Consider the following 71,818-nt stretch of genomic DNA (forward strand, 5'->3'; position numbering starts at 1 on the left):
CATTACATAGCATCTGCAGCCAAAAAGCTTTACTCACCCTCTTAGTACCCTCAGAAATAGAATGTCCCCACATGCATCCAAAAATCTTACCTTATTTATTTCCTGAGCAAATAATGGGAGTTACAGTTTTAAAAGCAGGAATTGGTGTAAAACTAAAGCATTCTAAACCTAATGTGCAATTGTCAGTTATTGATGAACTTCTTTTCCATTAGTATCAGAAAGAAAGAGATGAGAGTAAATACCTGAAGAATTTGGGGAGAACTGTGTCATTCTTCCGTCTTTTTTTAAAACTTATTGAAGTATAACATACTTATAGAAAAATACACAAATTATAAATGTACAACTCAATGAATTTTCTCAAAATGGACGTGCCTCTGTAATCAGCACCCAAATTAAGGAATGACACATTTATCCATATTACTATTGATGGACATTTGGCTTTCACGTTTGGGAACTATTACATTTTAGTGCTGCCATGAACATTCCTGTACAAGTGTTTTGGTGAACTTAGCACGTATCTCTGTTGGGTATATACATAGGAGTGGAATAGCTGGGTCATAGGATATTTATATGTTTAGCTTTAATAGATCCTGCCAGTTTTCCAATGTATTTGAACCAATTCCGACTCCACTAGCACTGTGTGACAGTTCCAGCATCCTAACCAGTGCTGGATGTTGGCCTTTTCATTTTAGTCATTCTAATGGATATCTCCTTGTGGTTTGGATTTACATTTCCTGATGATTATCGAGTTGAGCACCTTTCACTTATTGGCCCTTTGGATATTCTCTTGTAAAGTACAGATTCAGGTCTTTTGCACCGGCTTTATAAACTTTTTTTTTGACTTTTTAAAAATAAATAGTCTGCCTATATAAATGTTCTCATTCAAAAAATGAGAATATTCCCCCCCCCAACTGACTCCACTGCAGTTGCTAACATCTTAGAGATCTGCTGATACATGTATAAAACTAAAATGGCTTTGGCCAAGATTGCCTTCTACATAACTTTATAAACAAGAAGAAACCTTGCGTGGCATGTTCTTTTCAGGCCATTTAAACTATCAGCATTTATTATTAGTAAGAAAGAACAAAATAAAAGTAGTAATAAACACAGACATAACTTTTTAAAACTTCAGCTATTAGAATATATTGCCTTTTTGGTTTCATGGATTTGTTTTATGAATTCTGATTGGAAACAATCAGCTGTTAATTAGTAATATATTACTAATTAGAGGAGTTAATTTAGAAAAAGAAGGTAGCTTAAATTTTTCCTTTTAAAAAATATTTATCTATATAATTGTTGGGGTTTTTTTCTGCTTACAAGTAATATCTGGTTGTGGTCAAAAATTTTAAAGTTATGGAAATACATGATAGAAATTAAAAGTCTCCCATAACCTAAGTTCCCAGAGATAATTGTTGCTGTGTTTTCATCCAGATTTTCCTGTATGAATTTGCTAACATATATCACAAATGATATACTCTACATACTGTTTTGCCACTTGCTTTTTTTTTAATTAGAGTATAGTTGATTTACACTGTTGTGTTAGTTTCTGCTATACAGCAAAGTGAATCAGTTATACATATACATATATCCACTCCTTTTTAGATTCTTTTCCCATATCGGTCATTACAGAGTACTGAGTAGAGTTCCCTGTGCTATACAGTAGGTCCTTATTAGTTATCTATTTTATATATAATAGTGTGTATATGTCAATCCCAATCTCTCACTTTTATCCCCTCTACTTTCCCCCCTGGTAACCCTAAGTTTGTTTTTTACATCTGTCACTGTATTTCTGTTTTGTAAATAAGTTCATTTGTACCATTTTTTTAGATTCCACATATAAGCGATATCATATGATATTTGTCTTTCCCTGCTACTTGCTTTTTTATACATATAAATTTATTTATTTTTAATTTATTTTTGGCTGTGTTGGGTCTTCGTTGCTGCACACTGGCTTTCTCAAGCTGCGGCGAGCAGAGGCTACTCTTCATTGCGGTGCGTGGGCTTCTCATTGCTGTGGCTTCTCTTGTTGCGGAGCATGGGCTCTAGGCGTGCAGGCTTCAGGAGTTGTGGCACGTGGGCTTAATAGTTGTGGCTCGCGGGCTCTCGAGCGGAGGCTCGGTAGTTGTGGCGCATGGGCTTTGTTGCTCCGCGGCATGTGGGATCTTCTGGGACCAGGGCTCGAACCCGTGTCCCCTGCATTGACAGGCGGATGCTTAACCACTACACCCACCACTTGCTTTTTTAACCTAACAATAGTTGTCACTGGATTTTTAGGAGTTTTAAAAAACATTATCTATGATAATTGGATATTCATCATTGACAATAGGAACGCCTTACTGAATAGATAAAAAATAATTTTTAATTAGTATATCAGTTTTATTAGCCTTATACACCTCTTAAATCGTTCATTTTCTGGCAGGTTCAGTATGCATCTTTTAATTTACCCAACACAGTTTTTTCCGAATACACAGAAAAATTCCAACTAAGGAAGATCTAAATAGAGTTTATGAACAGGTTGGAAGTGGCTTGATTTTTCAGCAATTCTTTTTATATTTCAGGCATCCTAATCATGAAAATTCAGCTACCAAATTGATAATTCTGACTATATATTCTTCATGAGAACTTCTCTGGATTGAACCTGTACTTTTCACTTTGTAATAGGGTGGTGCTTCTGATCATTTCAGGTGGTTTGGGTGACTGTCAAATCAAGGATGTACTTTGTAGAGAACCTAGTCATCCAAGGGTTATGCTTGTTTTCTAGTTCACTACTCAGCATTATTGGGAATGTCATCATATCCTTCCTAAAAGCGAGTATCCTGGTGTCTGATTGGAAATCTCCAAGTGGATTTTTTTTTCCCAAGCAGTGAGGCTAAAAGTATATACTCTCGGGCTTTTTAAAGCAATATGTGACAAATTAAAATAAATTCCAAGGTATTCTGCTTTTTGGTGTAGTATAACATCTAATGCAGAAACAAAGTCTTCATTTTCCTGTAATGTACAGGCAACTCTTCAGCTAAATCATTAAATTCTGAGGTCTGTAGTCTCAACTGGTTGCACCTTATATTGAAATGAGAATAATTGAGCTGCATTTTCTCTATCCAGACTTAAAAAACTGTATAAAATAACGTTGTTGCTAAATATTAAGGAAGATATATTTATTTAATACCTTCATGGTAACTACTGTTGGTGAAATCCAGGTGGTTTAGGTTTGGAGGTTTGACTGTCTTGAGTTTCTTGTACTAAAGTAGTGCTTTGCTCGTTGAAGATCACTTTCCAGTTTTGTTAAGTATTTCACCCAGACATGCTTTTATGTTCCAGTGGGACCAGATGGACGTTTCTCTGTGGATTATCAATTTGGCAGCCTCAGGAATAGAAAATAGACATTCTTCTCTGGAGGCTCTTCTGTGACTGAACCGGCATCGTGTAAAATGTCCTTATTAAGAACTGGTTGAATGGAAGAAGGGACTGCGTCAAAGGGGAAACACGGTGGTGTGTTTGCTGCTAAATGTGAAATAACTAGTTTCAACGGCTGATCGAACATTGTAGGATAAATTGTTTTATTCTGGGTCCCCAAAAAAGGTGATTCCAAGTAATCTAGTAGATTTGCTTCCGAAACATTAGGATCCAAGAGAACAGAAATGTAAATGTCTCATTCCCCCCTCCTTCGATGCGTAGTACCGGCAACCCAAATAAAATGACTTGGTTTTTAGATGTTTTCACTAATTGTTTGGGAAAACAAGATTGTTTCCCATTTGTTCTTCTGGAAACAAAGAAATAGAGCTTCGGTTCTCCAAACTGTTTGTGTAAATGGTCAAATTACTCTTTTGTTTTTTAAACGGTCTTGTTTCCTGAGCTGAGAACTCATTACCAGACTTACCCTGCAGTATGTTTTTGTCTGCTAAATTAAAGCAAATCAAAACAAGGCAACAACCAAAAAGCCCACCATAACCTGCATGTAGGTTTTTAGCAGTAAGGAACTACCGGTGACAGATGCTTAGCCATCATCTTGTGAACAACTTTGTTGTAATAAACACAAACAAGAGTTGCACCGGGGGAGCTATGGAACTGATTGATGAGACTTCAAGGAGAGTCATTATACCTTAAGCAGCCTGACTCTTTAGGGAGTGTCTGTTGAGGATATTGGGAAGCTCTCGTAGTGCGTGGTAGCTGTGGAGGTTAGGAGGCTGCTGCTGCTCCCTGACACCTAATACCAGCTTTTATAGCTATCTTTCAGTTTCAGTTAGGGTATCTTTCTGTTGATGTCCTCTGTGTTACCTATTTTGAAAATAATTTGTCCCCTTTTAAGTTAGTCATTTCATGGGGGGGGAGGGGGGAACCAGCCTGCTGGGTTGAAACAAAAACGTTGTGAAAGAGATTTAATCCCTTGCTTAGGAATGTGGGGATTTATAATTAAACTGATTCACTGGATGTTTGGCCAGTACTGGCAGGCGTAACACTGACTTTCACATGTGTTTTATGGAATAAATGTAGTTAATTAGCCTTATTCTCTATTCCTTGTATTTATATGCTGTATGAAAAAATCAGCTATTGCTTATAGAACTTTCATTACTTGAGATCTGGCTTTGCAAGTACAGTTTTCTCTGTGCTTTTGAATTGAGGAGGGTATTAAGGGGGACCTCTGGAAGTCAGAGAGGGACAGATTAAACAGGAGCCTAATCAGAGTCCCAAGATGTTTTGAAGGGTGGTTTGTTTATCTTGTTTTGGAGTGGAGGTGGGCGGTTTGTAGAGGGCTCCCTGAAGTGAGACTGATGATCTTAGTGGGTCAGTATTTGTCTTTCTTGTTTTCTTTAGGTTAATGTTTGAAAGCTATTAATCAGATTGAATAAAATAGGTATCCTGCCCTAAGGGCTTTACTGCTTAGTAGAAAAGCTGTGATTTATAAAGCCACAGCATAATGAAATAAAGTGATAATGAAAAGCCTTGGGCAGACTGTGTAATGTATTTTAGGGTATTTACACAGGTTGGTTTGTCTAATTATTATTATTATTATTTTTGTTCTTGTCAGAATTGTCTTTTCTAATAGTAGGATCCTTCAAACTACTTAAACCAGATCTTGCTCGCTGCTGTAGAAAATAGGCTCAGAATTTCTTCGTAAAGTCCAGACTGGTCCTTTGAAAACTAGCAGATGTTTGCCCTTCTCTCTAGTCAGTGAAAGGCGACAGTCACATGAACCCTTACACATTCCTTTCCTCTTTGCTTTTGAACACATTAAGTGGAAGTGGATTTGCATCCCTTTGGGGTTTGGACCAAAGCACATACCCATCTGCTTCCTGCCTCCCTGGAACTGGTTCAAGATTTGGAGAGAAGGGTTTGTTTGGGGGCGTTTCCCATGTCTTATCTCTGAGCACATGCTAGGGTTGAATTTATTTTGACCCTGCGTTTTAAATTTGGATCCAAAGCAAGAGTTTAAAGTGCAACAGAAGAGAATCGCTGAACTTTAGACATGAGGGATCCGGGGAGGAAGGTACGTACTTGCATTCGGAAGCTTTCTCATAGATGTTGGCCATTGTTGTGCATACACATAACTGTAAACTGATAACTACTAGGCAAAGGGAGAATGCTTAAACGTGTGTAAAGATCTGTGTGATGCTTACATTGTGTGTTTATGTGCTTAATTTTACAGCGATGACTCTAGTATTCATAATCTTGAAATGGATGGCGGAGCAAGTAAATTCTGAATTTTTATTTGAAAACCTTTTGGAAAAGCTTAGGATGGGTATCTGCAAGGAAAAAAATATGTCATTTGTGATTGATCTTTAAGGGAATGACTGAAAAAGTGTACAGATATTTTAGGCATTCTATCATTTTGTTTTCTAAAGCCTCAAATAAAGAAGGCTGTAAATGGTTTTTATTGAAGGTCACCCAGATTCTCCTCCATGTTGAGAAGCAAGTCTGTCTTCATTGATTATTATTTATCTTTATCCAGTCATTTCGAGCACAGTACCTTGTGTATATAGTAGGCTCGACTGATTTCTTTTCTGACTGATCTTTTCCAGAGCCTGGCCCAACTAGAGAATCTGTGCAAACAGCTGTATGAAACAACAGATACAACCACTCGACTCCAGGCAGAGAAAGCCTTGGTTGAATTCACCAACAGCCCTGATTGCCTGAGCAAGTGCCAGCTACTCCTCGAAAGAGGAAGTGTACGTAAGATTTGAAAAATCCTAAAGGGTAACAGGTTTAGGAAAATATATTCTGGTTCTGAGTTTAGGGGTGGATTGGGATAATTTCTGTTCCTTGATTTTTCTAGGTACCTCTGCCTTGTTCATTTCACTTTAAAAATGTACCACACCTGCCAGGTTGGCAAAAAAGACCTTACAGACTCATCAGGGAAAATCTCATTGAGCGTATATTTTTGTCCTGTAATTTTTCGTCTTGAATCAAATTTCTGGGACTCTTTTTCTGTTTTTTACACTTAAGTACCACTTCGTATCCTTTACAAAGAAGACAGGGTTGTATATAATTGACATTTCTTATCCACAAAGTTCATGTCACCTTGTAAGATCCTTAGTCTTCTCTGTTTTTCCTCCCCTGTACCACAGCTGCTTCTTGTCTTAGAAGTGTAGGGGAAGAAATTACCTCGACAATGAAAATTACAGGAAGTTACAGTTTTTAAAATGGAATTAGAACCTCTTCCAGCTTAAGAATGGCATGCAGAGCTTCCCTGGTGGCGCAGTGGTTGAGAGTCCGCCTGCCGATGCAGGGGACACGGGTTCGTGCCCCGGTCCGGGAAGATGCCACATGCCACGGAGAGACGGGGCCCGTGAGCCATGGCCGCTGAGCTTGCGCGTCCAGAGCCTGTGCTCCACAACGGGAGAGGCCACGACAGAGGCCCGCGTACCGCAAAAAAAAAAAAAAAGAAAAAAAAAATGGCATGCAATGATCAATAATGCTTTTAATGAGACATGACTTGATTAAGTTAATATTTTTGGCAAGATGGAGGTCTTAGGAAGGGTAAGCATCCAACCAGGGTATCATGAAAGGGCATCAAGACAGTTAGAATCCCAGCTAGACCAGGAGCCAGCACTCTGCTGAAGACTAAAAGGAAATGTGAAAAGGAGGAAAGCAGTTAATTTGTTGAGAGTATAGAATTCTAGATGACTTCATTTTTGAATTTGCATTAGTAGTATTACAGAATTTATGCAGTAAACTGAACAAATTATAGTTGGCTAAATAATATCCTTTAGTAGCTGAGGGAGCTAACTCTTTTCCCAAGCTTACAAGATTACAGTCATGGTCAGAGACTGTGTAGGGCTCTGTTCTATTTTCAGATTTTTTTGTATTTCTTTTCAATCCCTTGGTTCTAGGATTGATCCACTTGGATTTGTACTGTGGGAGATGCACAGCTAGCTCTCATTTGACTCCCACTGGAGCCCCACAGTGTCATTTGTGACACTGTTAACTCCAGTTCCTCATGTTGTCAGTCAACAGGCTGGAATAAAACAGGGTTGGTGCAATACTGAAAACACTTAATTATAGTGGGTTCTTCCTTTTTAATCTCTATTGACTTCTTAGTGACTTAGCAGATTTATTGGAATTATATGCAGAAACCATTTACATGTTATATAGTGTATAGATATACACTATGTTCTATAGTTATAATAGCCTCTCTTGCATTATTAGCGATTTGACACACCTGCTTTAGTCAGTTTAAACCATGTTCAAGGGTGTTGAATAAAAATCACATGTCATACACCATGATCAAGTGGGGTTTATTCCAGGAATGCAAGGATTCTTCAATATATGCAAATCAATCAACGTGATACACCATATTAACAAATTGAAGGAGAAAAACCATATGATCATCTCAATAGATGCAGAGAAAGCTTTCAACAAAATTCAACACCCGTTTATGATAAAAACCCTGCAGAAAGTAGGCATAGAGGGAGCTTTCCTCAACATAATAAAGGCCATATATGACAAACCCACAGCCAACATCGTCCTCAATGGTGAAAAACTGAAACCATTTCCACTAAAATCAGGAACAAGACAAGGTTGCCCACTCTCACCACTCTTATTCAACCTAGTTTTGGAAGTTTTAGCCACAGCAATCAGAGAAGAAAAGGAAATAAAAGGAATCCAAATTGGAAAAGAAGAAGTAAAGCTGTCACTGTTTGCAGATGACATGATACTCTACATAGAGAATCCTAAAGATGCTACCAGAAAACTACTAGAGCTAATCAATGAATTTGGTAAAGTTGCAGGATACAAAATTAATGCACAGAAATCTCTGGCATTCCTATACACTAATGATGAAAAATCTGAAAGAGAAATGAAGAAAACACTCCCATTTACCATTGCAACAAAAAGAATAAAATATCTAGGAATAAACCTACCTAAGGAGACAAGAGACCTGTATGCAGAAAATTATAAGACACTGATGAAAGAAATGAAAGATGATACAAATAGATGGAGAGATATACCATGTTCTTGGATTGGAAGAATCAACATTGTGAAAATGACTCTACTACCCAAAACAATCTATAGATTCAATGCAATCCCTATCAAACTACCACTGGCATTTTTCACAGAACTAGAACAAAAAATTTCACAATTTGTATGGAAACACAAAAGACCCCGAATAGCCAAAGCAATCTTGAGAACGAAAAACGCAGCTGGAGGAATCAGGCTCCCTGACTTCAGGCTATACTACGAAGCTACAGTAATCAAGACAGTATGGTACTGGCACAAAAACAGAAATATAGATCAATGGAACAGGATAGAAAGCCCAGAGATAAACACACGCACATATGGTCACCTTATCTTTGATAAAGGAGGCAGGAATGTACAGTGGAGAAAGGACAGCCTCTTCAATAAGTGGTGCTGGGAAAACTGGACAGCTACATGTAAAAGTATGAGATTAGATCACTCTCTAACACCATACACAAAAATAGGCTCAAAATGGATTAAAGACCTAAACGTAAGGCCAGACACTATCAAACTCTTAGAGGAAGACATAGGCAGAACACTCTATGACATAAATCACAGCAAGATCCTTTTGGACCCACCTCCTAGAGAAATGGAAATAAAAACAAAGATAAACAAATGGGACCTAATGAAACTTCAAAGCTTTTGCACAGCAAAGGAAACCATAAACAAGACCAAAAGACAGCCCTCAGAATGGGAGAAAATATTTGCAAATGAAGCAACTGACAAAGGCTTAATCTCCAAAATTTATAAGCAGCTCAATAACAAAAAAAACAACCCAATCCAAAAATGGGCAGAAGACCTAAATAGACATTTCTCCAAAGAAGATATACAGATTGCCAACAAACACATGAAAGAATGCTCAACATCATTAATCATTAGAGAAATGCAAATCAAAACTACAATGGGATATCATCTCACACCAGTCAGAATGACCATCATCAAAAAATCTAGAAACAATAAATGCTGGAGAGGGTGTGGAGAAAAGGGAACCCTCTTGCACTGTTGGTGGGAATGTGAATTGTTACAGCCACTATGGAGAACAGTATGGAGGTGCCTTAAAAAACTACAAACAGAACTACCATATGACCCAGCAATCCCACTACTGGGCATATACCCTGAGAAAACCATAATTCAAAAAGAGTCATGTACCAAAATGTTCATTGCAGCTCTATTTACAATAGCCCGGAGATGGAAACAACCTAAGTGTCCATCATCGGATGAATGGATAAAGAAGATGTGGCACATACATACAATGGAATATTACTCAGCCATAAAAAGAAACAAAATTGAGCTATGTGTAATGAGGTGGATAGACCTAGAGTCTGTCATACAGAGTGAAGTAAGTCAGAAAGAGAAAGACAAATATCGTATGCTAACACATATATATGGAATTTAAGAAAAAAAATATCATGAAGAACCTAGGCATAATACAGGAATAAAGACACAGACCTACTAGAGAATGGACTTGAGGATATGGGGAGCGGGAAGGGTAAGATGTGACAAAGCGAGAGAGAGGCATGGACATATATCCACTACCAAACGTAAGGTAGCTAGCTAGTGGGAAGCAGCTGCATAGCACAGGGAGATCAGCTTGGTGCTTTGTGACCGCCTGGGGTAGTGGGATAGGGAGGGTGGGAGGGAGGGAGACGCAAGAGGGAAGAGAGATGGGCACATATGTATATGTATAACTGATTCACTTTGTTATAAAGCAGAAACTAACACACCATTGCAAAGCAATTATACTCCAAAAAAGATGTAAAAAAAAAAAATCAGATGTCAAAGTCACTTTTATAGATTTTTCCATAAACTTAAGCTATTTTTATAACTGATGGGATGATGTAATGCCTATGGATAGCCTACTGTCTTAAGGACTTATAGTTTCATGGGAAATTATGTTGAACCCTTGATTAAATTGTTTTGATGATTCTGAGTCTGTCCCTGTTATGTGACATTGTATAATATAGCCACATGGGGGAATCTGAATTTGCACACGGCTCCTCCTTATACATTATGATCAGATAGAATACTCTGATTCTCCATAAGGTTAAAATTCATTAAAATCCACACTTGAGAATGATAATGCTATTCCATTGCCTAGGGCATAATTTTTCTTTCTCATAAATTATTGTTAGGAATTTACTACAAAAACTAGCATATACATTCCCCAAAGCTGTAGCTGATTGATAGTTGTGCTGATGGGAAGATACAATTGGGGGATTAACTACCCAGCATAATGTGGTGGTTCCTTCTAAAACTACTTCTTCTTGTCTTCTTTTTTTTTTTTTCCCCTCTTTCTAATGCCATACTGTAGGAGTATTATGAGGTGAAACTTTTTGAAACATCGTTATAACAAGGCCGTTGGAGGGAGAAGATTTCTTGATTTAAATGAAAGAAGAGATTTAGCTTCTTCTGAGAAGAGCCCCTCTAACTTCTGCCCTCTCAAAGTGATACAGATACCTGTATTAGGTTCAGTGTGATCAGCCATTCACTTTATCCTGCCCTTTGTTCATGACTGAAATCAGCTTAATGAGCACATATGCTTTGTGGGGCTCATTTTTCCTTAGTATGTGACCCTTTAAAATCCTGAGGATTAAGTATAGCAAAGCCGATTAATTTTCTTGAATTTGAGAACAGATCTCCAAGTTAAAAACTTTATGACTGACTAACTCAACAAAATTGAATTCTAAGTCCTTTCCCCCCTCTTTTCACAGTCATCTTACTCCCAGTTACTGGCAGCTACATGCCTTACAAAGCTTGTATCGCGCACAAATAACCCTCTACCATTGGAACAACGAATAGATATTCGTAAGTAGAGAGTTATCTTTTTTCTCTTAAAGAAATTAGTTGAGTGATGTTCTAGTAATAGTTACATTTATGTTGCTTGTCTGATAATGTTCTGAAATTGCTAAGCATACAGAATATCTAGAATCCAGTTTCTTTCCAGAATTTGGGCTTAAAAGTGAAGAGGACCCAATATAATTGTTTCTAGATAAAGCCTGCATTATCCCTTCGGTTTTCAGAAGGTTTCTTTCATTCAGTCTTTACTGTCACTAATAACTAAGAAAAACATTGTTAAGGATTTTGAATTCTGTGCAGACCGTGCTATTTAACCATCGAGGGATAGATTCAACGCTGCCTTACCTCAGATTCTTCATTGTGACACGTTGTATATTCTGTGTTGGAAAGCCTATGAATCTTAAATTCCAAGTCCCATTTCTCAATAGTGTGAATAATTAGGGAAGTTTAGGGTAAATAGTTTAAATTTACCGCCTCTTAGACATTTAAAGATGTACACCCTTCCCTGGCAGGGCCTTCTACGATGTAGATTACTTTTGTTTTATAGGGAACTATGTGCTCAACTACCTTGCCACTCGGCCAAAGTTGGCTACTTTCGTGACACAAGCACTCATTCAGTTATATGCCAGAATCACAAAACTGGGCTGGTTTGACTGTCAGAAGGATGACTATGTCTTCAGAAATGCAATCACAGATGTCACAAGGTTTTTACAGGTATGATTTATGTGTTTGATGGAATAAAAATGGGTGACGCAATATATGCTTACTTATATATTGATCTATAAGTGGAATTACTTGGTATATATTCTTGTGTGTCTTTTTAACTCTTCATGTGTCTGGGCTTTACATGTTTAGATGTCAGCACAAAACCTGCTTCATTCTTTCTAATGCTTACATACCATTCCAGTTTAAAATACCATAATTCATTTAACTCTTATAGGTGGGCATTTAGTTAGTATCTATATCTTGACTTAAATAAATACTTCAGTGAATACCCTAGTGTGCGTGTGTGTATATATATATATATCTTTTTATACTTTGAGTTAAGTGTGTTTATAGTGTGAATTCCCAGCCTTTGAATTATTCAATCAGAGGGATGTGTGTATTTTGGGTTTGCAAGGATATTTCCAAATTACCCTCAAAAAAAAGTTGTTCCCTGTAACAATTAAAAGAATGCCTATTTCCCTGTACCTCCACCCTGTGACCTCAGCTTTTTTATTTTTCCAGTTTGGTAGGTAGAAAGAATCGGTAGCTCAGCATTTGAGTTATAAATGAGACAGAACAAATTTTCATATGCTGATTTACTACTTATTTTTGTTTTTCTGTGAACTTCCTGTTTATATCTTACGTACATTTTTTTATCGGGTTCTTTGCCCTTTTTTGTATACAGTCTCTTTGTAAATTATCTTACACGTTCATCATTTATCTTAAATGTGATTTGCTAGTTTCTCTTTCTGTGATATGTATGGTATGATACTTAAGGGTATTTTTAAAATACAAAGGGTTTCAATTTTGATGAAGTCAGATTTAGCAGTCTTCTTTTATGGCAGGTTAGATTTTATGTCCTGCAAAGCAGCAGTTTTAAACTACAGTTTCTTGCTACATTGTCTAGGCAGTTTTAATAGCAGCACAGGACTCTGTTATTTCAAGAGTATGACTGCATTCCAAATGCTGAAATCAAGCTGCACAGGCCAACTCTTTCTGCCTTTTTTTTTTTTTAAACCAGGATAGTGTTGAATACTGCATCATTGGTGTCACAATTTTATCTCAGCTAACCAATGAAATTAATCAAGTAAGTGCTACAGCCTTCCTCATTGAAGTAAGTGCCATATTTTTTCTTAGTATTGGTGTTTTCTGCTGTGTGTGGGATGATCTTTTTTGGCAGTTGTGTGCTTTTGCGGTAAGTGATTAATGCCCTTTTGAAACAAACTAGTTCCATTGGGTTTCCCTCTGTAAGTGCAGTCTGCCTCCCTCTTAATATCCAGATCCCCTTCTGTCTCCGAAATATTTTTTCCTCTCATCTCAGCTTTCCTCAGTGGTATTAATGTTCATTGTTAGAGATGAGAGCAATGGTCCTAAGTCAGAACTTAGGAAACCAGCATCATTGGTGGTGCCTCTTCCGCTGTATAAATTAATGTGTTGGTAAAGATTCAAAAATCAGTTCTCATGTGCTGTTATTAAAGATTTTGCTGATAATCTTTTCAGAATGCACGAAACATTCTGCTAAATACCAGGTAGTTTTTTTAAATAGTCATTGATGTCACAGATTACTACAGAGGAAACACCAGTGGCTTTCTTTTGCTCTGGCTATTATTTTTTAGTCATTTACTTTTGTATCCAGCTAAAATGTTCTAATTATTGAACAGGCCAGAATTAATATTAATTGTAACATCTCACCCTTCAGTTGTCAGCTATTAATTACACTGGCATCATTGTTGCTACTGCTTGTATTTATGCAGACATTTCTATTAACCCTGAGAAATTTTAACTGTGAGTTGGTACTATTTTAAATGCACTAGCTTATAGCCTGTTAAAATCTGGAGTCCATACTGTGTTCTCTGTCACATGCAATCCCCATTGCGGTTGGTAATTATCAAAATAATAGCTCACACTTTTGAGTGATTTCTATGTGACAGGCACTGTTCTAAGCACTTTACTTATACTAATTTTATTCTCACAGTAGTCCTGTGAGATAGGGACTCTGGTTATCCCATTTCCTAGATAAGGAAACTGAGGCTCATAAAGGTTGAATAATTTGCCTACAGTGTCACAGTTACCTGGCAACAGTATATGAATTCAAACCCATATAGGCTTATTGCAGAGCCTGTGCTCTTAGCAACTAACTTATTATTTACCCACTATTACCCTTGTAGTAAGAGAGCATGCGTTAACTAAGTACAGAGATTGTGGGGTTAATGCTCTCCCCTTTGAAGCTTGGTTCCAGAAAATCCATCAGTGTTGGTATTTTTTAAATCTTTGAAATTTTGTCTTTTTTAAGAAAATAATAGAAATGTGTGTGACATACTTAAGATGTAATTATTCTCTGTATTATGATCAGTATAACAGATTATATATAGCATCTGGTATATAATCTAGCATCACCTTTTTATCCAAGACATTTACGATAACACAGTGACACGGAAGCTAAAATCGGAACACTTTGAACCTCTGTGTAACTTAGTTTTCTATTGGCTTTTTTCTTTTTTTTTGGTTGTCATTTAAATCAGAAAGCATATTTCTGTTACCATTCCTATTTGAACTTAGAAATAAAATTAAGGGGGCATTCCATAACTTGGTTGTCTATCAGAAATCTTGCTGCATTTTTTCTTTAATGGGCCAAAAGCAAAATGAGCTCCCTCCTGGTTGAACTGAACAGTATATAGAAGAGATTTAAGCTTACAGTAAATGGTTGGGCTGAAATTACTCTAGGCAACGTTGAAATTCCTTTATTGCACTCATTGAGTACCTACTATGTGTCAGAAATAGAGGGCATACTAAAGAAGTAAAAGACTTAATCCTTGACCACAAAAACCTTTAAAATATGACGAAAAGACAAGAACAGAGGAGTAAATGAGAGACGAATACAACCACTTAATTTAAGTACTCACTTCTGTGGTATAGACTGCACGTTGAAATACGTTAGAGAAGGAAGAGAGTATTACAGGCTATCGTCTATCCTAAGTTCATGGCTGTTAGTCAATGACTGTTTTAGAAATTTTGTAGTAAGTTCAGCCCTGACTGGATTGTTTACCAAAACCCAAGCCTTGCTACTGTCTGGTTTTGAGACTAAGCCATAATACAACATGATAGAAATTATTAGCAATGTCTTCCAACAGTTTGTTAAATTTTACCTCCCTTAGTGCAGAGGAAATTAAAACTTTGCAGTGGAGATACTCACCTCTCCTTCTGTCTTCCCTCTGTATGCAGTAGAGACATGATATCCTGGCTAGCTGTTATTAGCAGCTTATTGTCATCTGCACTCTCTCACTAAATATGGTCTAACAGTAACTTAAATGTTTAAAATGTATTTTGTTATTTATGTTGGTCTTATTGAAAATCCTTCTAGTTTACTTGAAGTCTACATGAAAATTTTTTTCTTTGCAACTAATTCTAAAACTTGCATTGCTTTGTTTTTCTGCACAGGCAGACACCACCCATCCTTTAACCAAGCACAGAAAAATAGCCTCTTCTTTCCGAGATTCATCGTTATTTGATATCTTCACTCTTTCCTGCAATCTGCTAAAACAGGTGAGATTGTATGTTGGGACCTGCTTCACAGGTCCTTTTGACAGGATGAGAATAAGTGGAGACTCGTTATGACCCCATGAGAGTTTATGCATCTCTTTAATCATCGTCATGTCTCACGTAATACATATGTCCAAGCTGTGGAAGAAACTTACCAAACTGAAAGAAAGAATTGTGATTTCCCTATTTCACATCTATTCCCCTAGGTAAAGAGCAGTATGTGAACACTTATCCCATGCTCCTATTTTAAAGGAACTAGTTTACCACAAAGTTTGAGGTTTTTCTTGTTTGCTTTTTTTATATCCGCATAAGATCTTCCTATGTGGAGTAAAAGGATCTTCACTTTATGGTGTTTGGATTCTCAGTGCTTTGAAAGCCGTCTCAGACTACATTGTTAGCATACTAAAACTAGGCTGGCTTCCCTGTCCCCTGCTGAGTTACAGGCAGCAAGTAAACAAGCAACATCTGTAAGGAAAAGCAGATTTTGAATTTTTAACATCCACTTAGATTTCATAACCTGAAGGAGTAGACAGTATCACAGAAGGAAATTACCAGTTTTAAAATAGAAAGTTGGTATTTCATTTATTGATAGACTTGAACTAAGGAAGAAATGTTAACTTGTGAGTTCTACACATGTATAACCATGTTTGGATGCTTTGTCGCTGTAGAAAGCCAAATGGAATTAGCCTCTGGCTTTGTGTTCATTTGGGGGTTTTTTGTTTGTTTGTTTTCTTGTTCTTGTTCTCATTTTCCAGTATGTCTCAATTGTACGATTAGAAGCAAGTTTGGATTTTTCTTTTGTCCCAGTTAATGATGTCCATCTTTTCCTTCAGTTACCTAGTTTTACTTCAGAATTCCCAAAAAATTCTCAGTTTGGGCAAGCTGCCTCGCAAAAGCTGTTGTAGCTCACAAGCTGCCTCGCAAAAGCTGTTTCTAGAGGGAAAAAGCTTTTGAGAAAACTGAGCCTTGAAACCTCCTCTAATACTGATTCTGTCAAAAACAATGAGCCAGCCAGTCACTGAGGTCACAGCTGGTAGATATTTGAATCTCATAGTCACCGTAGCTCTGGACCACTATCGAGCTATAGGCCGGTACACTGCTGATGAATAAATAAAATTCAGTGGTGATTTTGTTTTGATTGTGGTCTGAAAGATTTTTGTTGATGCTGGCGATGGTAATGTTAAAAAGAGGAAGGAAGATAGGGCAGGGTGTAAAATTTACTAGAACTCCCTCCAGAGTTTAATCCAGCCCTGTCTAGAAATGATAAGGATCTAAAATTCAAATAAAGTAACCAAACATCCCATACTGCTTCAGAATTCACTGTGGCCACGATGCCAACAGCATGTAAAGAGTAAGTGTCAAAGGGGGAATTTCTTTAAATACGAGCTTCATGGTTTTTTGTGATTTTTATTTTTTTATTTTTTTTTTTTTGCGGTACGCGGGCCTCTCACTGTTGTGGCCTCTCCCGTTGCGGAGCACAGGCTCCGGACGCGCAGGCTTAGCGGCCATGGCTCACGGGCCCAGCCGCTCCGCGGCATGTGGGATCTTCCCGGACCAGGGCACGAACCCGTGTCCCCTGCATCGGCAGGCAGACTCTCAACCACTGCGCCACCAGGGAAGCCCCCAGCTTCATGTTTTTATAGTAAATATGTTTTAATAGTAAATAAGGAGCTAGGAGTTTCATAGTGATGGAAGGACTTTGAAGGTGATGGAAGTGCAGCATCTTTTGGGAGAGAAACGTCACTTGACTGTGTTGGAATACCGCCCTCCTTTTCTGGCTTAGCGGCCTCCTCGTAAGTCTGGTAGCAAGCTTGGAAGAGAGGAGTGATTGTTTGGGGCTCATATGTGGTCATTTTTACAGGCTTCTGGAAAGAATCTGAACTTGAATGATGAAAGTCAGCATGGCTTGCTGATGCAACTGCTCAAACTCACTCATAACTGCCTAAACTTTGATTTCATCGGCACTTCTACTGATGAGTCCTCAGATGACCTGTGCACGGTACAGATTCCCACCAGCTGGCGATCAGGTAATACAGTCACACCCTCTGAAACAGGTTGCCTCTCCACTCTACCTGGAGTCTGCAGGGTGGTCTCAGGAACCCCTGGCAAATCCCCTGCTTGCTCTTAGAGAAAACTTAGGATGTCAGTATGGGTCTTTTTAAAGTCAGAGAGAGAGGCTGTTGGAGGATCCCCCAGCCAGGGAGAACTCTTTAATTACTGGGTTCCTGGCGGATGTGAGTTTGACCTTATGTTAATCACCTAGAGACTTCTGATATCTTACTCATTTGAGGGAATTTCTAACTTTAAAAACAAAATCAAATAAAAGAACTTGTGCTTATGCTTGGTATTGTATTCCTAAGGATAAAAATTCTTGCTATGAACAGAGTTCTGATTGTCTTAAGTTGTTTGAGAATCAGAAGAATGAATCCATTTCTTAGAGGAGCTAAAAACAAGTGCTTAAAAAAAAACAAAACAAAACAAAGAACGGAAAACAAAAAGCCTCTATTAGCTTATCACTTTCAAATGAAATAAACATTCTGTAAGATAAGAAATCAGGAAGATATGCTCCCCGATGACTATAGCACCGGAGTGTGCCAGCTGCATTGTGCAGACGTACTCAGTAAAGTGCTCTTTTGTCTTTCAGCGTTCTTAGATTCTTCAACTCTGCAACTGTTTTTTGACCTGTATCATTCCATCCCTCCTTCGTTTTCACCTCTGGTGAGTCAGGACCACAGTTTCTATTTCTAGAACGTAGCAATTGGTGAATAAGCCTTATGTTCATTCTGTTGTACAAAATCATAGAAGTAAAGCATAGAAATAGTAGGGTTAGTTGTCTAGCCTTTTGAGATAAAGCTTGTCACCTAAAGGTTCTCACAGTAAAGTCTTAATTCCTTCTAAATTGTTCCTGGGAATTCCTTGGCGGTCCAGTGGTTAGGAATTCACGCTTTCACTGCAGGGGCCCGGGTTCAGTCCCTGGTTGGGGAACTAAGATCCCGCAAGCCACGCAGTGTGGCCAAAAATAATTGTTCCTGTCATTAATGACAGATTGCTGCAGATGTCAAGCTCTTTTGGTCTCCCCTTTGTATCTGGCTTTATACTATCCCTCAAATTGCCACAGGCTAGAATGTGGGGAATTCACCTTATATTGCCTATTTGAAGATTGTCAAGACTAAGAAAATTTCTGAAAATCCCTCAAGCATATGTTACATAAGTGCTAAATGGAAGCTGTATTGGGAAGGCATATTTGCATACTTATCCTGAATAACATTTGAAACCTCTTGGGAATGCTGCATTTCTCCTTTAAAGCAATAATTAACCTCCTCAAATCTCAAAATTCATTCAGGTCCTAAAAGGCGTTGGTCTGATATTTCAGATTGTTGGTATAAAATACCATTGTACAAAACATGCAAAGAAAATACAGTAAAGTAAGTGGGTGTTTTGCGTAGTTTTTCTGCAGTAGACTACTTTCCTGGTAATAGCACTTTTCCAAATTAATGTGGACCTTCACTTTAGCAGAAACATGAGCTCGTGTTTTTTGTATCGTTAAGTTTACTTCAGGAAAAGGTAACGCACTTAAGAAGGGTAATTAATGAAAGGACTGTTCGTAAAGGGGTGGGCAAAATTAAGGGAATCCAACAAGGGGTGGTGATGTACACCCCCTGGGGCTAGCAATAGTGGGCAGCCTCAAGGGGCAGGGGGAAGAAACCCTGGAGAGAGCTGAAGCTGTGACTCAGGGGAGGGCTGTTCACCAGAGGTAGAGAAACTCTGCCAACCATGGCCCAGCCGGGGGTGGGGAGGGGGCTCCTCTTTCTTCCTGCCCTTGATCTCCTGCTGGTACTTTCCAGTGGTTGAAGCCAATGAGAAGCAAGAAGGCAAGGGAACTTGGCTGTTGTTAGTCAACAGAGGTCAGCCTCCCAGGGAGCGGAGCAGGGAGGAGAAGGGCAGAAAACAGACCTGGAGGGGCAAACAGAATGTAAATATCTAGCACAGCGGGGAAAGGGGAAATGGTTTCATTTTAAAACCTGTTTTCTTTAGGGCACAGATCTGACTTGGTTATTTCATTATAGCAGTACATAGCAAAGGCTGATTAGCCAAAAGGCCTTAATAAAACAAACAAAAAAAACTAAATCTAAAGCATTATTTAAACTATGAATTGCTTGGTATTTTCAAGCTTTAAATATATATCTTAAACACAAATCAAAGAAGCCATCAGGGTGGTCAAAGAATAAAATGTAGATGAATTTCCAAACTATGGATTTAACTAGTTGTTACAATCAACCTGGATCTGATGCTCTTTTTATGTTTCTTTTAATAAAGCTGTTTCAGATATCCTAAGCTACATCCCCCTTGATCTTTTTTTTTATATCATTATAATGGTAGCAGGGGTTGAAAGAACAGCATTAGTGCTATATGTAAAGAAGAATATTTACAGCAGGGGAAAGGGTAATGAAAATAGCTATACAGTCTTTTTGATCATTTGTGTTTGGGTTGTGCCCTGCTTTAGGTATTATCGTGCTTAGTACAGATTGCCTCAGTTAGAAGATCCCTGTTTAACAATGCAGAGAGGGCCAAGTTTCTCTCTCACCTTGTTGATGGTGTTAAACGAATACTGGAAAACCCACAGGTAAGGTTTTTGAGAAATTATTTTTACTTGTGTGTGTATATGTGTGTATGATTAGTATATGCCTGTTATGGCTCCAAAGAAAAATCAATCTAGAGGTCACACTTAGCAGAAATCATAGAAAACAGTTCAGTCTGTCATCCTTCAGAAGATTTAAGTGAGTGTATATTTGTAGATCTAAATAATACTTACCCAGAAGAGGAGCTTGTATCCTCTAGTTTCAGGAATGTAGGAATTGTGGGAAGGGATCCCCTTTTGTTGTTGTTCATTTTTATTGGAGTATAGTTGATTTACAATGTTGTGTTAGTTTCAGGTGTACAGCAAGGTGAATCAGTTATACATATACATATATCCACTCTTTTTTTTAGATTCTTTTCCCACATAGTCCATTACAAGGTATTGAGTAGAGTTCCCTGTGCTATACAGCAGGTTCTTATTACTTACCTATTTTATATACAGTAGTGTGTATATATCAACCCCAGTCTCCCAATTTATCCCTCCCCCTCTTATCCCCTGGTAACCATAAGTTTGTTTTCTACATCCGTGACTTTACTTCTGTTTTGTAAATAAGTTCATTTGTACCCTTTTTTTTAGATTCCACATGTAAGCGATATCATACGATATTTGTCTTTCCTTGTCTGACTTACCTCACTCAGTATGACAATCTCTAGGTCCACCCATGTTGCTGCAAATGGCATTCTTTTAGGGAAGGGATCACTTTGAAGGAAAATAAGGATAGAGCTAGTCATTTTTCCCAAAGAAATTAAGAATCTAAAATTTGTTTTTTGTTTTCATTTCCATTTTTTTGAATGTACATTATTTACCTAAGTGTATAGGGCTTCATTTAGGTGGGAGGGGAGCTATTTCTCGTTCAGATATTCATTCCATAACTCAGTTGCCCTTTTGTCTTTTTCAGTCCCAAAGACTCAGCTAACACCTCTTTTTTTTAAGTATTTCTTCTCCACACTAGAAAATATCACAAAAAACAGTTCACTTTTAAATATACTCTGTTGTCTCCCTCTTTTTAAAAATTCATTTATTCTATCAACAAATTGTATGGAGCCACCTACCATGTGCCAGGGATTCAGTGGTGAGCAAAACAAAACCTGCCCTCCTCTAATAGAGGAGGACATATGTAAGGAAACAAGTATGCTGGTGTAGTATGCAAACAGATGAAAAGTGTTTGATATAAGTATATAATAAAATACATAAACATACTAATATAGGAGTACGTTTATTGTAGCAAAGACGATATAATATATGAAATATTTGTGTAACTTTGCCACTGTAGTTTAGTTGCGCTTAATGGCAGATTTAACAGATGTGAAAATAAAAATCTCATTACTTTTCATTTGATTGGTGGGAAGCAAACAGACCAGTCACATCTTAGATCGTGCCCGTTTTCTGCCGTTAATCAACTTTACAGCCCTGGGCAAGTAGTGTTGTCCTTCTGGGCTTCTGTTTCGGACTCTTCCAGTTGAGGCTAATAACCCCATCTCACAGGATGATTATTATGGACAGATGAGATAATAGATGTAATAATCCCTTTTAAAAGTGACTTTTTAAAAAATTGCTTTTAAACATTATACAGATGTGTCATTCTGAATGATGACCTGCAGCAGGTTCCCCCTCTCCTCATGCCATCATCCCAGATGTCATTCGGGAAGAAGTATAATGAATCACATTTTACATTTTATTTTCCTCCCTGTGCTGTCACCAGAGTTTATCAGACCCAAACAATTACCATGAGTTTTGCAGACTACTGGCCCGATTGAAGAGTAACTATCAACTGGGAGAACTAGTAAAGGTGGAAAACTACCCTGAGGTCATCCGATTGATAGCTAACTTCACAGTGACCAGCCTACAGGTTTGTCTTTGATTGCTTGTCCCTTTCTTCCTAAACGTTGGAACCTCTTCTCTTACTCATTGGTTTTATTTAGCCTTGTAAGAATTTCTTTTTCCCTCGGCAGAAGCGAATGTAAGTATAGGGCAACCCTGCACAGAGTGGTTACTATTGCAGCTACTCGTTCACATTACGAAAGTGCAAGCAGTGTGGATAGAGGAGCATGAGGGAACTGCAAGAATAATATTTAGATTCAAGACTCGGAGACTTCCCTTGTAGTCCCCCAGAAAGGGCAAGACTGGAACAGGGAGCTGGGCAGAAGAGTGAAGAGAGACTCGGCGCCCTCTCTTTCTTAGTCATGTGTAGGCAGTGGTTCTCACAGGCGATGGCTTGCATCAGAATCATCTGGGCAGCTTGATGAGAAATGCAGGTGCTTGGGTCCTACCCCCATAATTTCTGGTTCACTAGGTCCAGGTTGGAGCCTTGGCGTCTCTGTTTCTAACAAGTTCTCCACGAGATGCTCGTGCTACTGATGAGAGCCAGTTACTCAGCCAGCTCAGAACAGCTCTTCTCACTGGATGTTTAATCTCTGAAATACCACTAAACATGAGACTAGTTGCCGTGCACAGAGCAAAGCAAAGTTTATCCTCATTCTCTCTCTCTCTCTTTTTTTTTTTTTTTAAGAAAAGTCTTTATCTTTTGTGTTAGATGGCAGGGGACTAATGTATTACGTACAAAAATGAGAACTATGCCTCCTACTCTCTTGGTTTTCCTCAGCACTGGGAATTTGCCCCAAATAGCGTGCACTATCTCCTGAGCCTGTGGCAGCGGCTGGCAGCCTCCGTGCCATACGTGAAAGCCACAGAGCCCCACATGCTGGAGACTTACACTCCTGAGGTCACCAAAGCCTACATCACATCCCGTTTGGAATCTGTGCACATCATACTGAGGTAAGGACACTGGGGCAGCCTCCCTCTTTCCCCACAGGTGGCCTGGCGTCCGACTTGCCAGAAGATCAGACACCCAGTTGGCAAAAGCGTACTTGATATGAGTCATAGTGGAGCTACCACCATAATGGGCATTTTTTTCACGTTTGCACAATAGCTGAGGAGAGCATGAAGTCCAGAAGAGTCCTTCTCTTTAATAGCCTATTCGTGTCCCTTCGTCAACCATAGCAGTAGCTTTGAGTACAGAGTATATCAGTATAATGTTTGTCCTTGCCACTGATTTCCTTTAAACATGAGAGAAGCATTGATAAGCTATAGATGACACCAATTATAATGTGTAAAATATAGGTGCTTAATGTGAACTTCTAAAGAAATAAGCAGATAAATAAGCTACACAATCCAGAGCTTACTAGAAGATGTAAGAACTCCAGGCAGCCGATCACTGACTGCATTATACTGACACATGGTTTCTGTCTTCCTTTACTACTAACTGGACCAGAAATCTATAGTAAAGAAATGTCAGACCCTTTAGAAATGACCTATATGAAATGGAGTTGTTCTAGGGACTTCCTGGCGGTCCAATGGTTTAAGACTCCAAGTTTCCTGCAGGGGGCATGGGTTCGATCCCTGGTCGGGGAACTGAGATCCCACCTGCTGCATGGCGTGGCCAAAAAAAAAAAAAAAAAAAGAATGAGGTTATTCTTTGTGTAGGGACCTATCTTGTATACTTTTTTCATTGGGTATTTCTCAGGGGAATTTACTTGGACTCTGAAGGTTTGGGGTGTTTTTTGTTTTTTTTTTTAACTCAGATTCTTAATTTGCTCAGAATCAAGTACATTTAATTGTCGTAAGAATTATAGTCTCAACTGTTTATGACTTGAATCATTTCAAAATCTGAGTATTTGTGAAGCCCGCCCGTTGGAAAGCACTGTTCTGTTAGCTGCATAGTTTCTATTCCTGAGGACTCAGCTAGTTTCAGCAAGGCCATGCTTGGGAGGGGTACATGTATGGGCTCTGGGCCCACGTAGCCGGTTAATAGCTGTGTACTCTTGGGCACAGTTGTAATGAGGATTAAATTACTGTGTCCCGGCCTCATGTGTGGGTCATGGTAAACGCACAGCTCTGAACTGCTTGCTGCCGTGGTGCTGCTGCTGCTGGGTTGTCATATGATGATGTAACAGTACATGGCGAACTTACGGTAAGACTTTCAAGTCTAGGAACCAGGAGATAAGGCAAGACCTGGTATAGAGCCACAGTGCCTCATCTGCATTTCTGAAATTTAAGATGTGAAAATTAATTTTTCTCATAAGTTTGGCACAAAACTCATTTGGTGGCAAAACTTGAGATGTGCTGATATGAGACCATTTATAGTCATTTTTTAAAAATTCTACTTCGGGGCTTCCCTGGTGGCGCAGTGGTTGAGAGTCCGCCTGCCGATGCAGGGGACGCGGGTTCGTGTCCCGGTCCGGGAAGATCCCACATGCCGCGGAGTGGCTGGGCCCGTGAGCCATGGCCGCTGAGCCTGCGCGTCCTGAGCCTGTGCTCCGCGACGGGAGAGGCCACAACAGTGAGAGGCCCACATACTGCAAAAAAAAAAAAAAAAAACAATTCTCCTTCGCGTGACTATTCATAATACTTATACATTTTGCTACAGGAATATTGTATTTGACATGCCACAGCCCAGGGAGGGTTCATATTACATGGTAGAAGCATCATAGTGCCTCCCTAAAATCTGAAGATTTCTGAATTCCAAAACACATCTGGTCACAATGACCTCACACAAGGGACAGGTTACTTGTAGTCACAAAGTTTACTATAGTCAGGAACAAACGAGGCTGAGAACCAAGAGCTTTTTTAGGGGTAAGAAGCATAGGACTGAGAGGATCGTGGCAGACAAATGTTAAGCGACTGGGAATTGGAAGACTGGACACCAGTGGGCAGAGCATACCTACGGGAGACTGATGCTAGGTTGAGACACCTGCCTTCCACCTGTTCTTAACCTTCCTTCCTTGGTAAAAAGTGGGGTTGGGATGTGGGCCTCTACAACTGCACAGGGTGGATACATGGAGAAGGAGAAGTGCTGCGACGGAGAAATCAGTAGGCATATTTTAAGAGAGCGCCTTCCTTCTTCCCTTGGGAGTAGAGATGGACTGGAAGATCCCCTGGAGGATACAGGTCTGGTCCAGCAGCAGTTGGACCAGCTGTCTACAATCGGGCGCTGTGAATATGAGAAGACGTGTGCGCTCCTCGTGCAGTTGTTTGACCAGTCTGCCCAGTCCTATCAGGAGCTGCTCCAGAGTGCCACCGCCAGCCCCATGGACATTGCAGTGCAGGAGGGTGAGTGGACAGTGGACTGGGCCTGGCAGAAGGTGCTGTCAGCACGCTTTCGCTTGTTGCTACCTCTCTTTCACCTTTCCCCCCAGAATTCTTCCATCATCAGTTAGCTCCATATACACAAAAGAATATTTGATAATAAATGCCACAGGGAACTAGGGAGGAGCACCTGAAATCATACCTGCAGCGGGTATGTTTAACTTTCAGAAAGCACTGCACTGTAAAAATAACGACCCTGTCTGATAGGGGAGCCTTGGTTATCTAATGAATTTCGCCCTTGGCATCACCCTTACCAGAGCAGAGTAGTAGCTATTCTCTGGAAGAAAAGTTAAACTTTATGACTTTTTCAGTTTCTTGAGATTAAGGAAGCTCATAGTAAGAAATGAACCTCACAGTGTGGAATTTCCTCATGAAATGATCACTGGTGGTGACACTAATGGGTCTTCTTCCTGTTGCAGGAAGGCTGACGTGGCTGGTTTATATCATTGGTGCAGTGATTGGTGGCCGGGTCTCTTTTGCCAGCACTGATGAGCAAGATGCTATGGACGGTGAGCTTGTCTGTCGGTAAGTGCTCCCACGGAGGCTTCCTATTTCACTGCTATGACCCTCCCACCCCCTTTTGGGTCGTGAGACCAGGGAACTTGACATGCTTCTGTTAGTGCATTTCTCCCCATTTATAGAATATAAATATAATCTTATGAAGCTGCTTGCCCATGAAGAACTGTTACAAGTTCAAATTCAAAGCTTTTATTAAGTACAGCAACAACTATGCCTACAGTCCTTACTAAAAAACCATCTGCAGTAATTCAGCAAAGGAAATGATGGATATAGACCTAAGCATATTGGATACAGAGCGGAGAGTAGCTTTTAGTTCTGTTTAAGTGCAGTATCTCAGAGTTAATGAAATGTGGACTGCTTCTGCCTTACCAGAGTAAGTCTAATAGGAAACTGTGGGTCTTCAACTATCCCCAAAGATGGAATTACAGAATTTCTACAGCCTTTCAAATCTCTTGACCATACACTTTCCCTCGTACAGGATCTCAAGTTACTTCGTGTCTGTGATTCTAATCTTACTAAAAACCTATAAATGAGCATCTAGTGATTTCTGAAACTTTACTTAACATAGAAATAAAAAGGCAGGACTGTTTAATAGCCTGCAGAGGTTCTCAAACCTTTTCTTCAGGACTCTACCTTCTTAAAAAGTATGGAGGCCCTCAAAGAGCTTCTGTTTATGTAAGCTATATCTATCGATACTTACCGTATTAGAAAGTAAAACTGAGAAGTTTTAAAAATATTTATGAATTTGTTTAAAAGTAACAAGCCCATTTCATGTCAACATGTTGTTTTTAATAACTTTTTTCAGAAGTGAATGAGAAAACCGGCTTTGTTTTAATGTCTGGCATAGTAGAAGTCAGCTGGATTCTCCTCTCTGCTTCTGCATTCAGTCTGTTGTGATATCACACGTCTTATAGCCTCTGGAAAACCCCACTGCACCCTCATGTGAGAGTGCGAGTGAAAGGGCAAATAATGTTTTAGTATTTTTATGAAAGTGGTTTTGTTACCTTGCAGAGAACTGCTACCCTGAAGGGTTCTAAACTTTCAGATGCTCTCCTTAGGGATAAACACATTTTAACATGATGCCTTAGAATGTATTGGTCCCCAGACATTTCAATCCATAATTTTTATTCTTATTCTGAAAATCCCCATTTGTCTCTTTCCACCCCCACTTTATCTATCAGATGCCCATCTGCCCTTAGGGGCCTTAATCCTGACTCAAGTCTCCACGGCATATCACACTGGCATTTTTTGAAGAGTTGATCAAAGATTTAATAAAGATGAAATCCAATACCTTTCTGATTCTGTAGCCTGCTGTGATACTGTGTGTCATAATATAGATTGAATTTAGACAGTGTCTCATATACTGGTTCTCAACTTGAGTGTTCCAACACGATGAATGAGTCCAGTTCACTCATGATGTCACAAATAGTTTACCTATTTTCACACTATCAAAATGCCAAATGACTCACTTGTAATCGCATCATTCTTATTCATCCCAGCATTCCAGTATGCTTTCTTTTGAGGGGATGGGTGCAGGGAAGAGGGATAAAGTCACAGGTAGCATATCTGTTCTTGGTCCCTGGAAGGGTTACCTGCCTGTGAACATCGTCCTTCATGTGTATCCTTTCCTTTTATGGCTCCATGAGAAAAAAGATTGAGAGCCACTGGTATTTAGTCCAATCGACCTCATTTTATAAATAAGGAAGTGGGGCTCAGAAAATAAATTGCTTTACTCAAGGTCTCACAGAAGTTTCAAGGATGACCATTACCCTGGTACTGGTGTTTTTCCCACTATTTTTAAGCAATTATGAGTTCTACCTCTCAGGCGACTGGAAGTTTTAAACACGTAACTGGTCATTCATACTCCTCAGCTGAGGTTCCTGTAGGGCAGAAATGGAGAATTTTGTTCCCTCAGTGGAGCTTAGAGCCTGCAGAGAATGCCTTTCCAATAGGATGGGTGAGGAGAGGGGACGTGTGCCTATTTCAGGGGAGGTTGGTTTTCTGCAGGGACCAGGATATCCTGCTGTTGAGAGAATCATTGCTCTTCCACCTCTAGGGTGCTCCAGCTGATGAACCTAACAGACTCTCGCTTGGCTCAGGCGGGTAACGAGAAACTAGAATTGGCCATGCTGAGCTTTTTTGAACAGTTTCGTAAGATCTACATTGGGGACCAGGTGCAGAAATCCTCTAAGGTAACAGACTCTCAGTTGGCTCCATTTAGTTCTCATTTCTGGTTGTGGCATTTCTGATTAAGAGAAATGACAGAGAGCAGCTTAGATACAATCTCCAGATTTTATGTATCAGGATAAACCAAATAGTTCCTCTTGGTCTGTAGAATTTGGGGAGACTCATCAAAGAATTGGGTCCATTTTTCTAGTACTTGATGTGTTTAATAAATGACCAGTCAAAACATCTGTTGGTCTCCCCCAAATTGGCAATTCTCAGTCTCTGTACATGAGGTGATGTTCAGAGCAACAAAAGGTTTTGACAGTCTTTTTGTAATTTCAGGGCTGAAGATAACTCACAGCATCTATCCAGTATTTAGTAATACTTAGAAACTAGCTCATTCCTTCAGTAAAGACTTCCCCAGCATTGTTGTCCGTTTTCTTCTTATATCTTAGCCTCCTGAATGAGGACGAAAACAATACTGGGATATGATTTTTCTAATCCGTATTTTCTGGTTACTTTCTCTTCCCTAAACACACCACCAGCTGTACCGCCGACTCTCAGAAGTTCTGGGCTTGAATGATGAGACCATGGTCCTAAGCGTCTTCATAGGAAAAATGTAAGTGTTTTGGCTTGCCATCAGCAAGTCCCTTGCAATCCTGTTGCAACTGTAAAATGTGATCTTGGCATTGTGCTGCCAGTGCCTTGGTATTCCAGCATTGATCGTTTGCGTCAGAAAACTGTGCATTTGAGTGTGTGACAAGCTGTGCTTAGAGATATGGCCCGGCCCCAGAGCATTCCAGGCTTGTACAGGCAAGGATTTCATTTTGTTCACACGGAATCTCATCTACAGCTTCTGGAATCACGGGTGAAGCCCTGCCATGGCATTAGCAAAACAGACCTTCCTCCCCAGCAATTGGGGCTCAGCTCCTCACCAGATCACCCTGCTGCCAGGATGCCCAGAGCGGGCTTTCACTTTCTGGCACTGATTTCCACTAGGTGTGCCCCCAGGAGCAGAGCCCCACTCTAAAACAGGCTTTACTCCTCTCAAGAAGCGTAACACCCTTTGAGAGTCTTGAATCTCCAACATCTAGTGCTATTGTTTGGATTGTCATCACAGTTGGAGCTCCTGATTGGCCCTTTTTGGGGTTTTTTTGTTTGTTTGTTTGTTAAGTTATGCCCCTTTGTTTACATTTCCCCCTTTTTAGGAGCTCAATTTATCAAAGCACACACTAGGAGCCACATAAATATATTACCCAGGGCTGTGTGCAATGTGACATTCTGCCTCCTTCCAACCATCCCAATCCTAAACACTCGTATCCATGAGCTGGTTAATCATTTAAGATGAAAACAGCAAAGGGGGTCTAAAGGACTCTGCCAGCCAAGAATCCAGAAGCAAGGGCTACTAGAATTCTGCAGCTGACAGTGGATGGTGCAGGTGCAGAATTGCATACGTCTGCATGTTATCACTGCCGCAGAAATCTCTTACCCTTGCTGCAGAAATCAGCCCTGGAGTGCCCCAGAATTCCAAGGGCCTGGGTATGGGCCAGTGTAGCTTTGGAACCAAGTAGTGAAGATTATCTGAAGGATAATTTTTCTAGTCAACCAAATGTAAGTACGGAGATTTTATACCCATTTTTTGTGGTTGTGATGTCTGTGAATTGGTGATGCAGATGTGTGGTGATTCTTGATGGATGATTTTCTTCTTCTCCCAACTCTCAAAGTTACCAGACGTATCAAAAGTATCTCCTGCTTTTTTTTCTTTTTGTCCTCCAGCATCACCAACCTGAAGTACTGGGGCCGTTGTGAACCAATCACCTCCAAGACACTACAGCTTCTCAATGACCTCTCCATTGGATATCCTTTTCTAGGCTGGCTTCTGGGCAAAACAGGAACTGTGGAGAGCCACAATCTTAGAAATCATGGCCTCCTCCATTTCTCTTTTAATTTAGCTGTATGTGTACTTGAGAATCTTCCATTCTCCTAGGAACCAAAGGCAATACCCAAACAGAATCCAGGAATAATTCCAGACCCTAAAAAATGAGCCAACCGACAAGCTAATAGTCTACCACAGATTTATTCCTGGCTATCTCTAAGATCCAGAAATACCCAACAGGTCTGTCTGATAGGTACACACTCTTTGTAGCCAAGGTTTTAGCATAGGTGGCAGCAGAGTCCATCTGAATTTTTCTATCAGCTTATAGGTAGAAGCTGCCTGATTATAAACTTTGCAATAAAGGTAGCCACTACACTTCCTCTTGACTTGGACTCAGTCTGCTGTAGAGGTTGAATTGCTCTAAGACAGCCTTTCACAACCAGGGATCTGCAAGAGAAGTAAACCCTATAAAAATGATCTGAGTGACTTTTTTCTGAGTTCTCCCAAAGATCGTACATAGCTCGTCTCATTCTAAATGCATAGGAGAGAGGTTAATTCACCACACAGTGGATGCCTGACGTGGGCTTTAGGGCTTAATTCTCTCTTAGAAGCCCCACTGAGAAAAGCTACTCTAGGATATCATGATTCTTGGGGGAAACTGCTGGGTTTTATCTCTTTTCTTACAGATAGGACTTTGGTATGGGTATTCTCTCACTGATCAGTTAAATGCTGCTTAGAAGAGAACACCTGTTTTTCCCATTTGGCAGTGTCATACTCAGATGGTTAAGAAAAATAAGATAGCTGGGTATGGAATTCATAGGACTCTAACCTAGAAAGTGCTCATCCTGCATTAAAGATTCTTAGTTTGCATCACACTTTCCTTGACCCTCTTCCTTTGTCTTTACATACAGTAGTGTAAGGAAACTAGTGAAGCTGAGTGCGGTACAGTTCATGCTGAACAATCACACGGTGAGTGGCTGAGCCCCTCTTCCTGGTTCTGCTCTCCAGCCACACACACTCTCTCAGCAAACAAGGGAGATGTTTAAGTTGAGCTCCTCGGCGCTGCTGCCGCCAAAGGCTGTGCCCTGACTCCTGTCACACTGGCCAGGTTACACTTACTGTCGTGAGAGCTGCTGTTTGGGATCCAGATAACCTGAGTTATGGTGAAGTCACCGACTGTTACTCATATGGAGATAAGTTAGTTGTAGGTAACAATAACGAGTTTTTTTTTTTTTTTATTTTAATACCCCTTATACCCTTAAGGAATGATAATAGAGCCATTAGCTTGAAAGGGCTCAGTAATTCTGAAATTACTGGCTTGCATTCTACCTCTGACCCATGTTTTTATCTTTTAACTTGTTTTCTTTTTTTCAATAGAGCGAGCACTTTTCATTTTTGGGTATTAACAATCAGTCCAACCTGACAGACATGCGGTGTCGAACTACCTTCTACACAGCACTTGGGCGTCTCCTCATGGTGGATTTAGGTACTGCAATAAATCCTAGAGGCTCGTGAAGTAATCTGGCATGGTTCTAAATTTTCACTTGAGGCTAGAAAACTAGATGTGGGGGAGGTTTTTTTGTTGTTTCAACGGTAACAAAACTATCTGAAATAACAGTCTGATTTCACCAAGAACAGATCATGCTATCATGGTCCCTGTAACTGGAAGAGAAAAACAATATAAGTCTGAAGTTTTCATTTGATGTGCAGCGGTTCTAAAATTCTATTCATAATTCTCATCTATAAAATAAGGGAACTGAGAATTCCTAAATGCATCTTGTTGGCCAGATAATCCCCGCCTCCCACACTGAGGTGCAACCCACCTGAGACGGCCAGCACTCCTCAGTACCCACTTCACTGGCACATGTGAACCAGGAGGGCTTAAGCACCTTTCTGGCTCTGGTTGTGATATTAGCAGTTTGGGCTCAACTTATAAACTGAAGCTTAACAGTATCATAATTTTTTAGCTATTTAAATTTAATCCTACTAAAATTATATTATAAAACCTTCTATATTTACGAAAGATTACTTAAAAAAAACAAAAAGAAAGGTATAAAAAGAAGGGCCTCCACAAGCGCCTGATTCAAGTTCAAGTCTCATCTAGTTCTCATACCCCAGCCTCAGTCCTTTCTCAACTGACTATAGGTCTCAATTAAGGAAGCATAAGCAACATAGTACGTTGTACGCATCAGAATCTCCGATATTGAATCTTAGTACTGAAAAAATTGGGGCATCCCTGGACTAGATGATTTCTGCCATGACGATTTTTCTGGTTTAAAAATTATTTCTATACATACATTTTATTCTGAAATTGCTACTAGTACCTATCGGGATTATCAAGGGACACCCTCTGAATTATCCTTGGGTCTGCGCATCTGTCATACCATCTTATTTTCCATGCATACACAGCCTTGCATTTTTTTGTACTGGGGTCACACCCCGGGTTGTTTTCCTTGCAGGAGAAGATGAAGATCAGTACGAGCAGTTCATGCTGCCGCTCACAGCAGCGTTTGAGGCTGTGGCCCAGATGTTTAGTACTAATAGTTTCAACGAGCAAGAGGCAAAGGTGAGTCCTTCCCCCACTGATTGAACAGCTTCGGGTTGAGGGCAGTCCCTGAGAGAGACCAGATTGGGTGGCACTGCAGAAAATAGTGCTTCTCCATAAACTTTCCACTAATTTAGCTTTTTACTCAGTCTCTTGGACTTCAAGGATTTTGAAATAGAAGAACCAGTGTAAGTTTATAAACTCTATTTTTATGTTAAAGTGTGTTCTTAAACAGCCCTTAGGATTTTTTATCTAAGTTTTTAAATGTATTAGCATCAAGTTATTTTATATGTTTTCTCATTGCCTTTTTAATCTCTGTTGTATATTTAGTTATGCCCCCTTTTCATTTTCAATACTGCTTATTAGTGCTTTCTCTCTTTTTTCTAGATGTCTTGCCAGAGATTTGTCACTTTTTGCTTTGTTTTTGCTCCGTTTTATCTGTGTTTTGTATTTCATTCATTTCTACTCTTCATCTCTATCTTCATGCTTCTTCCTTGGTGTTATTCTGTGGTTGTAACTTCTTAACTTTCCAGCCCTTCTTTCCTGATGTAATCATTTAAAGCTATAGGGCCTCCCTGGTGGCGCAGTGGTTGGGAGTCCGCCTGCCGATGCAGGGGATACGGGTTCGTGCCCCGGTCTGGGAGGATCCCATGTGCCGCGGAGCGGCTGGGCCCGTGAGCCATGGCTGCTGAGCCTGTGCATCCGGAGCCTGTGCTCCGCAACGGGAGAGGCCACAACAGTGAGAGGCCCGCGTACCATAAAAAAAAAAAAAAAAAAAAAAAAAAAATAAAGCTATAAATATCCCTCTAGGTATATTATTCCACAAGTGTGTTTTGGTTTTGGTTTTTTTAATTGGCATAAAAAACACATAAAACTTACTGTCTTAGCCATTTTTAAGTGAATGGTTTAGTAGCATTAAGTATATTCATATTGTTGTGGAACAGGTCTCCAGAATCCACAAGTCTTCTTTGACCCATGAGTCATTTAGAAGGGTTTGTGAATTCCCATACAAATGGAATTTTAAAGTTACCTTTAGTTATTAATTTCTGGCTGTCATAATGGTCATTTCTTGGTTTTTTGCTTTCCTCATCTTTTTACTTCATGCACACCTGCTCTCTTTACCTATAGATCTCTGTACCCAAACCAGAAAACACTAGACTATTAATATTTGTAGGACTTTTTTGCAGTGTTCATAATGACCCTGATACTGAATTTTAGACCCACCAAATAGCCCAGGGGTATTGCCCCGCAAAGTGCCAGACTTTACCTGACACTCTAAAATTCTCCTTTTTCATCTTTCGAAAGCCTCTTAGTTTTCTCTCTCCAGATTAGCAGGGAAGTCAGAGAGCAACACCATTTGCCCAACTCTCTCCTCTTTACTCCAGCGTTCTGGGGTCTGAGATGGGTACCATTCCAAGCTAAGGTTAATGTGGAACAGATCAATAACAGGATAGAGTATCAACCACTGTCAAGGATAAGTGGGGGATATCAGTGAACATCAGCCCTTTCCCCCATCAAAAAACAAGTAAAATTAATGAAAGAACCACCTTGGCCATGAACTACAACCATCGCCATATCTTTGTCATGCCTCATATAACAAGTCTTTTAGATTGCCCATGTCTTAGACTTAAAATTGAGCTTATGTTATCTGTTCAGGAATAGAACTGTTTGCTTAAAGCAGACTGTTAGCAGAAGTACAGACATTTTTGATAAATGAGTCAGGATACCCAACTGTGCCTACTGATGACTGTTAGCTTTTGAAAGCGGTTATATTGCTGTTCAGAGCCCACTAGTAAAAGTTCTACTGAGAAAGAGAGCACTGGATTTGGAGTCTTGGTGTTGTAAGTCCTAATCCTGGCCCTCTTGCTACCTGCCAGCACAACTATGGGCAAATTATTTAACCTCATTGGGTCTCACTCTTTTTCTCTAGAAGTATAGTATTAGTACTTTATAGGTCCAAGGTCCAGCACATCAGTCTAATTTCCAGACACCCCAACCAAAGGGCAGATACCTGTAGACTCGTCTTGCTTCTGGCGGAGTCTGCATTTGCATTCCTGTGGCACTGGCACCTTTGTAGTTAGATGTGGACCAGACCTTTAGGAATATGCTTCTTCTCCCTCTTCTTGTATGTACTTTTTTGCCTTTTTTTCCCCTACCTCTTCTTGAATAAGCTTTTTTGCTTTTCTACTTTTTACATATGATTTATCACATTAATGTCTTAAAATTTTATCAGCCTCTATTTTTGCCATGATGGGCCAGGAACCATCCCTTTCTCTTGGTATAAAAAGCTTCCAAAACTAATTTTCCAAGTGAAAAGATTCCATTCTAGTATGGAAGAGATCGATTGGGAATATTTGGGAAGGAGTATTTGTTGAATGATGGGAGGAAGAATTTGATTACAGATATGTGAAATCCCCACCAGGTGGTTATAGGTTTGGTTTTTCTTGTATCTTAACATATTTTTGCCTTCTACTACAGCGAACTCTAGTTGGCCTAGTAAGAGACCTGAGAGGGATAGCTTTCGCCTTCAATGCCAAGACCAGCTTCATGATGCTGTTTGAATGGATGTATCCTAACTCAAACTAGGAGCGTACCACAGCAAGCCTTGACTGGAGTGTGAATGGGTGATGAAGTCATCAGGGAAGGTGGGGGGAAGGAGTTGTGAGGCAAAAGAAGGTGAAGAGTTACCCAGAAGGCCTGCCATATGTCTTGTAAGCTGTCATCCCACAGTGGTCCAATAATATGATGCCGCCTGCTTTGGTCACTGAGATTGGGAAATGAGTGAGGTGGCTTCTCAGTTTCTCTTTTGGGTCCCAGTTATATAAATGCCTGTGGAATTGTTGTATGTGAATTTTGCTACACTTAGAAAAGAGAGACATTTCAATCTACTAAAAAAAGATCGCTGTACTAGGAATTAGAAAGTCTGACCTTACTAACTTCATAACCTTGAACAAATCACTTCAAATCTAAGTGCCTCTGTTTCTCAGATAGTTATGTAAAGGAACTAGCTGCTTCCCTGTCACATTACAGAAGTGGTAAGAGGATAGAACAATATGAAATATATTGTGCTCCTCAGAAGAAAGGCATTATGTAAATTACAATGTGTCGTTAGATGCCTATTACAAGTTAAAGGACACACAATCACTTTAGCATCTTCTGGTTAGAAAGACTCTTAAGATTAGCAAGCAAGAGACAGGAAATTAGAGAACTATAATTTGGCAGTTTGTGCTTGACCGGTGCTGAGAAATTATTTTAAATTCTGTACCTTTCTGGATTCAGAATTCTTCCTTAGCTTTTCATTTACAGCTACCCATCCTACATGCCAATTCTCCAGCGGGCAATTGAGCTATGGTACCATGATCCAGCCTGTACCACACCTGTGCTCAAGCTAATGGCTGAATTGGTTCATAATAGGTAAGCAGGGAGATTTTCAAAGGGTACAGCTGCCCTTTTATCTGAGAGATCCCTGAGATAATTTGCTTTATCTAGTGTTTACAGCAGATTGTGGAAGATATTAAGATTCACTGCTATCAAAATTTGAAAACCTCTAGAAGATTACAGTGTATGTTTTTATTTGTTTGAAAGAAGGGTGTCCCCAACCACACAAAGCCATAGCTGCATGCAGGAAATAAGTCACTTTAAAAAGAGTCTCAAGACAGCCACTCTTAAGAGAAGTGAATTTGGCAACCAAAATTCTGATTTCCCTGCCCACGTGTATAAAAGTTAACATTTAGTGATGGTGCCACGTCCATCACATTCCACAGTTCACATTTCCTAGAGACTACTGAGAGGGAGGCAGACGTGTCAGAACTCTTTCTGCAGAAAGGGATTTGTTAGGCAGATTACAGCTGGACTGGTAAAGATTTATCTTGAAAGTGAGAAAGATTTCCAAAATACCACATTTTAGATTTGCCCAGCAACTTAGGGATGGAAAGGAAAGAAAATTCTAGCACCTTGACTTCACTAGAATTTCAGGTCTGTATCTGCCTCTTAAGGCACCCTGAGAATTAATAATTTTTAAAACTGTCTTAGTGAAGAAGTGGGTAATATTCATAGAAGCTATAGCCTCCCATGAGGCTTATAGTTAAGACTTATTCATTTATAAAATAGACATTTAAGAACATCTACTCTTTGCCACTTAGGCACTTTCATATCGATTGTGCCAGACAAAACCTCTGCCCACTTAGATGTTGCATTCTGGGGGGGTGACAGACAGTAAAAAAAAAAAGTGTGGAAGATAATTTCAGACAGTGGTACGTGCTATGAAAAAAGTTAAATAAGGTAATAAAACAGAGGGGAATTGGAAGGAGAGAAGGCCTCTCAGAGAAGGTAATATGAATGAGCAGAAAGATTCTGGTATCCCTGCAAGGATAAGGGGGAAAAGCATTCTAAACAAAACAACTGCAGAGGTCCCAAGATGCGATGAACTTGTTGGGACTTGAGACAGCAGAATGCCACTGGCTGGAGCCTGGTGGAGGAGGGGAGGTCAAGGTAGGTGACGAGTCAGACAGATCGTGTGGTGACTCAGTACAGCAGTGGTGAAGAATGGCGTGTACTCTCGTTACACGGGAAGCTACTGGAGTATACTAAGCAGGAATTAAAATGATATCATGACATTATTAAAAGGTGTCATTCTAGCTACACGTGGAGAATGAGACTACAGGGGCAAGAGTGGAAGCAGAAGGACCACACAGGAGACGGGTGGGTTCAGGGCATATTGTAGAGCTGGATCTTGATGGATTCTGTGTAGGGAGGGGAGGAAGAAAGAATCAAGAGGACTTCTGGGTTTGAGACCTTACCAGCCACGAGGTCCGTGACGCTCATTAAGCAGTAGAACACACCAAGGAGGAGGAGCTCTGGTCTACGGTACAGTCAGGGACCCAAAACTCAGGTTGTTGACACTGTTTGCCCTCCTGACCTCACTCCCCTTGTAACATTCTCAGTCCCTTTACAGCTTTTCCTCTTCTAAAGTGGACACGATGCCCGCACCCCTCCTTCAGTTGCTACTGAAGCTGTAAAGGTGAATGTAGATTAAAGTCTGAAGGGCTGTGAGTTAGTACGACCAAGAAGTGACTGCGATAAAAGCTAAACTTTAAGCAAATTGAGAATTTTAAGAGGATAATTTTATCTACTGCCTCATTTTCTTTCTTTTAAATGTTTTCAGTTTGAGCAGCAGAACTTGAATCTAGTATGTTGGTCTTCAAGATACAAGCTACATCACTGGTTATCTTGGGTTAACTTGGTTATTTCACATTAGGATAAGTAATCTGCATGTCTTCCTGCAAAAAGTATCACCTAACGTACTCAGGGGAGAGCCTGAAGTAGCCTAGTCTTCCAGCAACATACCTCCGACTTTGTCTCCTCTGTGTTCTCTGCTCAGATCCCAGCGACTCCAGTTTGATGTCTCTTCCCCCAACGGCATCTTACTCTTCAGAGAAACCAGCAAGATGATAACAATGTATGGTAAGTGCTTACGAGGAGCAGAACCCTGGAAGTGAGTTCCAGCTCAGTCACCACACTCTGCAGCATGGGTCTCATACGCTCGTGTCACAGTGCCAGCTGGTGCCAAGAGGATTGAGGCGGTGTGTGAGCTGTCAGTTACCACATGATTGAGTAAATATGTATCTTGTCTACTCAGGCAATCGCATCCTGACACTAGGAGAGGTCCCGAAGGATCAGGTCTACGCACTGAAGCTCAAGGGCATCTCCATCTGCTTCTCCATGCTGAAGGCTGCTCTCAGTGGGAGTTACGTCAATTTTGGAGTCTTCCGTCTCTATGGGGATGACGCCCTGGACAATGCTCTACAGACCTTCATCAAGCTGCTTCTCTCTATTCCCCACAGCGACCTCCTGGTAAGCCCTAAGCTTCGTTGACAGGATCCGAGCCCTACATCATGTCAGTCTTTTTTTTTTTTTTCCTGCTGAGACCATGATTGAATGTTTCTCTGAAGCTGGCTCCACCTAGGTCTTCTGTCTTCCCGTCTGAAGGGAGCTAAGCTATTTTATTGAAGATCTTGCTCCACACGTGCTGAGGTACACAGCAGCTAAGCTGATTTTCATCCTCCTTCTCCCACAGGATTACCCCAAGCTCAGCCAGTCTTACTATTCACTACTGGAAGTCCTGACCCAGGACCACATGAACTTTATTGCAAGCCTGGAACCTCATGTCATCATGTATATTCTCTCTTCCATTTCTGAAGGACTTACTGCACTTGGTAAGCACCTGGGTGGGCGGGCGGGTGAGTTGGTTGGTTTTTAGCACTTAACTAAACAGAAGGGAGAGTCTTGCCCCAGCATCCAACAGGATTACTGCTTTGGGGAGCGCACCCTAACAACAGAGTGTATAATTCACGGGTACGTTCTCAGGCAGCAAATACTTAGTGACGCCCTCCTGTGGACCAGGCACTGTGCTTGGCACTAAGGGTACAGTCATCGGTCCTTGTCCTTTAGGAGCTTCTTAATCTGGTAGATGAAACAGACAACTGCCTGTTTACCACCCTGACCTTTGTACACACAGCAGTAGGCTAAGTACGGAGTGCTGTGGGAGGGCTCGGGAAGAATACCTAAACTCCCGCCTTTGAGGAGGTAGGGTCCTGCAAGGCTGGCTGAAAGAGCTGGCATTCAAAGCGTAAACCTAACAGCTGAACCGGCATTATCAGATTAGTGGAGGAAGAAGCCTCCTAGCAGCAGGAACAGCGAGCACTAGCACCTGTTGGCAAAAAAAACCCCAGGAAATCCAGATGGCTGGCACACTTGTGAAGAGAAGAGGAGGAATGAAGTGAAGCTGGAGGGAGAGAGAGAAACAGGGGCAAATCTGGAGATCACAAAGGCTGCCCTTAAGCCATATCAGTATGTTTGGGTTCTATCCTTAGGACAGTGGAAGGTTTTACACAGCTAGCTCCGTAAGTTTTTTCATCCAATTCTACCTGGTTCTTGTCAACCATTTTGTTACCAAGCTGCGTTCCAGCAGTCTTAGTGTGTATGTGTTCAGAGAATACAGTACATTTGTATCTTAGGCTGAGCAAAACATAAATAGGAAGATGAAGTCAACTGCAAAATAATCACGACATATTGCAAATGCACAGAGAATGACTTTGGATTGTCTACTGCGGTGAGTTAGCCACACCTCTGCTCTGGGCCACTTCTTTGATACGCACTTATCTCCAGCAGGGGGCGTAGCCATATCTAGAACAGTCCAGCCAGGGTATCAGACCCTGCTTTGGAAGGCTGTTTTTTAGCTTCTTGAAAATAGAGGGACCTCTGCATGAATGGAAGCAGCATGCTTTACTATTTTAGTCCTGTGGCCTGTGCCTCACCTAGTCAGCTCTGTCTGCAGGCTGTGCTGCAGTGTCCCCTTAATAAAATGAATAGACAAGTCTGCAGCTTCCCACCACACACTCCCCCGGAGATGCTATAGATAAATATTACAGCGCCCCACTCTAACAAACTGTAGGTGTTGATAGGCTGTATTAAGCTGGGTTTAGTGACAATCACCCAGGTAACTCAGAGTATAGGCTCACACCTCAGACTTGGATTCTAATCACAGCTCTTCCAGTGACTAGCAGTGTGACCTTGAGGCAAGTCACATAACCTCTCCAAACTTCAGTTTACTCATTGGTAAAATGGAACACCTACCTCCTGGAGTTCTCAAGAGGATAAAATAGAGATGATAACCTATAAAGTCCTTAGCACAATGTCTGGCACAATAAAAGTACTTGCTATATTGTAAGCTATTTGATATTTTTTATGAAGCAGAAGACATAAATCCACATCATATTGGGTCAATAATTTCAATATTGTTTATATTATTATCTATTATGACAGGCTTATTTTCAGACTTAGAATTGGACCTTGCTGTATGATGAGGGTGAGAGGTTAATAGGCAGCATCCCAAGCCGTGGTCTTGGCTGCACTGACCACAGTTCTGACTGGGGCCCTCTGTGGGATCTCAGCTAAGGGCAACTCATGTTCACCCAAGTCACCATAAGCAGCTCAGTATCCCTGCTCTATTCCACCCCTGCCCGTCTTTCTTCCAGACACCATGGTATGCACAGGCTGCTGCTCCTGCCTGGACCACATTGTGACATACCTCTTCAAGCAGCTTTCACGTAGCACCAAGAAGAGGACGACGCCCCTGAACCAGGAGAGTGACCGCTTTCTGCATATCATGCAGCAGCATCCAGAGATGATCCAGCAGGTAAGGAGCATGAGGGCTAGGAGGCAGTGTGGGGGTCCCACGGTGGGAGGACCTCTCTGTGAGAGAGGAGAGGCCAAGCAAGATGAAGAGTCTGACTAACAGCTCACCTGGTTCATGCTGCCAAGGTGAATTTTACACCTTAAAATTGCAGTGGATTTTCAGTTACCTGAGTAATCATTGGATATGGATATAGAAAATCTGAAAAAATCAAATTCTGAATTCTTCTCCGAGTGTCACACTAACCCCCATGCCTTGGGCCTGTCCCATGAGCACTGTCCTCCTTCCGTGACAGTGACTTTGCTCATCCATTGCTGTAAATGGAGCATGAGTTAGCAGTATCCAGCTGTAAAACTTGTACTGCCACTTGCAAAACAGAAACAAGAGTGCAGGACAGGGAATTCCCTGGCGGTCCAGTGGTTAGGAGTCCAAGCTTTAACTGCCAAGGGCGTGGGCTCGTTCCCTGGTTGGGGAACTAAGATCCCCGCAATCCTCGTGGCACGGCCAAAAAACGATTGTACCACCTTTGCTTTCAATTTAAAAAAAAAAAAGAGGGGCTTCCCTGGTGGCACAGTGGTTGAGAGTCTGCCTGCCGATGCAGGGGACATGGGTTTGTGCCCCGGTCCGGGAAGATCCCATGTGCCGCGGAGCGGCTGGGCCCATGAGCCATGGCCGCTGAGCCTGCGCGTCCGGAGCCTGTGCTGCGCAACGGGTGAGGCCACAGCAGTGAGAGGCCCGCGTACCGGGGAAAAAAAAAAAGAGTGCAGGACAAAAAGAGATAACTGACCAAATGGAGATCAAACCATACGCTTAACATTATTTTATTTGTATACAACATCTTTTCAAAAATAAGATTTGCAGGAATATACCAGATAAAAATACGTAAGGAGGGCTTCCCTGGTGGTGCAGTGGTTAAGAATCCGCCTGCCAACGCAGGGGACACGGGTTCGAGCCCTGGTCCAGGAGGATCCCACATGCTGCGGAGCAACTAAGCCCGTGCGCCACAACTACTGAGCCTGCACTCTAGAGCCCGCGAGCCACAGCTACTGAAGCCCATGAGCCACAGCTACTGAAGCCCGTACGCCTACAGCCCGTGCTCCAAAACAAGAGAAGCCATTGCAATGAGAAGCCCGCCACTGCAACAAAGAGTAGCCCCCGCTCACCGCAACTAGAGAAAGCCCGCACACAGCAACGAAGACCCAACGCAGCCAAAAATAAATAAATAAAATTTAAAAAAATACATAGGGAAAAAGAATCAATGGAAGCAGACTTTTAGCCAATAATATTTTAACCAATCTCATCTTTGTCTACGTTGTTCTCTAAAGGAGTAGTGAACATCCCCAAAATGCTGTAAAGTTCTCTCTTCTGAGAAAAGATCCCGGGAGCTATAGTGCAAGGTGATTTTGCCTATTCTAATCATTTACTTGACCCATCCCATTACCCACCGAACTCTGGGTTAACTGGAAAGGCCCATTTTTAATTGAATTTTCAAACCAATTTAAAGAACAAGAAAGGAAATATCTTAGAAACAAAACTTACCTTGTAATAGAAGATTTAAATGAAGCTTCACGAAATATTCGTCTGGTTTACTCTAGACAGAAAAGGCCTTCAAGCTAATAAGCGCCTCTGTCTGGAATCTGTGATTCCCCTCGAGCAGCCACACACTAGCTCACCGCCTCCGACTCTCCATTTCCAGATGCTGTCCACGGTGCTGAACATCATCATCTTCGAGGACTGCAGGAACCAGTGGTCTATGTCCCGACCCCTGCTCGGCTTGATACTGCTTAACGAAAAGGTGAGAGAACAGCTCCCTGGTGTCCAGGGCACCCCACGGTGGTGAAAGAGGGAACGGGCCCATTTTCTGAGCATGGCCTATTCATGCTCTGAACAGCATATAATCGCTTAACGGTTAGAAGTCAGCACCTGTGGCAGTTCAGACAAAAGGGAAAGGATGAGGAGGTGTGACCAGGAGAGAAGATGCCTAGAGGTCACAGCACCTGAGGCCTAAGTTCTAGTTCCAGCTCTGCCATAAACACATAAATAAGTCTAGAGATTCCTATAAAAGAAGAATCTGGATCAGATGACCCTCATAGCATTTACAAATTTAAAATTCTAGATTTTTAAGTAAGATAAAGATTATTATCCTACAGGTGCTTGCTTGAACTTTAAAAAAAAAAACAAGTATCCAATTTTAATAGATATTCCATTTCTTGGAGGAGAACACTCCTTCCATTCTGCAGATGATGGAGGGCTAGTCAGCCTTTCCCCATCTTCTCTCCTTAATGCCCCCCCCCCACTTTGCCCTACAGTATTTTTCTGACCTAAGGAACAGTATCGTGAACAGCCAGCCACCAGAGAAGCAGCAGGCTATGCATCTGTGTTTCGAAAACCTGATGGAAGGCATTGAGCGAAATCTTCTAACGAAAAACAGAGACAGGTGAGTGTAGAAGGCTCTGGCAAGAAGCCCTAGGCAAGTGTTACTTTTCAAGTCACTGAACTGAGGCAGACTCCTTAAGTCTTTTAGAGCCCGTCTAAAGCAGTGCTGCCCAACAGAAAAGTAATTTTAAATTTTCTAGTTGCCACAACTAAAAAGGGTAAAAAAGAAACAGACAGCATTCATTTTAATATATTTTATTTAACCCATGTATCCAAAATAATATCATGTCCATGTGTAATCAATATTTTTAAATTGAGAATTTTAAGATTCTTTTTATTGTACTAAGTCTTCAAGATCCTGTGTATTTTACACTTAACAGGGCATCTCAATTCATATGCTACATTTTCATCGGAAATACTTGATTTGTATTTAGATTTCATAAAACTTACAGTTGCAATTAGATTCCCATACTCAAGTTGTTCCAGACATACTTAGAAGTTGTCCAATAACTGAATTGAACGTCAGGTTTTTCTAAATTGATATTTAAATTTTCTTTCATTTTAATTAATTTGAAATATGGCATTTTAATTAAGGTGCGATTGGGGAACTGAATTTTACATTTCTTTTAATTGGATTCAGTTCCTCAGGTGCACTGAGCACAGTTCAAGTGGTCTACAGCCACGTGTGGCTAATGGCTGCCATACTGGACAGCACAGGTCTCTTGGCATTAAGAAATGAGACAGCTTCATCCTCTCCCAGCCCTCACTTCGTGAGGGTTACTTCCCGTCTCTGTCAGTGAGATTCCTTTTGTGCTGCCATGAACCCAAGGTGATCCTCAGAGCCCCAGATTTGACCAGATCTCGAGGCCTGCCATGAAGTTGTCAGGTAGAAAGGGGTGCAAAACTAGCCCAACTTTCCCTTAAAGTCTTAAAACTGAGATTAACTGACCTTAGAAACAGAACCGATTCATACGTTCTGCCTCTCAGTAGCCACTTGTCTGCTAGAAACATTTTAGGCAAAGATCTTTCCCTTCCACCCTGCTCCCCCAACCTACATGCATCCTCTCTGTAGGTTCACCCAGAATCTGTCAGCATTCCGTCGAGAAGTCAACGACTCAATGAAGAATTCCACTTACGGCGTGAATAGCAATGATATGATGAGCTGACACCTTCTTGGACTCTACCTGTACAGAGCAGCGTCCCTTTGGTCTGGCCCAGAGGGGCGAACAATTACAACGGAGAGGGCCTGGCTGATCCTGGCCCCCTCCTCCAGGGGTGTGGGGAAAATGGCAAAGGTCAACTAGCTTCTTCCCCAGGGAATAGGGGTGTGAGTGCACTCACGAGGGGGGCAGGGCGCTGCTGGTTCCTGGGGGATTGGGTGGGAAGGGTGGTGGGAGGAGATAGAGACACAAATGTGTGAGACTCCAGTCCCCTCCTCCTGGGGCCGCCCACGGGGAAAGAACCCCAGTGTCCTGTCACAACCTGCCTTGTATAAACATGTACATTTTTTCATAACATTTTGAACAAGGTTTATATTGACTCAAGTTTAAAAACAAAGTGTGACTGAAAAATTTTTACAGAGTCTAGTGCACCAATGCTGATGTGAGGGGTTATGTATGCGAGTGAGGAAAAAATGTGTATTCTGGTGGCCTGAAGCTTTACTGGACGAGGATGTGTGAACGTGCAGAGATATATTTAGTGACACAGTGTAGAGAGGCAAAAAAAAAGAAAAAGAAAAAAAAAGTAAAAATTCCAAATGTATATTTTTTCTTATTACCCTTTCCTTGCCCCCCAAATTATCACTTCCTGTTACTGTATCACCCTTGTTATTAGGAACTCGAAGCCATGCAGAGCACCATCCCTCCCCCTTCAGCCTAGATGCTGCCCTAGGTCCCTTGGCCTCTTGCGGTGACAGACAACTCCAGCTAAAAGTGTTTGGTGTTCTTAGCTTCATCCTCTTTCCCACTTTGCTTATCCCCATCCTCAGACATATGCCTCTTGCTTTTAAAAGCCAGATGTAACTCTATGATTTAGGGTTCTTGGTCTCTGCAGAAGTGGAGACCAGAGAGAAGGAATTGAGCCAGTTGCTCTCCTGTTGAGCAATTTGGATGAGTCCACCAGAGGCCCAGTCGTGTGTGGCCAACAACTTTTAGTCTTCCCCAGCCCTCGAGGCAGTGTGTGTGGATGTGCGCGTGTGGATATTTATATATGTACCCTGCACTCATGAATGTATGAACTGGAGGAAGTTACTACAGCGGAGGGGTTCTTAATAACAAGGTCTACCTAGCATGAAGTATTTAACATTTTCCCACCCCTTTAAAAATATACATTTTTATAAAATGAAAACCATAATAAATGTTTTGAATATTAAAAAAATTAACCTACGGAGGAAAATTAATGGAGAAAGCTATTTGCCTTGTACTTTTTCCACAATTGTTGCTGCTAGTTGTACGCATCTCTAGTTCAGCTCTTGCCCATGGGACACTCATCAATTAGGTTTTTTTTTTATTTCTCTCCTCTACCCCAGAAACAAGCCTGTTAATTTTTTTTTTCCTTCTCCTCTGGCGACTGTGTGGTGAATCCTTTCTTGCGTGATCAGGTTGCGGATAGACTTGTAAGGGTGTTTGCTGCATACAGTGTAAGCATTGTGACCGCCAATAAACTTCAATGGTTTCTACTGACCTGGTTTCAGCAATCAAGTCTAGTGTGTCTGCAGGGACATGTCTCACTCTGAACTCATGAAGATGTTTGAAACATGCATTCCTAAAAGCCAGTGGGTGACAGGCACCCCTCAACCTTGTGAAATTAGCTTCTCATTGGACTAAGTCTGACTCAATGTCGTTTAAAAATAGGATTCGTTTAGTTGATATATATCTGTATATAAAAAATACGCTGGGTCCACAGTTATAAAAGTGAAGCCACTTTACGAGCTTCCAGGTGGTAACCAAGAAAGAAGTGATAATTGCAGAAATCCCAGTTTAGTTAATGTTCTGACCTATGCTCCTTAATGTGGGCTGGGTTTCACTCATTAGACCCCGACAAGTTCAAGGATAAGTGTTATCCCCTAAAATACTTGGCAGACCTCATGAGCCAGAACTGTCAAATGAAGAACACTACCATGAACAGGGACTGTTTCTCATCCCCCATGCTATGTAGTACCTAGGTGTTAAAGAATTTAGTTGCCAGGAACATTGAAAAGTATTAAGGTTCTGCGATACCTACCTGTACCTTAATGCAGAGTTGTAATCAATAATCACAGACTCTATCCAGAGAGCCACTCTTGTCCACTAGACATACTGCTACCTTTGTCTGCTGTTTCGGTCTCTGGCCCAAAGTTATTTCACAGCGCCCCCCCCCCCAAAAAAAATGTATTCTAATAGCTGGAAGGCAAATAGAATTGATTCATCTTAGCCAAGTCTATCTCTAAACCTAATAGAAAATGGTCAGGCTGCATTAATATGTAGAACACACCAGTCACATGTTCCAGTGACCTGGAATTCTAACTCTGCAGTAAATAAGACAAAAAAATAACTTTCTCACGGGTACTTGAAGAAGAAACCCTCTCCCTCAACTATCCTGAGCTGCTGATTGACCAGCAAAACCCCATACCCCTCCCTTTCCTTCCACAAAAACAATTTCAGAAGAAACTCACCAGAGATGGTGTCTCTTCAGTGCAGCCCTAAGCACAGTCCAGTCATGACTAACTGCCATAGGTAAAATCTTCCCCAACCACATCACACTTTTGAAACAGTGAAGCTGCTCCTTTCTTAATTGACAGTTATAAGAGGGTTACCCAGAAAACAGCCTTTCTTTCTGATCAGTTACCAGCAATTTCACATGACTCAACCTAGTAAGTGTGAAAGCCAGTTATCTTTAAACCTTGGTTTCCTCAAGAAATCTTGTGGAGGTTTTATTCAGTTGAAGCATGAGTTTATTACTTTCTAGGCTATCCTGGGCATCAAGTCAAGTGTCTTTTGACAGTGTTTCCAGACACAAAGTGTACATTGACAAAACACCTAAAGTCTTGACTGCAGATTATTAAACTGTATTATGTATGTATGTATGTATTGGTTTGCTGGCTCTGCCAACAAATAGGGTTATTTATTCCCACTAAAGTATAAATCAAAGGATGAAGGATCAAATTTTAGGTTTTTAGATTTTAAGAAGCAAGGACTTTCAGCCAAGTATCATTTTTCTAATGACAAATGACAACCTACTAAGAAATAATAGTTTTGTATTCCGCAAACACAAACTTATTCTTCAGAACTTGTTTTCTTCCCCGCAAGTGGAAAAATACTCTAATACCTTATGAAGTTTCAACCAAGTTGAAAAACAGACCACTTTTCAAAATATCCATGGTCATGGGGTAAGATGAATTAACTGGAGAGCCAAAACACCTCTCTATATCCTATCTACCACCAGCCAACCCTCCCTCCACCCAAGATTTTTAGCTAGATCTACAAATGTTAAGTTGCCATGTGAAGCTCCCCAAGTGCCAAAGCAGAAAAGGAAAGCAGAGATAATTACAGGGAAACTGCAAAAGCCGTAACTGATTAACAGGGCCTGGAAAAATGTAAATGACTGTAACTATTTTAAAGTCCTAGTTCTTTAAATATTTTTAAAGTAAATTTGAAAGGATAAAAATGTACTCACCAGCCATAATTAATACAACAACCAATTAGGTGGTAAATAACGTCTAAGAGGATTCTTGCCTCCGTAGCGTGTCTCCTGGGTCCATCACATCTATTTTGGGTTTCTTAGATACCCTGGAATTCACTGGTCAGCCACTTTTGTGTATTTCAGGTCAATGGGTCACTAAACAAATCAGCTGCCAGTGGGACATCAAATGATCAGAATGGAGGATGACATCAAGCTTGGAATATTATGCCCCCTTCCTCAGAAAACCCTTATGGTTCTCAGGGCTGCCTGACTGCTGCTGTCTGTTCATTCATCAGCATCCACTATAAGCCAGGTATCTTTTTGAGGGTCAGCAACAGAAAAGGAAGCTAAACAGAAAAGCAAAAAACATCATTTGCAAGGCAAATTCATTGCCACTCTTCTGTGTAAGATCCCTCAACAGTACAAACTGATTCCAAAACAGTGTAGTGAACAATACTTATACAAGCACCGTACACATACTTTAAATTATGCTTGACAATCATAAGACAGACAACTCATAATCAATGTTAAGCGTAACAGCATCGCCTGTATGGCCCAAACCATCCCATTATCGGGTTACAAAAGAATGAAGAGTGACAAGTGGGGAATCTCCTAACCCCTGCTATCGGATAACAAATTAAGCAAGTCCATGCATATCTGGATTCAAGGTCTGGAGGACAACCAAACCCAGGATAAAAACTGATTAACTGGACAATGGATTTGGCCTTATGTAAAGCTCGGAGGGGCCGCTCTTCAGCGTCTGATAGTAGTGAAAGGGTGGGCAAAGGGAAGAGCAGTACCTTCCACGTCAGAACCCACACCACACCCCCAAAGACTGATGACACTGCAGTGAAAGTAAAGCCTCCTCAAGGCTGAATTAAGTTCACCTGGAAAATTAGTGGAAATGAAACTACTTTTCAGTTTAAGTATATAACAGGCCATCATCATTTCTATTTACCAGGAAACCAGTTCCCCACCCTTTAATACCTTGCAGTCTGGGACATGTCACAAAGCAAACAAGTCATAAACTACCAGCCGATCTGGGTGCAGGAGAACGCTTCCACCCAACTACGCCGCTGCCACTCTTCCTCCACATCCTACCTCGTGCCTCTAACCCCGTCTGCAGGGCCCTCTCCTCTCGGTCTAAACTTTCTTGCCCTTTGCTCACCTTTTCAAACCCAAAGTAGAGTCCCACTTACTCTGTGAAGTCTCCCCCTACTGTCCCTAAGTCTCACGGGTTTATCTGAGTTACTGCTAACCCCACTCCCTCCTCGTCCCAGCAACCAAAATGTGCTCCTTAGGAGCCGGGGCCACACGGAAAAGACCATAATGAATGAAAGGATGTGTATCTGGGGCGTGAGAGAGTCTGCAGAAGATGGGAAGTGGGAGTTGGAGAGTAACCGCACCTTCATTTGGGTGAAGCCCCTGCAGAGCGAGCCCCGGGCTGCCTGCGTTGAGTGGGTTAAATTCACATCGTTACCACAGGCCTCTACCAAAAGGAAAAGCGCAGAAACCTCTGACACCAGCCGCACGCCCTGTGAAAGAAAGAGAAGGAACTCACCCTCAACCCGGCACAACTTCCTGACGAGCCTCCGCGCCCCGGAGGTGTTTCGGAGCGTTCCTTCCGTTCCCGCCGCGTTCCTTCCGTTCCCGCCGCGCCTGCGCACACAGGCCCTCTCCCAGGCGCGCCCTCTCCTGCGTCGACGCTCACCCCACTTCCGCCGCTGTGCGCAGGCGCAGTCATGACTTCTTCCCGCGCCGGCCGGCCGTGGCGGCAGCTGCAAGGAAGGCTGTTGTCCTCTGTGGTTGCCGGGGCGTTCTTGGGCAAGGCCAGAGTTGGGCCGTGTGCCCGGTGGGGGTATCCATGGTGATAGTCACAGAGGCTCTGTTCAAGGACTTGATCCCTGGATGGGAAGAACTCAGTGGGCAAACAAGCTGAAAAGGTTGATCATTGCGCGCTGTTTGCTCTGGGATAACTGAGGAGCCACCAAGAGGAGCGTTAACGCAGGAACGAGCTAATCGGAAGAAGACAGGGAAGAACACTCAAGCAGCGCAAAAACCCTGAGGCATGAAACATCTTGTACCGTTTTAGGAGCTGCAAAAACAGCATGACCGGAGGGAGAGTGCGGTCCTCTACGTGTCTGGATGAAGGGTGGGGCACAAGAGGTTGGGATTTGATCTTAAAAGCCATTAAGTTTGAAAGCAGCCTAGTGACCAATCTTTAACTCACCAACTAGTGATTAATAAAGATTTGAACCAAGACGAGGGCTGTGGAGAGAGAGCTGGGCAATACTGGGGTCGAGGGGTGGAATCAACAGGACTTTGGGAGGGTACAGGAAAGTGGATTGTAGTATGATTCAACTGTAGTATGCTTCTGCTTTTGCAAGCAGAGCACCTGGAGTTCAACAAAAAATCAGAAAATAGAAGAGGGAACACTCCCAATCATTTTATGAAACAAGGACTCCCTGATACCAAAGCCAAAGACATTATAGAAGGAAAAAAAAAAATTCAGGCTGATGTCCTCATGAACGTGAATGCAAAAATACTTAACAAAATGTAAACAAATCAAATCCAGGAATATATATAAAAACATAATACATCATGACCAAGTGGGATTGATCCTAGAAATGCCAGGTTGGTTTAAAACATTCAAAAAATCAGTAACTGTAATTCACCATATAAACAAAGGCAAAAAAGCTGGTCCTTGCAATAGATAAGGAAAAAGCATATGGCAAAATTCAATACTCATTCATGATTTTAAAAAATTCTCAGCAAACTAGGATTAGAAAGAAACATTCTTAAAAAGACATCCATGAAAAACCTACCACCAACAACATACTTAAAGGCGAAAGACTGAATGTTTCCCCTAAGATGGAAAACAAGGAAAGGACGCCCACTGTTACCACTTCTATTCAACATTGTACCTGAGTTCCTAACTAGAGCAAATAGGCACAAAAATAAATAAATATACAAATAAAAGGCACAGAGATCAAAAAGGAAGAAGTAAAACTGTCTTTATTCACAGATGTCGTGATTTGGGGTACAAAAAAGCTACTGGAACTAATAAATGAATTTAGCAAAATCAGAGTACAAGGTCAGTATATGAAAACCAACTGTATTTCTATATACTAAAAATAAACTATTAAGGCATGAAATTTTGAAGTATATACTATTTTCTATAGCATCTGAAAACATGAAATACATAGGAATAAATTTAACAAGAGATGTGCTGGATCTGAACACTAAAATCTGTAAAACATCGCTGAGAAAATTAAAGATCTAAATAAATGAAGAGATTACAACGTGTTCATGCATTTGGATGTCTCAAAATCAGGATGACAATTCTCCCCAAATTGAACTATGCATGCAACAGGATCCCAGTAAAAATCCCAGAAGGCTTTTTTTTTTTTTAGAAACTGGCAAGCTGATTCTAAAATTTATATGAAAATGCAAAGAATCTGGACGAGCCAAAACAGTTTTGAAATACAAGAACAGAGTTGGAGGACTCAACTACCTGATTTCAAGATTTACTATAATGCTACAGTAGTCAAGACAGTGTGGTATCAGCACTAGGGTAGACAGACCAATGTAACAGAATAAAATCCAGAAATAGACCAACATATATGGTTAATTGATTTCTGACAAAAATGCCAAGGTAGTTCAATAAAGAAAGAATAGTCTTTTCCAAAAATGGTGCTAGAGAAATTAGACAACCACTTAGGAGGAAAAAAAGGAACCTCGACCCTTACCAGACACTATGCACAAAAATTAACTTCAAATGGATCACAGTTGTAAAAGTAAAAGCTAAAACTACAAGGCTTCTAGAAGGAAACAGGAAAAATTTTAATGGGTTAAGCAAAGATTTCTTAAAATACCAAAAGCATAAGGCATAAAAGAAAGAAGTATTTGACTTCATCAAATTTTTAAATTTCTCCACTCCAAATGATACCATTTTTTTTAATGAAAAGACAAGCCATAGACGGGAGTGAAAAATCTTTGGAATATGTATACTTGACACAGAACAGGCATCCAAATATATATATAAAGAACCACAATTCAATAAGAATAACTGAATTTTAAAATGAACAAAATATTTGAACAGGTATTTTTGCAAAAGAAGATACACAAATGACCAGTAAACATTTGAAAAAATACTCAACATCATTTGTCATCAAAAAAGATAAATAAAAACCACATGTCACTATATACATCCGCTAGAACGGCTAAAATTAAGAAGACTGACAATGCCAAGTGCTGACAAAGATGTAGAGTAACTGGAATTTTCATACATTTCTGGTAGAAATGCAAACTGGTACAGGAATTTTTTTAATAGTTTTACAGTTTCACATAAAGTTTAATGCACACCAAATGATCCAGCAATTCCACTCCTAGGTATTTATCCTAGAAAAACTAAAACATATATCCACGCAAAGACTTGCTCTCAAATGTTCATAGCATTTTTATTCATAATAGTCCACAACTGGAAACCACCCAAATATCCATCAACAGGTGTTGGATACCTGTAGCACAAGGAATTGGCTAATGCAATCATGAGAGGTGGCTAGGCAAGTCTGAGGTCGGTAGGACAGGTTGTCAGGAAGAGCAGTCTGGAAGCTCTCTGGCAGGAACTGAAGCTGCAGACCACAGGCAAAACATATTCAGGGAAACTTCAGTTCTGCTCTTAAGGCCTTTCAACTGATTGGATCAGACCCACCCATGGTATTGAAGGTAATCTTTACATAAAGGCAACTGATTGTAGATGTTAATCACATCTACAAAATACCTTCAATAGCAACTGCCAAATAGAAGGTGTCAGCCACACCCTCAGTTTGATTGAATAACTGGGTGCAATAGCCTAGCCAAGCTGACACATAAAACTGACTAGCAGGTATCTGGATATACAAGTTGTGGAGTACTACTCAACAATAAACAGAAACAAACTACTGATACAACAACAATACAAACAAACTACTGATACAACAACAATTGAGATAAATAAATCTCAAACACATTCTGCTCAGCAAAAGAGGGCACACCAAAAGACCCTGTATGATTCTACTTATATGAACTTCTAGAACAGTCTGTACTAATCTACAGTGTCAGAAAACAGGTAAGTGTCTGATGCCAAGTAGACAGTAAGGGGAAGATATTGACTGCAAAGGGAAACGAGAAAATTTGGGGGAGTAACAGAAATTGTAACTTGGCTGTGGTGATGGCCACATGGTGTATACATCTGTCAAAATTCAAATTATACACTTTAAACTGGTACGTTTTTGTATCTGAATTATTGCTCAATAAAGTTGGTATTTTAAAAAGGAAAAAAAAAAACTGATTCCTGCACAGCAGAAGCTCCAATCAGGGTTGCAGAAAGATAAATCCAGTTCCTCCAGCACCATTTTTGGAAAAGACTATCCTTTCCCTTGACACCTTTGTTGAAAATCAGTGAACCTTATATGCAGGTGAGAAGTTTCCAGGATGGGAATGATGGATACGAATGCAATGAGAGAGATTCCTGGTTATTTCTGTCTCCCAAACAGAGGTGTTACTTGAGGTTGGTGGTCAGCTGAAAACCTTCCGCCTCTTCACTACCCCCCACCCAAACAAACATTTAAGGGCATCACTGTGCTGTGTGAACTGCTGTTTGTGAAATGACTGGCCCTCGTAAGGTCACTCGCAGCGCCCCGTGGTGTATTCCACCCCTTCCTAGCCTTGGGAGAAGTCATCCTTCTGGAAACAGCGCTCTTCCTCTCCGAGGACCACAGCCCTGAGGGTCAGGCCCTCTGGGCCTGGGAAAAGGCCCACACTTCGAGGGTAGGGAAAGGACACGAAGAAAGAAGAAAGGCAGGGCTTCCCTGGTGGCGCAGTGGTTGCGAGGCCGCCTGCCAATGCAGGGGACACGGGTTCGTGCCCCGGTACGGGAAGATCCCACATGCCGCGGAGCGGCTGGGCCCGTGAGCCATGGCCGCTGAGCCTGCGCGTCCAGAGCCTGTGCTCCGCAACGGGAGAGGCCACAACAGTGAGAGGCTCGCGTACCGCAAAAAAAAAAAGAAGAAGAAGAAGAAAGGCAATGAGCCCGAAGGGCCGACAAGGCTGCGCTTCCTACCTGGTAGCAAAGCGTCTCCACGCTGGGCGCTGGGCGGGCTCCGGCAGCAGGCCTCAGTCAGCCCCTATTGGCCAGGACCGTGGTTCTCACGGTGCGGTCCTGGACCAGCAGCGTCCGCCTCACCTGGGCACCTATTAGAAATGCTAATTCTCTGGGTCCCACCCACACCTCCCCGTGGGAGACGATGGAGGTGGGTGAGGCCTAGCGCTTTGTGTTTTAACGAGCTCTCCAGGTGCTTCTGAGGAGCGAACAGGAGAAAAGAGTGGAAGAACGGAATGGGGCTGATGAGACACCTCCCGTGGCCCCTTCCCAGGCTTCATAACCGCCCGCTGTGGGCGGCCGGCCCTCAGGTGAGGCCGGGATGAGGCCGGAGGGAGGGAGCCCAAGAGGGAAGCGATCCGAGGAGGAGCCTATGGCGTGAGCCTCGCCCGCGGAGTAGCGACGGTGAGGTGGAGGAGGGGTTGCGAGAGGGCCGGGCCCCGGGGCCCAGTGGACGTGAGACCGGGCACCGAGCCGCCTTGCCCGCGGCTGCCCGGCCCTGCACCCCCGGGGTGCTGGGAGGGCCGGCGGGGCAGCCGGGCCGCTCGCCCACCTCTCCCGCTCTGGGCGATCTAAGCACCGTCCTTTGGCGGAGCGCTCGGCCGGGGTGTCCCCAGCTCGGGTGTGGGCTGCCTTGTCGGCCGGGGGTTGTAACGCGCCCTTCCTCGCAGCTGCTCGACCCCCGCCCCGCATCATGAATCGCAGCCGCACTAGCAGCACCTGCGAAAAGGCGACACTGACCTTGCTCTGGGGTGAGTGAGGCTCCAGGCTGTTCTCGGAGCACCCGGGGGCCTGGGGGTGCGTCACCGGGGGCGGGGGTGGGGGTTAGAGCTGGAGGCAGAGAGGCGCGCCTCCCTGGAGCCGGCCCGCCCCACGCCACGCCTTCCGCCCTCCGTCTCCCTTCGCAGGCTGTGAGCTGAGCCAGGAGAAGCCGACTTGGACCTTCAGACCCCAGAAGGTGGGGAAGCAGGACTGTACGCTGTTGCTCAGTACGGTGGGTACCCCCCGGCCCCAAGGAGGGGAGGAAAGACGGAGCAGGGAGGGACTTGGACACCACAGAGGAGCAGGTGGGATTGTCCGGTGCCCGCAGCTGGAGCAGGGTTTGCCTCCTCCGCCCTCTGGCTCGTGTTCCACCCCTCTCAGATTTGCCTGGGGGAGAAAGCCAAAGAGGAGATGAACCTCGTGGAGATCCTGCCCCCAGCAAGCCAGGACGACAGAAGGAGGAAGCCCATCACCCTGGCCTCTCTTCGGGCCTCCGTTCTCCCCATGGTGAGCCTTTCCCTGTGGGCCTAGGACACCCTGGCTCCAGCCCTAGGAGGCCCTGCTCAGGCCTCACCCGCTGCGTGGGGACGGACCCAAAGGTGGGGTACAGGCTCCTGCACAAGTACAGCCAGTGCTAGAGAGGCATATAGCCCAGGACTAAAAGCTTGGACCCAGGAGGCAGGGAGCCCCCTTTCCATCCTAGTCCACAATTCTTTTTTTTTTTTTTTTTGGTGGTGGGGAGGGGGCCGGCTGAGTCCTAACCACTGAACCGCCAGGGAACTCCCTCCTAGTCGACGCTTTACTAGCCGTGTGACTTTGGGCAAGTTAAATAACCTCTCTCCAAATCACATTTTTCAACTGTTTACTGTTGGAGACCAGACAGTGTTGATGATTTACATACTGCTTGTGTATCCAGAAAGTCTCACTCTAATCATTTATTTTGAGTTTTCTATGCAGATCTTCTTTGTGAGTAATGGCAGTCTTTGTGTTGTTGTTGTTTTTTTCTTTTAAATCCAGGTACACTGGCTAGGACCTCCAGTATAATATTGGATAAAATGATAATGGTAGATGTCCTCGTTTCATTCCTGATTTATTTATTTATTTATTTTTGGCTGCGTTGGGTCTTCGTTGCTGTGCGCGGGCTCTCTCTAGTTGCGGCAAGCGGGGGCTACTCTTCGTTGCAGTGCACGGGCTTCTCATTGCAGTGGCTTCTCTTGCTGCGGAGCATGTCCTCTAGGCGCGCGGGCTTCAGTAGTTGTGGCTCGCGGGCTCTAGAGCACAGGTTCAGTAGTTGCAGCACATGGGCTTAGTTGCTCCGCGGCATGTGGGATCCTCCCGGACCAGGGCTCAAACCCGTGTCCCCTACACTGGCAGGCGGATTCCTAACCACTGCACCACCAGGGAAGCCTGAGACCATACATTTTACATGCCCTTTACAGAAAAGGTTTCCTGGCCTCTGGTCCATTCCATACACAGCTGCCAGAAAGATCCTTTTAAGCAAAGGTCAAATTCTGTTGATTCTCTGCTAGAACACTCAATGTGCTCAATGGCTTCGCATTTCATTTAGAATGAGATTCGAGATCCTTTATGTCCTGGCCCTCAGCAAGCTCTCTGACCTCATCCTTTGCTACTCTCCCCACCCTGACCCTGCTTAAACCACATGGGCTTCCTTGACTGTATCCTGAAAATTCCAAACATACCCCCTCCTGGAGTCTTTGTATTTCCTCTTCCCCATGCCAGGGACACACTTGCCCCTGACTTCAATCTGGTCTTTGTTCAAATGTCATCTCATTGAAGGGTCTTCCCTGGCCACAAACAGCATCCCCATTTCTACCCCACCCATGATCACTTTTTCCCCCATAGGACCCATTACTGACATCAGGTTTCATTTGTGCATTGTCTTTTCCCCCCAACCAGGATATAGACTCCAAGAGAGCAAGGATTTTGCCTGCTTTGCTGCATTATCCATACAGCTCCTATACTGTGTCTGGTATGTCGTAGGAACTCAATATATAATGAAGGAGTGAGTAAATAAGTGAATGAACTGTGTGGGACTGGTTTGATTTTTAAACTATTGTGATTTATTTAACAGGTTTAGATCTTCTCAGATGTTTCTATTTCTTTGAGTCAGTTTTTTTATTAGCTGTATTGAGATATAATTTATATACAGTAAGATTCACTAGTGTTAAGTGTGCAGCTCGATGCCTTTGACAAATTGTGCAGTAGCCACCAACATCAAGGTAGAGAATTTCCACCGCCCTGCCCCCAGTTCCTCATGCGTCATGCAGTGAGTTCCTTCCACCTACCACTGCCTCTGGCAACCATTGATCTACTTTCTGTCACTATAGTTTCGCCTTTTCTATAATTTCATTTAAATGGAACCATACAATATGTAGTCTCTTGTGCTGGCTTTTTTCACTTAGCGTAATGCTTTTGAGATTTATCCCTGTTGTTGATAAAACGGTAATATGCTCCTTTTTTATATCTGAATAATATGCCACTCTACAATTTATATAAAATTTGTTCATTCACCTGTTAATGGACATATGGACATTTTGGGTAGTTTCCAGTTTTTGGACTATTGTCAATAAAGCTGCTAGGAATGTTTGAGTGTATTTGTATAGACGTCTTTTCATTTCTCTTAGGTAAATACCTAGGAGTGATATTGCTGGATTACATAGTAAGCATATGTTAAACTTTATACAAAACTGCTAAACTAGGGCTTCCCAGGTGGCGCAGTGGTTGAGAGTCCGCCTGCCGATGCAGGGGACACAGGTTCGTGCCCCAGTCCGGGGAGATCCCACATGCCACGGAGCAGCTGGGCCCATGAGCCATGGCCGCTGAGCCTGCGCATCCGGAGCCTGTGCTCCGCAACAGGAGAGGCCACAGCAGTGAGAGGCCCGCGTACCGCCAAAAAAAAAAAACCGCTAAACTATTTTCCAAATTGCTCTACCATTCTGCATTTCTACCAGCAATCTATGAGAATTCCAGTTGGTGCACATCCTCACCAACACTCGGCATTGTCAGTCTTCTTAATTTTAGCCAATCCAGTACATATACGGTGGCACCTCATTGTGGTTTTTATTTTTCCTTGAGGGTTGGTGATATTAACCATCTTCTTATTTGGTTTTTGATCTTTTGTATATCTTCTTCTGCAAAATACCTATTTAGATGTTTTGCCCATTTTTTAACATCTTTATTGGAGTATAATTGCTTTGCAATGGTGTGTTAGTTTCTGCTTTATAACAAAGTGAATCAGTTATACATATACATATGTTCCCATATCTCTTCCCTCTTGCGTCTCCCTCCCTCCCACCCTCCCTATCCCACCCCTCTAGGTGGTCACAAACCACCGAGCTGATCTACCTGTGCTATGCGGCAGCTTCCCACTAGCTATCTATTTTACTGCCCATTTTTAAATAATTGAGTTATTCTTATTGACTTGTAGGAGTTTTTTTAATATATTTTGGATATAAGTCCTTTATTACAAATATTTTCTCCTAATGTGTGGCTTGCCTTTTCATTTTTGTAATAATGTTTTTTGAAGAGCACAAGTTTTTAATTTTGATAAAGTTCAACTTAACATTTTTTTCTCTTATGGTTCATCCTTTTGGTGTCCTAAGAAATCATTGCCTAAACTAAGGTCACAAAGGTTTTCTTTTATGCTTTCTTCTAGAAATGCTATTGTTTTAGCTCTTATATTTAAGTCTATGATCCATTTCAAGATAAGTTTCTTGTATGGTATGAAGTGAGGATAGAAGGATATTTTTTTCCAAATTGATATCCAGTGCTCCAGTACCTTTCTTTGAAAAGACTGCTCTTCCAGTGATACAATTACCTTGGCATTTGCCAAAAATTGGTTGACCATATGTGTATGCATATATGTCTATACACTATTCTGTTTCATTGATTTATGTTTACCCTCATTCCATACCAGACTAATTTGATTATTGTGCTTTTATAGTAAGTCTTAAAATTAGATCGTGTGAGTCCTCCAATTTTGTTATTCTTTTCCAAAATTGGGTTGACAACTCTAGGTCCTTAGCATTTCCATATAAGTTTCAGAATCAGCATTCTTTAAAAAATCGGTCTAGTGGGATTTTGATTGAGATTGTATTGAATCTATAGATTACTTTGGGGGGAATTGCCATCTTGACAATTCTGAGTCATCGATAATTGAACATGATCTATTTCTCCATTTGTTTACATCTTTAGCTTTTCCCAGGAATGTTTTGTAGTTTTCAGGGTCCTGGGCCCCTACGTACTTTGTAAAGTTTACCCCTACATATTTCATGATTTGGGGCGCTATTAAAAATGAGATTAGCATATTTATTGGAAGAAAATTCACATACCATAAGCTTCACTCATTAGAGTATATAATTCAGTGATTTTTAGTAAATTCAGAGTTGTGCAACATCACAGTCTAAGTTTAGAACATTTTCATCAACCCAAAAAGAAACTCCATACCTACCAGGGGTCACTTCCCATTTCCCACATTCACTTACCCCCAGCCTTAGGCAACCACTAATTTACTTTATGTCTATAGATTTGCCTATTCTGGCAAATCATATAAATGGAATCATAAACTGTATGGCCTTTTGTGACTGCTTTCTTTCACTTAGCATAATGTTTTTAAGGTTTATCCATGTTGTTGCATGTATCAGTACTTGACTCCTTTTTATTGACAAATAATATTCCATTGTATTGATATACCATATTTTGTTTATCTGTTCCGTTGGTGGACATTTGGATTGTTTCTACCACTTGGCTATTAGGAATGCTGTTATTAACATTAATGTACAAATTTTTGTATGAACATAAGTTTTTTAAAATATTTTATTTATTTATTTATTTATGGCTGTGTTGGGTCTTCGTTGCTGCATGCAGGCTTTCTCTAGTTGCAGCGAGTGGGGGCTACTCTTCGTTGCGGTGCGCGGGCTTCTCATTGCGGTGGCTTCTCTTGTTGTGGAGCATGGGCTCTAGGCATGTGGGCTTCAGTAGTTGTGGCTCACGGGCTCTAGAATGCAGGCTCAGTAGTTGTGGCTCATGGGCTTAGTCGCTCTGTGGCATGTGGGATTTTCCCAGACCAGGGCTTGAACCCATGTCCCCTGCATTGGCAGGCGGATTCTTAACCACTGCTCCACCAGGGAAGTCCTGAACATAAGTTTTTATTTCTCTTGAGCGTATACCTGGAAGTGCAATTGCTGGGTCATATGGTAGCTTCATATATATAACATTTTGAGGAACTGCCATATTGTTTTCCAAAGTGGTCACACCATTTTACAATCTCACCAGCAATGTTTGGGTATTCCAATTTCTCCACATCCTCACCAACACTTATTTTTATCTTTGGTTTTGATTAGTCATCTTAGTGGGTATGAAGTGGTAGCTCACTGTGGTCTTGATTTGCGTTTCCCTGATGACTAATGATGTTGAGCATCTCTTTATGTGCTTATTGGCTATTTGTATATCTTTTTTGGAGAATTTTCTTTCTTTCTTTTTGTTTTTTCTTTTTTGGCTGCGTGGCTTGCAGGATCTTAGTTCTCTGACCAGGGATTGAACCCGCACCCTTGGCAGTGAAAGCATGGAGTTCTAACCACGGGACTGCCAGGGAATTCCTGGAGAATTTTCTGTTTAAATCTTTACTCATTTTGTAAGACTGTGTTTGAGTCTGATGTATTTTAATATTTGTCTTTTTACTATTGACTTGTATGAGTTCTTTATTTTACATACAAGCCTCTTATCAGCTTATTTGCATGATATCATTTGCAGCACAAAGTTTTTTGTTTTCTTATAGTCCAGTTTATATGTGTTTTCTTTTGTTGCTTCTGCTTCTGGTGTTGAATCTTAGAAACAATTGCCTAACACAAGGTCATGAAGATTTACTCCTGTGTCTTCTTCTACTAGTTTTAAAGTTTTAGTTCTTATATATAAGTCTATAAGCCATTTTCAGTTAATTTTTTTATATGGGATAAGGTACAGAAATGCTATTTTAAAACTTTATTTTATCATTATTCAGTACTAGTATATAGTTATATAATTGGTTTTTGTATTATCTAACCTTGCTAAATTTGCATATTAGTCCTAGCAGCTTTCCGTTGATTCCACAGAATTTGCTATGTATTTATTCATGTCATCTGTGAATAAAGTCAGTTTAACATCTTAATTTTCTATCTGTATGCCTTGCGTTTCTTTTTCTTGGCTTACTTCACTGACTAGGACATCAAGTACAATGTTGAGTAAAAGTTGTAAGAGCAGGACTATCCTTGCCTTTTACCAGAGGGAAAGTATTTAGTCTTTTACCATTAAGACAGATGCAGGATTTTTGTAGATGTCCTATATTAAGTTTGAGGATGTTCCCTTCTATTCCTAGTTTGCTGAGATATTTTATCATGAGTGGGTGTTGAATTTTGTCAAAGAATTCTTTTCTGCATATAGTGAGGTGATTTTTTTCTCCTTTATTTTGTTATGTGACAAATTACATTCATTGATTTTTTTCAAATTTTAAACCCACTGTGCATTCTTGGTATAAGCCCCATTCAATTATAATGTATTACCTTTTTATATATTGCTGGATTCCATTTGCTACTATTTTATTAAGGATATTTTTGTCTGTGTTATAAGCAACATTGGTCTATGGTTTTCTTGTCATGTTTTTGTCTGACTTTAGCATAAGCTAATTCTGGGCCTCATAAAATGAAAAGGAAGATGTTCTCTTCTATTTTCTGGAAGAATTCATGTAAATTTCTTTTGTTTTGTCTTTTTCTTAAATGTTTTGGTAGAGTTCACCTGTGAAGCAATCTGGTTAACTACAAGTTAAATTTATTTAATGGATATAAGACTATTTGGCTTATTTTGTTTAGAGAGCTTTATGTTTGTGTTTTTTAAGGAATTTTTCTGTTTCATCTAAATTGTCAACTTTTCTGGCATAAAGTTTTTCCTATCATTCCCTAATCCTTTCCTGTATTAAAGTTTGCTCTTTTGTTCCTGATGTTGGTAATTTGTGTCTTCTCTCCTTTTTACCGGGTCCAGTCTGGCTAGAGGTTTAACGGTTGTATCAATCTTTCTCAAGAACCAAGTTTTGGTTTCATCAGTCTTTCTCTATTGTTTTTCCACTTTTGTATTTAATTGAGCTGTTCTTTATTCCTCCCTTCTGTTTAGTTTGGTTTCAGTCTGATCTTTTTCTAGTTTCTTAAGGCATAATCTTATATTATTGATTTTTTAGACCTTTTTCAGATATAAGCATTTCATGCTATGATTTCCTTCTAAGCATCTTTCTAGCTTCATCCCACAAATTCTGATAAGTACTATATTCACTTTCATTCAGTTCAAATTATTTTCTGGTTTTATTCTTCAGTCCCTGCAGTACTTAGAAGTATGTTTGCTTTTTAATTTCCAAATAGAGATTATCTAATTCTTTCTTTAATTGATTTCTATTTTAATTTCATTATGGTCTGAAAATATGCTTTATATGATTTCAGTCTAAACAGTGTTGTGACTTGCTTTATGGCCCATAATATGTTCTGTCTTGGTGACTATTTCATTCACCCTTGAAGAATGTGTGTTCTCCCATGGTTGGGTGTATTGCTCTATAAATGTCAATTGTATCAAGTTGGTTGATGGTTTTGTTCAAGTCTTCCATATCCTTACTCATTTTCTGTTTTCTAAAGTGGCTGTACCATTTTGCACTTCTATCAGCGATGCATAAGTGATCAAGTTGCTTTGCATCCTCATCAACATTTCATGTTGTCACTGTCTCTTTTATTTTAGCCATTCTAATGTGTGTGTAGTGATGTCTCATTGTGCTTTTAGTTTGCATTTTCGTGATGGCTAATGATGTTGAACGTCTTTTCGTGCGGTTTTTGCCATATGTATGTTCAGTTAAATGTTCATGTCTTTTGCTCATTTTCTAATTGGATTGTTTTGTTACTGTTGAATTTTTTTAATTTTTTATATATTCTAGACACTAGTCCTTTGTCAAAATATGGCTTGCAAATATTTTCTCCCCAGTTTATAACTTGTCCTGTCATCCTCTTCACATGAGCTTCTATGGCACAAAAGTTTTTAATTTTGATGAGGTCCATTGTGTTCTTCCTTTTATGACTTTCAATGTTAAGTCTAAGAACACATTGCCTAGTCTGAGATCATGAAGGTTTTCTATGTTTTTTGTCCAAAAGTCGTATAGTTTTATGTTTTACACTTAAGTCCATGATCCATTTTGAGTTCACTGTTGTATAAGCTATGAGGTTTAGGTGAAGGTTCATTTCTTTGCCTATGGACGTCCAATTGCTCCAGCTCCATTTGTTGAAAAAGCTTCCTCCATTTAATTGAGTTTGCACCTTTGTCAAAAATCAGTTGCAAGTATTTGTGTGTGTCTATTTCTAGGTCTTCTGTTCTGTCAATCTATGTGTCTATCCCTCTAAAATCACACTGTCTTGATTACTGTGGCTATAGTTTTATGTATGTTCAGACTGTGTTGTTGATGTATATAATTTACAGGTTTAGCTTTCTTGTAAAATTTTTACTTTCCTTGTATAATTGTAAATATCTTCCTTGTCTAATTTTTTTATTATGTGGTGACCTTCTTTATCCATAAAATACTTATTGAATTAAAGCCATATCATCTGATATTAATTTGTTTCCCAGATGTCCTTCAATCTCCATTATTCCTTTATTCTTTAGCAATGGATTCACGACTTTTAGCTGGTCACAAGGCTACTGAGAATAAAAACTATATTCCCTCTAAGTTTGGCATAACCATGAAGTTCTGGCCAATGCGATGTAAGCAGAAGTGGGATCTACAACATCTGCAAAGTGTCCTTAAAGAGAAATCATGTGACCACTTTTTTGTCCCTTCCTGGAGTGTAGTTGTGATGACTAGAACAAGAGCAGCCATCCTGGGCGAGGTGGAGCCGTGTATTGAGAATGGTAGAGCAACACGGTACAAAGAGCCTGGATTCCTGGTGATTGAGGAGTGGTATACCCACAGCTTATGTGTGGACTTAGTTTATGTGACGACGAAGTGAGTTTCTACCTGTGTAAGCCACTGTTATGGAGTTTTCTGTCACTTATTACCAAACCTAATCCTAACAAACACTACTAGCTTCATTTTTTAGGGACTTTATTTTTTAAGAGCAGTTTTAGGCTTACAATAAGATCGAGAGGAAGTTACAGAGATTTCCCATATACCACCTACCCCTACACATACATAGCCTCCCCCATTATCAACATCACTCACCAGATAGTACAACTAGCTTCATTTTCATTTTAGTCATGTGTGGCTGCCGTAACAGGGGCTTAAGATTTATTTCTGTCTTGCATAGAAGTCCAGAGATGGGCAGTCCAGAGCTGATGAGATGACTCCATGGTCACCAAAGACCAAGTCTCCTCGTATCTTTCTCCTGTCTTTAGTGCAGACCTACCATCCTCAAGATCACCTTACAGTCCAGGAAGGCTGCTGCAGCTCCAGCCCTCACTTCTACAATTAATGTAATAAGAAAGAAGCAGCAAGGGAAGACCACAGGGACTTCTCTCAGTTCTCTGTCCACCTTTTAAGGAGTCTTCCCACAAGTACCACCTTCCAAATTCTGCTTATAGCTCATTGATCCAGAAATTAGTAACATAGTCACAACTGCAAAGGAAACTGAAGAATGCAGTTTTTGGCTGGGTATAGTATTTCAGTAGCATCAGGGTGCTGTCATTATGCAAGGAAAGAACGGCTATTGGATAAGCAACTGGAAGCCTCTGCTGCACCTGGTATGTATATTTCCATCTCTTTACTCCTGCATTTCTCTGTCCTTATAAGGTTTCTTATGAGCAGTATGTAGCTAGACCTTGTTTTAATCAATCCAGCCAGTATAGTCTGTTTATATTGATTGTGACTTGCTAATATACTTGGATTTACTTGTAGCATGTACTTTGTGCTTCTATTTTCCTTGCCTTTTAAATTTTTTTGTTTCTTTTTTCTAGTTCTCCTGTCTTTTATTAGATTGATTAAAGTTTCTTTTCCCCTTTTCTCTTCTACTGGTTTAGAAGCTGTAGAATCTCATTCTAATCTTTATTTGTTCTCCTTAATTTTTTAACAATCATGCATGATCAAAGTCGAAAATTAATGTTTTCTTCCTCCCAAACCAGGGGATTCTAATTACTTTCATTTTAACATACGTATTCTCATCATGTAGCATTTTAGCTCCAACTTGTTTTAAACCAGCTCAACACTAGTCATGACTAGTGTTGTTTTATTTTACGGCAATGTTTCCTTAGGTCTTTATTTATTTATTTATTTATTTATTTATTTTTACCAATTTTTTTGCTCATCACTGCTTCTTGCACCTACTTCTCAATTTAATTGCCATCTTCTTGAACATCCTTTTGTAGACCTGGGAGTAGTAAACTTACTTGGGCTTTGCTCAGAAATATCTTTCTTTTACCCTCATTCCTTCACGACAGTTTGTCTGTGTATATTCTTCTAGGTAAGAGGTCTGATTCCTGACCTCTTTCTGATTCCTGATGTTGCTGTTGAAATCCTCAGTCTGCCTGGTTATTGTTCCTTTTTTGGAAATCTGGCCTCTCTAGTTGATTTTAAGCTCATCTCTTTGTTCTCATCTGTCATTTCACCATAGTATGTTCAGGTGTGGATTTATTTTTATTTATCTGTTCAGGGCTGAGGTTTCCTGCATATGAGGATCTGTCTTGGATCATTTCTGGAGAACTCTTGGTCGTTACCACTTGGAACCCTGACTCCATTCTCTCCAGTCCCTACCTCTGATTGGATGCATGTTGGACCTTCTCACCTGTCCTCCACGTCCAGCTTCTCTCTCATAGTTTGTTCATTTCTCTCTGTGCTTCATACTGGGTAATTTCTTCCCAGCACTTCTCCAATTTACTGATTCTTCCTTCAGCTGCTTCACTGCTTTTTAACCATTTGTTCACTTTACTTCAATGCTAATGTTTTAGATGTCTAGAAGCTGCCTTTGGTTCTTTTTATTTTTTGTAATACCTCGTTATTATTTTGATTCCTACTTTATATTTATTTGATCTTCATCAAACATTTCATGTGGTTTAGGTGGTTATTCTCTTTTTTTTTTTTTTTTTTGCGGTACGCGGGCCGCTCACTGTTGTGGCCTCTGCCGTTGCGGAGCACAGGCTCCGGACGCGCAGGCTCAGCGGCCATGGCTCATGAGCCCAGCCGCCCTGCGGCATGTGGGATCTTCACGGACCGGGGCACGAACCCGTGTACCCTGCATTGGCAGGCGGACTCTCAACCACTGCGCCACCAGGGCAGCCCGGTTGTTATTCTCTTATTTCAGGTTCCTGGTTGTACATTTTGTTTCGTTCTGCTGCCAGACTCTAGCAGGGTTGTTTCTTGTGTCTTTGTAGTTTTAGGTGGTGGGCTCCTCTTCCAGTTTGGTTTGGTTCTGTTTTGTGAAAGAATTCTGTGTGAAAAGAATTCAGAGTGTCCCTAGAGACCGGTTTTGTGTTTGCATCTGCCATTTGCCCCAGGAATATCGCAAGCCTGGGATTTTATACAGATCTCTTGGCTTGGCACTGCCCACCGAGTAAATTCAGATTTGCTGTAAGTGAGAGATACAACCACAGCTGTTAGCTTCTCACAGGAGACTCTCATCTCACCCTCATGTTCGTGTTTCCCTCCTTTGATGGTGGGTCCTTTCTAGTTAGATGGCTTAGGGTTCTTCAGTCCCTTCTCCTCAACCCTCACCGTGGGGTTTTTTACTGAGATGTAGCCCTTTGAAGGTCCCCTCCCCAAGGGTTTGTCTCCTGTCCACATGAGTGTCACAACCCAAAGTCCTTGCTGTTTTCAAGGACGTCCTCCCTTCAGCTGTGGCATAAGCCTCTGCACAGGCTGCTCTTCTTTCTGATGCACAGGGACACTTCTTTCTGTCTTAGCATTCAACCAATCAGTAAAAACATTGAATTACATTTTATCCAGCATTTATAGGTGTTTGTGATCAGTTTTCACTTATCTGCTTCCTCTTTGAACCAGAAACTCTAAGTTAATCTCTCTAAGCCTCAGTTTCCTCCTCTGTAAAATAACAACACCTCCTTTGTGGACTTCTTGTGAAGATTTAAATGAGATAAAGCAGGTAAAATGTGTAGCATGGGGCCTGGCACATGGTAAGAACTCAAGAAATTTAAGTATCATCATTGTTACTCTAGAAAATTTGCAAAGTTTGGAAAAGTGTAAAGAAAATAAATGGGGTACTGTCCACTGAAAATTATGGTTAGCACTGTAATATATTTCTAACTTTACTCCTATGAATATTGAATATTCACACATTACTTATAAGACAATAGGAAGACTGTAATACAACTTTGCATCTGCTTTTCTCATGTGATCAATGCCTTAGTCAGCTTGGGCTGACATAACAAAATACCATGGAGTGAGTGGTTTAAACAACAGACATTTCTTCCTCACAGTTCTGGAGGCTAGAAGTCTGATATCAGGGTGCCAGCATGGTCGGGTTTTGGTAAGGGCCCTCCTCCTGGCTTGCAGATGGCTACCTTCTTTTTGTGTCCTCACATGGCCTAGAGAGAAAGCAAACTGTCTGGTCTCGTCTTCTAAGGGCACGAATCCCATCACAAGGGCCCCACCTTCGTGACCTCAACTAACCCTAGTTACAGTCCCAAAGGCTCCATCCCCAGATACCAGCACATTGGAGGTTAGGGGCTTCAATGTAAGAATTTGAGGGGACACAGTTCAGTCCATAGCTATCAGACTATTTAACGGCTGCACTTCAGCTTGGAAGACCATCTGTGATCTTGGCAGGAATGAGATTATCAGATCCATGTTCTTCTCCAACAGAGTCCACCTCAGCAGGAAGGTCCAGGGGGCTGAGAGTGCAGAGAGGTCCAGGGAAGCCCTGAAGCATGTGTAGTTGAGGGGAGGGAATAAACTGAGTATTTCTGCCTGAGGCCAGCCCCCACCCCCCACCCCCAGCCAGGTACCAGGCCCGAGTAGCCTGTCCTCTCTACTCCTGCCCCGACCCCCTACCCCCTACCCCTGCAGGTCGTCCTGGCGGGATTGGAGCTTTCTCCTCCTGTCACGTTCCAGCTCCGGGCTGGCTCTGGACCCGTGTTCCTCTGTGGCCAGGAATGTTATGGTAAGTCCAAGCTTGGACCCAAGAAAGGTCTGCCGGTACAGTGCTCAGCACAGGGCCAAGGACATAACAGGTACTCAAACACTTGAGGGATTCTTGAATTATTAGAGAAGATCCCCCAAGGCAACAGAATCACCAGCAGCCTGGACCAGAAGGCCATGGGCACGCGTCCCAGCCCCAGTTCTCCTTTACCTCTCTGCCACGTCCTCTGTGGGCTGCAGCTCTCCAGCCATAACTCGGGGGTGGGGTTATACTTGGTTCCATCTTCAAGTGTATTCCTCCTAGTTGTGAGGAATAAATGGCATACTCAGAAAAAGCACTTAACATAACGCCTCGTACCAGAGCACACTCAAAACGTTACCTGCTATGAAGTATGTAGCTGTGGCAGTAACATGGACCCTGGCAAGTCGCCGTGCTTTTGACTCTTTTGACGGCCCTTTAACTGCCTTCTTCTCTGTCCAGTGGTGCCTCTTCCATCAGGGTTCTCTCCTGCTCCAAACCCCGGGCAGGTTCCGCCTGCCTCAGGATGAGGCCTGAGCTCCTCGGCTGCTGTGTCCCCACCCTCTCCCTCCTTCCCCTCGCACTCTCCTTCCCAGTGTGCATCCCCCTCCGGCCCGGCCAGAGCTGCAGCTTACCACTTCCCCTGCCCTCCTGCCGCGGCCTCAGCCCTCACCGCCCCCATCCCCCGCCCCGCCAGCCGCACTTTGGGCAGGTAGATCTGGGAAGGGGAGCCTGGCAGAGACCCTCGGGCTCAGAGGCCCTGCCTCCCTCCCACACCATCGCTGACACTTTAGACCAATCCTGGGAGGAAGAGGAGGGGGAGGAGGAGGACCTGGAGGAGGAGGAAGAAGAGGAGGAAGAGGAAGAAGATGATGATGACGAAGACATAGATGTGTCCCTGGAGAAGGAGACCCCTGTCAAACAAGTCAAGAGGCTGGCACCCCAGAAGCACACAAGCGTTGCCAAGGTGAGGGAGGGACGCCCCCCCCCGGCAAAGGCTCCTCAGAAACCTGGACCAGGTCTCCCCAGTTGAGTGCGCCGAGGCCCGGGGCAACACCTGCCAGGTGCCCGGCGGGAGTCTGCTCTTCCCCTGGGCCTTGCCAGAACTCCCAATAATGCTTGTGTTTGGTTTCCAGAAAAAGAAGGTGGAAAAAGAGGAGGTGGCAGTGAGGTAACTCTTTCTATCTATTAAATTAGCCAAAATCTTTTAGTTGAGGTACATCGTGCTTGGAAGAGGATGATGCACATGTGTGTGTTCAGGTGTGTGGTACACGGAGACACAGGTGCACAGGTGTGCTGCCACTGTCTGTCGGTTGGCACAGTCTTTTTGAAAAGCATTTAACAGTTCTTATCTTCTGACTTCCTCCCACTTATGGCAGTTCCTTCCAAAGAATCCCATCCAAGATATGAGGGAAATATATGCACTAAGAAACTTATCACTGCATTATTCAAATAATAGTATAAAGTGGAAGCATTGTAAATGTCCATCAATATACCAGTTGCTTAAACTATGTCACGTCTTCTCAATGGCATGTGACATAATGCCCATGAAGAATACAGCAAACTGGAAAGTGTTTCTAGAATTCAAAGAGCAGGATATGAAATTATTTTCATTTTAATATTTATTTATTTAATTTTTGGCTGCATCGGGTCTTAGCTGCGGCACGCGGGATCTCGGTTGGGATCTTCGTTGAGGTGCGCAGGCTCTCTAGGTGTGGCCCGTGTGCTCAGTAGTTGCCGCGCACGGGCTTACTTAGCCCACAGCACGTGGGATCTTAGTTCCCCGACCAGGGATCACGTCCCCTGCATTGGAAGGTGGATTCTTAACCACTGGACCACCAGGGAAGTCCCAAATTATTTTCATTTTATTTCACAATCAAAAAAGTTCTGAAAGGAAACAAAATGTTAATATTAGTAGGAGGTAAAGAAAAGTATAGGCAATTTATTCTCTATTTGCTATATTTTGTGAAATGTGGTTAACATTACTTTTATGATAAGAAACATTTGTGTCTTATACACAAATAAAGGAAAGCAGATAGACGCTTAAGAAGAAAAAACATCTTGTTTAAAAAGAGAGAGTCAGGGACTTCCCTGGCAGTCCAGTGGTTAAGACTGCGCTTCCACGTGCAGGGGGCACGTGTTCAATCCCTGGTCAGCGAACTAAGATCCCGCATGCCGCGTGGTGCGGCCGATAAATAAATAAATAATTTTAATTTAAAAATTAAAAAAATAAAAGAAGAGTCAGAGTGGTCCCTGGCAGGCGACAGGTGGAGAGGCAAACCTCTCCAGGTCACAGCCCCCTGCTTCCCGGAAGTGCCCAGGGCCCAGCTCTGCAGCCTGGGCACTAGTCGGAGGGCCCAGGGCCACTGGCATCAGACTGAGCTCTCTCTTTCCCATATCCCCACTCCTTGCCCACCCCCACCCCGTTCCAGATACCATCCTAAAGACAGGAGCCCTGTGGGAAAGGTGAGTACTGATAAGAAGGGGCTGGTCCTCCTGGGGGGGGAGGGATGTTCTCTGGGAAGGTGCCAGGATGGGGGGGGCGGGTGGGACACTGGAGCAACCCCTTCTCTCACAGGCCAAAACCACACCCAGACCTAAAAAGCCAGGATTCAAGAAATGAGGAGCCAGGCGTGGCCTGGCCGCAGTGACGGAGGGAGGGCCCGTGAGACCACCGTGCTGAGTCTGAATGTGATGGACGTGTTGGGGGTGACACAAGAGCCCCTCACCCCAACTCTCGGTTGCAGCAGGACCTGGAGGGAAGAGCCCCGACCTCAGACCCACAATAAAGTTTGCTTTGCTACGACCTCGTTGCGGCTGTCTCTCCCTTCCGCAGGAGCTGTCCTTGCCGGCTGCAGCGAGCCCGTGAGCCCGGCAGAGGGCAGCCGCGTGCCAGCACACCCTGGCCTGCCTGCCAGCCAGCCAGCTGTGTTCTGCTCTTTATCTCCCTCTACCCACCTCCCCGCCCCCTCCCCCGCCCCGGCACCACCCCCCCATCCCCAGCTTTGGGGGAAGGACCAAGTGTCTCAGCCCCTTTCCCAGCTTCCACCTTCAGCCCTCAGGCCTGAGGGAGGGAGCTAGAGCTGGGGTGGGTCTTCCGGCGTCCACACTCCCTTCTGACAGGGCCTGGCTCTCCAGATGCAGAACTGAAGGGTGACAGCTGCCCGCCGCCCCTACCAGGAAGGGACCAGCCTGAGGGTCTGCATCTCAAGGGCCGGGCCTAGTCCTGCTCTCCCAGGCTTGCGTCCTGTTAGGGGTGTGCTGCTCACAGGGATGTCCCTGGTGTGATCTGTGTCAGGCAGAAGCCCGGAGGCCTGCACCTTCAAGGAAACCTCCCAAGTGGGGAGACAGGCAGGCTTCCTGGAAGCTATACAGTTTCTCTTCCAGGAGGTGGGCAGGTGAACACTTGCAACGCCTGGGCTAGCGTTCCCCAAGGGCAGCAGTCAGAGCCACAGGAACGGGGTTCAGTAAATTGTTGGGGTGAGGCCAGCAGAGGATTGGAAGGGGGTGAATGCCCCGTCGCGTGGCTCTGGTCTTCTGGCCCCTCCCAGCCTGCAGAGCCACTTTGAAGCCGGGTTCACCCACGGTGACATGCAGGTGGCCGCCCCCCTCGGGGTCTACCTGCAGGGCCTCTGCTGGGCTTCTCCCTGCCCCTAACCAGCACCCCCATCGGCCAGGCCTGAAGTGGGCCAGTGGGGAACTGGCCCTGCCCTCTCTCCCCAGGACCCCCAGATATGGGTCCCAGAAAGTTGGAGGTCTCTGAATACCTGCATGGGAAGGGCACCAGGCAGGCCTGAGTCTCCCCGTTCAGCTTCTCTTGACGCCAGAAGAGGTAGCGGAGGGCAGGGCTGGCATTCTTGCTTCTGCTTTCTACACCCCACAAGGCAGATGTGGGCTTTGTCCCGCCCTCTAACAAAGGAGAACATGCTACTGACCTCAGTCACCCAGAGTGACAAGGGACATCAGTTCAGGTCTGGTTCCAGGTAGGCAGCGGGCCTTGACCATGGCTTCATATGCCCGCGATACAGGGTGGGCAAGACGAAGGCCTCCCTTCAAGTTGCCTACAGTCTAGTGGAAACACAGGAGCCAACAACATAATTTCAATTACTGTCCAGCACTTTGGAGGACGTAAAACAGGCTAATTTCCAGGGTGGGTTTTTTTTGGGGGGGGGGATTTGGCCACGA

At 42.1% G+C, this 71,818-nt stretch overlaps 2 protein-coding genes across 3 annotated transcripts; both read left to right on the forward strand.

The window, feature by feature from the left end:
- Positions 1-5,464: 5,464 nt before the first annotated feature.
- Positions 5,465-44,317, forward strand: XPO7 (exportin 7; the record flags this gene model as incomplete). Of its 2 annotated transcripts, none has more annotated exons than XM_079707031.1 (28): positions 5,465-5,485; positions 6,018-6,164; positions 11,163-11,256; positions 11,795-11,961; positions 12,974-13,066; positions 15,391-15,495; positions 17,354-17,519; positions 18,137-18,210; positions 19,997-20,116; positions 21,834-21,980; positions 22,734-22,906; positions 25,047-25,240; positions 25,696-25,801; positions 27,852-27,987; positions 28,507-28,580; positions 29,738-29,836; positions 30,749-30,806; positions 31,215-31,323; positions 32,297-32,403; positions 34,861-34,949; positions 35,689-35,796; positions 37,763-37,845; positions 38,021-38,235; positions 38,459-38,597; positions 40,419-40,579; positions 42,273-42,371; positions 42,886-43,013; positions 44,025-44,317. In XM_079707031.1, 28 exons carry the CDS (start codon positions 5,465-5,467, stop codon positions 44,116-44,118), a joined length of 3,306 nt encoding a protein of 1,101 aa, XP_079563157.1. In that variant the 3' UTR covers positions 44,119-44,317. The 2 variants fall into 2 exon arrangements, with proteins under 2 accessions (XP_079563157.1, XP_079563158.1); XM_079707032.1 differs by having other exon boundaries at positions 12,974-13,039.
- Positions 44,318-53,453: 9,136 nt separating this feature from the next.
- On the forward strand, positions 53,454-70,439 carry NPM2 (nucleophosmin/nucleoplasmin 2). The gene is made up of 9 exons (XM_079705980.1): positions 53,454-54,064; positions 54,425-54,505; positions 54,662-54,747; positions 54,897-55,022; positions 67,543-67,636; positions 68,428-68,600; positions 68,770-68,804; positions 70,066-70,099; positions 70,212-70,439. The coding sequence occupies exons 2-9, from the start codon at positions 54,448-54,450 to the stop codon at positions 70,254-70,256; spliced, it is 651 nt and encodes a 216-aa protein (XP_079562106.1). The 5' UTR covers positions 53,454-54,064; positions 54,425-54,447; the 3' UTR covers positions 70,257-70,439.
- Positions 70,440-71,818: the final 1,379 nt, after the last annotated feature.

This window comes from Hyperoodon ampullatus (assembly GCF_949752795.1).
Source record: "Hyperoodon ampullatus genome assembly, chromosome: 6".
Classification (NCBI taxonomy): Eukaryota; Metazoa; Chordata; class Mammalia; order Artiodactyla; family Ziphiidae; genus Hyperoodon; species Hyperoodon ampullatus.

Excerpts from the sequence above, each read along its gene's own strand:
- NPM2 (XM_079705980.1), top strand. The coding sequence starts at position 54,448 with ATGAATCGCAGCCGCACTAGCAGCACCTGCGAAAAGGCGACACTGACC. Across the intron at positions 55,023-67,542 it reads GGGCCTCCGTTCTCCCCATG|GTCGTCCTGGCGGGATTGGA; the intron begins GTGAGCCTTTCC and ends CTACCCCTGCAG. Across the intron at positions 70,100-70,211 it reads ACAGGAGCCCTGTGGGAAAG|GCCAAAACCACACCCAGACC; the intron begins GTGAGTACTGAT and ends CTTCTCTCACAG.